The following is a 63936-nucleotide window of genomic DNA, read 5'->3' as shown; positions in this document are numbered from 1 at the left end:
CTTTTTTTTTTTTTTTTTTTGCGCGCGCGCCTATCCGTCGATACTGATGTGTAATCTGAAGGTGTCCGACGCGGTTGTACGAGCTAATCGCATGACGGACGTCGATCAGGAAACGCGACGGCGCGGCCTTCGATTTCCAGGATATTATTTCGTTCGCGGAAATCGCTGCACGCCACACACGAGCGAGTCACGAACGATACGTACACTGAAAATCAGCGAAACGGCGCGAGCACACAAAGTGCCATTTTCCGCAGATTTTACGCTCGATCATCTGTGAGACATTTATCGTTAATTATATCGGAAGTGTGTTGTATCACGGAAAAAAAAAAGTTTTGCTATTATACGGTCAGCAGGAAAAATTTGCCTATCAAATCTTTTGTTTTATCAACAAAATTCAATAGGCTTAGCAAATATTTCTGGTCATGTATAGTAACTAATTTTTTTGCCATTCTAGCAAATGCTTTTTTCTATTGTAGAAAACTACAACGGTTTTAGTACAGTTCTCTACAAGAAAACTGTATTTCTTCATCGCGCGCGACTATAATTGTACTTTTATTCTCAATCGTTAGGTTTTCCTGACAAAAGCCACCTCGTGTGTTGTATCGCGCGATTATTTATTCATAAATTCAATGCTTTACAATTCGTCTAGTTCAAAATTATCAACGTTCTTGTGAGAGATGCGCATATTAAAAAAAGAAACAACTCGACACTTTAAATAGCTCCTGTTTATAAATTAACCAAATTCTATTTCTTTAACGACGCGAGCAGTTTGTTTGGACATACCGATCCCGCGGCTCCTGAAGAAAAGAAACCACGGGCGAGACATTGATCGTCCACCTTTACAAAAAGAATCAACGGCGGGTGGAATTGATCAGCAGCTACTGTGTTCCTGCATCTGCCCCACCTCGGTCAGGCCTTTATTATAAGTTAAGAATACAAAAAAGTTCCTCCACGCGCATTAGTTCCACGTATCCGATCTTCACGGTGCATATATTGACGAGCGATAACGATCCGATCCAACCTCGTCTCAGAAACCTAACTATCCCTTTTATATCCGTCGGAGTATTTATCGCGATGAAGTTTACTCGTATTTTTACAATACATCGCATACGAGGCTCGCAAAATGAAATAGAATCAATTCGCGCGAGGCTCGCACAAGTACAATTTTTTTCATATTTGAAAGTTGAAAAATCTCGCAAACACCGATTGTAGAAAAAAAAATTTATCTCTCTTTCTCTCTCTTGTCATAATATAATAATATATATCGAATAAAAATTCAATACTATTGCTTACTGTTCGAGATACAAAACTGTTACACGCGCTGTAAATTGGAAACAATAAAATTGTATAAAAAAAAAAAAAAACTAAAATTGTACAAACAAAAATCTTTTTCTTGTTTTCTGGGCGAAATAAAAAGAGATAGATTTGTATTGTAATTGCTACGTGTGTTGTATCTTTGGTCCCTGTTTTCACGGTACACGCGCGCACGTCAAAAGAACATCGGCGCGATCTTCGTATACATCTCTACGCGCACCCACGTGCACTTCCTTAAGCGTTTACTGTCCTAAGTGGTTGGAAGTGGTGCAACGTGCGTGGCACGCACGATGAGACCGGCGATGGCATTATATTATACATGCATATATATATATGTATATATATATATATATCAAAAAAGGGTTGCGCGCGCGAGCGGGATGGCGAGAGAGAAAGAGAGGTGCTCCGATAGATTCCTCATGATAAGCCCCGTCGGACTGGCCCACTAAATTCATATGCATGAACCCTTATTATATGGTATTAGCTATGCGCACAGGTGGTTGCCTCGATTAGATACGAGATACGAGCTGCTCGTTTAATAATGTGTAACACTGTCTCTAAAAGTATGCGGAGCCGCCGCCGCCGCCTCCACCGCCGACGCCACTAATGACTGCGTCACGCGCGTTATCATAAACCGATAATACGATACGTTATCGAATTTCGTTGCGAGCAGATGATGATTAACGAGTCGATCCCAACGCACGGCTGCGTGCGACGCGATACTTCGGTCTATAACAAGCGTAAGAAACACGCAGCAGAAAAGACATTACAGAATATCATTTGCATAAAACCGATACATTAGCAGTTCATTATCGAGTCTATGAGTTTTAATTGTTCGCTTGTACGCGAGGTCGAAAGTTTCCCGTGTATGACAATGCGAGAGAGGAAGAGAGAGAGAGAGAGAGAGAAGAGAGAGACAGAGAGAGAGAGAAAGAGGATATTGGAAACAAAACAATTGAGTTCCCGCTCAATGTGTGAATTTCGGTGTGCGCGAAAGCGTCGTGTAGCGGAATTGTGCCACGTAAAAAGTCGCGCGGCAGTAATAATCGTCGTCGTGGCGGGCCTCTCGTTACAAACGCGAAAAACACAAAAGGAGAAACGGCGAAGGAGCGGAAGAGAGCGCGATTACGTGCGATCAATACGCGCGGTTGCATTCTGTATAGGCCCCTCGTGCGTTTCTCGGGTTGAGCAATCGACTTCGACTGTGCGCCGCTTGCGTTCCCATCCGGTCGGTCGCGTCATATCGACGCGACATTACGCGCACTCACCGAGCGTCCCGCCTCCGTTTACGTGTGCGTTACACGCGCGATGTATTCACGGACATACGTACATACGTCGAGGGAAAGTGACGTGAACGACGTGCGGAGGACGGACTTTTAACACAGGTCTCTCCGCAAATTCTTTTTTCTTTTATATCTGTTTTTTTTATTTTTTTTGTCAAAAAAAATAAAAGCACCGTTGGTATTCCTTTGTCCCTTCTCGTTCCGGTGATCCGTGCGGTCTTTAATTCTCGCGTGCACACCGCGCGCGTCTCAGAACGGCCTCTGGGAAGGAGGACGAACGAACGGACGGACAAACGAACAGACGTCAAAGAGCGCGCATCTGTATATATGTATATATGTGATGATCCTCGTTTTCGTTCGGGAATTAGCATGCACGAAATGCGAGCCGATCGCCGCGGTTTGAAAGCGGTCAGGACGCCCGCGAGCGAGCACGCCCGTCGATAATTGCCCCTTTCAACGATCGCTTTCTTTTTTTTTCGCGCATATAAAATGGCTTTATTAGTTTTTATAATTATAATTCGGATTTTGTGTGAGAGAGGACTGTGACTTTTTTTAACGCATTAATTTGAATTTTTTAAACGCATTAATTAAATGTGTATATTTCTCTCCGTTTTTATAATAAGAAACTGAGATGAAGAAACACATCACACATTTCTTTTAATGAAAGTTCGTTGTCGCGATTTTTATGCGAGATCGCGATAAATGGAAAATCGTGGTTCAATTATTGTTCGTGCCGAGACGATCTAAGAAAGAATCGCAAACAACCGAATTGGATCCAGACCGGAAATGCGTAGATTTATGCGATAGAAGACGAATAGCATTACCGGCGACTATCTCCTGAGCGTTAGAAATCGCAATTTTCATAGGACGGCGTTGAGAATGGGGAGACTTGGTTGCCAACCAATTAGCTGACTTTCACATGGGGGCCAGCATGTGAATGCGGCGAATTCTCGCGCCAGTAGGAGGAGCGACGTCGCTGATACGCGTCTGATGTACTTAGAACAACAACCGGTACCGCCATTTACACGAGGCACGTAATTAGCCGCGCTCTCTTTATCCGCTCGAAATTACGTAGAATGTAAGTAGCTGCCGCGTAGAACTATCGGATGAATGATCAGGTGCTTCCATTTAGCGCAGTAACAATCCTTTTTCCTGCATCAAGCTTGTTTCAAGCGGAGAAGAGGATGTGGCTAATAATATAGTCCGCTATATTAAAAAGAGGAGACCTCTTTTCTCCAACAAGCGACTTTATGAAATATTATAATTTCGGAGCAGAGTTTTTTTTATGCGACAATATGGTAGGCACGACACACAAAAGTTTGCTTGGAATTACCTTGCGTTTTTTTTTATACGGTAATTGTTCGTATAAACCGTGTAAACTCTGTTGTTGTAACGTGTTTTAATGAAAGCTCTGATGCTCTTGCAATTTGTCGAAACTACAAAAGAGCTAAAGTTGGAAATGCGCGGAACCTTGTGAGCATCGAATAATAAAATTGCTTGCGCAACACAACGGACACTATATTTATTACGTCGTTTTCTCGAGTGTATACGAATTATATTTGGGCATTGTTAGTGTAATATTGTGATTATAGAGTTTGTTTCTCTCTTAATAACGTGCTGTTCTTATTTGCTACACTATCTTCCGATAATATAATGGCGGACCGAGAGTATTATACTATAACTACAGCTGCGCTTGTCTATAGACTAAACTTACATTATAAATTAGATTCTAATATTTATGTATTAAGTAGAACACCATACTAGTGATCTTGTGAGATTTATATATGTACATTTCTTATAACTTCTACGTACTTCAAAATCACACGATCATACGATAACTACCGTATTGGGAGGATCCCGATAGCCAAGATTTCTTTAGCAGATCAACAGTTGCACAGATCCCGTTTGCACAGAAAACTTTTGTACAGATCCCGATTGCACAGACATATAGATTAGTTTAGGTTAGATTCTTCGGGGAGGAGGTGCAGGGGGAGGGGCTCCGCCCCTCCCCCGCCCACATATGTACTATATCTGTGTAATATAAACGAAATATTTACTTCGCAAATGTAATAATAACGACTATGTGTAATCGGGATCTGTAGAAAAGTTCTCTGTGCAAACGGGATCTGTGCAACTGTTGATCTGCGCAAAAGAAATCTGTGCTATCGGTGCCCTGCCCTACGTATTATACGTATGAATCAAACCAAAAACTGTTTAGCGGGAAGATTTAGTCAGCGCTAAAATGACGATTGATTTATTGACATATATAATTTTCTTCAATCCGTCATATCACAGTTCCCGCTTCTTCATCACGTGTACACATGTCAAAATACTTTTCGTCGTCGATACTTCTACAGCGAGACGAGCAATTTCCAATTTCTCGTCCTTTCTTCTCGAACAAAGACCAATTTTGCACAAGGAGCAAGTGCGTCGTGTCAATCATCGGGATACCCTTATCAGCGTGTAGCGTGACATGAACGCGAGCGCTATCACACACAATCCCGACATGTAACGAGGATCAGGAAGACGCGAGAGAGTTCCCGCCGTTGTACCTACGTAGTGATCAGCGATAGCGCGAACGTCATCCGTTGCCGACCAATAGCACGTGGCGATGGCCCACCACCATTGACTCCGCCCATCAAGTCCACTCCTACCCGCAGTCGCTGCGAACGCCACTCCGCGCTACTCGCGACGGGATCCGACGAGTCGCAGCGCGAGCAGCGAGCGCACCCAACAAGCCCCCAGCAAAATCAATAGACCAATGGCTACTGGAACGCGTGCGTAATTACCGCTCGTGACGGACATTGCCTCTCTCGCCGTTGCCGGTCTTCGACGTCGGTGTGGTGGGGAAAGGTCGCGCACCCTCCTCTCCTTCATCTCCACCCTTCTCTTCATCGCCGACCCCCTGCTCCTCTGTACCGCTTTTCCGACCATGCAACGACCAGCACGGCAGGCTTCGAGCGCGGATACGTGCGAGCAGCAATTTAGCCGAATCATTCCTGTCGCATGATTTATCAACGCCAAGCGTGCGACGGTGATAATGGTAGGCTCGTGATAGTGCTCACTCTCTGTGGTGGTGGCGACGATGGTGATGGTGGTGGTTGCTGGCGATATCTTATACCGGCGCGACCCGAATAAGTCCGCGTGGTACAAAGCACCTACGATATATCTTCCGAGTTCCGATGTGTGAGTGACTCTGCGCGATATTCTCCGTCGGAGGTAATCGCGATAATCTCAATTTTTTATACGTACCATCCCCACGAGAGAGTCTCGATGCATGTCGCATCGATGTATATTCGCACCACTTTCAGGCAACTGAGTTTTTTGCATATTCTGCAATCGATCGGTAGCAGAAAGCTTATCTTACGTCCGGTAATGTCAGATACATTGTGCACAACTGTTCAAACAGAATTATTTTCATATTGGAAAAAAGTTACAATAGTTGTTCGATAATAATCATGTGTCCTCTCGTATGAGAGTAGAGGGAGTAATATTGAAACGAAAAGTCTTTTAAATTCTTTTTAATTTGCGCGAGTCTCGCAATAATTAAGAACTTATTAATTTAGACCCGCGCGAGGAGACAGCTCAACGTTTCGTGCGCTCATGCTAGAGCTCAATGGCAGACTCTGTAAATATCTATCAATAATTTTTTTTTTCTTTACGACAAATGCGAGATTTTTAATTAAAATTATTATTATTTATTTTAATTAAAAATCAAATCATAGAAATTTAATTATTTATTTTAAGTAAAAACAAAATTCTCACCGCGCGACCAGCAACCATGAATGCGCGAAACACTGACCTGTCTTTTCACGCTTGTTCGCAGATCTTTATGAATTTGTCTTTATAAATCTTAATAACTGATTAATTAATAAACTGATTATAATTAAATACACAAAAAGGAATTTTTTAATTCAGTACAACTCGCTTTGCGAGAGGTGGCACAATTATTTCTAGACAACTTATGTCAGAAATATGTGTTGGGAACTACGATAACAACATATCTCAAGTCTTGTTCTAATTTGTTTGACAAGCATTTCTCATTACGAAGTGACTATGTATTTATGAGTCTGTAATAAAATATAAGTAAAATATAGAAATGTGTATCACATATTATACCGTGACAAATTAATTTCCTTGCGTTTTCTGTGTTATCAGATTAATAACTCCTTTGATTCTGGCATTCGAACCAAGTTCTCGAAATGACAAATTACCTCGATGCAATAATTATCGGTTGTTTTCACCACATGTCTGACTCGCTAGTTTTTTCACACGACGCACGATCGCGTATTCACTCGCATGAATGATAATAACAGTCGCGAATGTTTTGCGACTTTGTGTACAACAATGCAGCACACATGTTGCGTTAATTCGCGATGAGTAATCGCGCGACTTGTAATTTGTCCGGAGAACACATGCACCGATGATTTTATGTTTTTTTCCTCTTTTGTTCTGAGGTAACAATTAAACGATTTTGCAAATTTGTAACGTAGCAACGGAAAAATAGAAGCAAAACTACTGGTTTTCGCGAGCGAATGCGAATCACTTGATAATTTGCAAAGTTGTATCGTTACCGGCGGAAAACTTAGAACAATGTTTCTCAGCCGGATAACTTTATCGTTTTTAATCGGACAATTAGCGGAAAAAAACGAAACTCGATTTATATTCAGCTCTGTTCAGATAAGTAATCCCAGACAAGACTAATCAGTCAGTAATTAATATGCAATATTCGTGCAATCTATAGTCTACTGAACAAACACTTGGAAAATACAACGTATTTGATCATGAAAATCAATATTTATGTAAAACTGTGCATAAAAATTTTATTCTCTAATAAGTTGCGTGTGTTTCATATTCTTATTTTTACAAACGCAATTGTGAATAAACTAAGAGCGTTGTCGGAACCGGTACAAGTCGTTCACTCTTCAGAAGTCACTCTTCCGAGTATACCTTACTCACATCCGACATCAGTCGTCGTATTACAGTTGTCGTTACAGTCAACAATATGCGAAATCGCATGACATATAGTTCTTTAATAACAGACAATAGAAAACAACCGGCAATTTTGAAGCAATCTAGAGACCAATTTACATATAGAATTTCAGGGAATAGACTGAAACTGGATATAATAATGCACTATTTTTTTTGTTGAATGATTCAAACTCTAATTTTTCTCGCGAAAGAGTCCGGACTGAGCAAGTAGAGTAGATATAGAATCCGTGGATCAGTCGCGTCTGATTTATTTCCTGAATGCGCGTTTCGTTCAGGATTGACGTCCGATTTTGAAATTGCACCTGTAAAACCATCGTCCGGGATCTACGACGACGATGCTTCACGCCGATTGCAGAGAAGAGCAAGAAAGAGCCGCTGTTTAAAAGCGTGGGCGAGCGAACAGATCGGTGGGCGGCCACCGAATCGCCCAATTGGTCGATCGACTCGGTAATGGTCGGTGGGCGTTAGGTAAGCTCAGATGCGCAGCGCGCTGTGCGCACTTGGCTTGCCTTTACCAGCTCTCTTTCTCTTGCCATCCATGCACCCATCCCCCACAATATCCCCCTCTGTTTCGCGATGTCCGTTCCCCACCTCATCTGTGCACGCATTGACTAGGTTCTCGCGAGGGTCTCCCGCCCAGAGATGCCAGTTCGTGGACTTAGTAAGCATTCAGCATCAAGTGGAGGGGATACGCACACAGGCGACAGCCGTGTCCGTGTGGTTGGTCAACCATTGGCCGAAGCGCCGAGCGCACACGGACACGGTTGTCGCCTGTGTGCGTATCCCCTCCACTTGATGCTGAATGCTTACTAAGTCCACGAACTGGCATCTCTGCTCCCGCCGCGTCCCTCGTCGTCTTCCGCTTCGCGTCCACCCTTTTACGATCCTGCCCGGTGCGATCAGCGGCTTCGACCGCGGTTACCTTCTTCATGTTTGCCCTTCCCCGTCCGCGTCGCCGCCACTGCGTGCCGCGGCGCCTTAAATCTTGATTCTCATCTTCCCAACGAGTAGAAGCGAGGACTTTCGTGGGTGGGGGTAAGGCTAGTCTGAGCGCGCTTCGAGCGGAGCCGAGTAGCGGAAGACAATCTGCTCGAATACGGCGGAGCGCGAGCAGGTTGCCTTGCGTAACGCATTCGCGTCCAGGTGATACGAGAAAAGCACGAGGAAAAAAAAAACGTGTTACGGTGTTACAAAGGCGATTAATAGCAGAGACTTGTTAAGGGATGAAGTGAAGAACGCATTGCCACGAGCTTTCGGTTTCTGATACATTGAACCGCAAGAGAAGCAGTACAAAATCATTGATCGCCTGACAAGAAAAGTGAGGAATGATCGCAGAAACGAAAAAGGGAAGAAAGTAAGAGAGAAAGAATAATTGGACTCGTGATTCTGGAGTAGTCCATTTTTCACACTCGGTTTCATAATCAAGAAGAGATGAGAAAATCGCGGTAATCTGCGCGCCGGAAGAAAAAAAAAGACATTTAGTAAGTGACCAGAGAAAGACGCGGGAGAAACGAGGAGTCGGTCTCGTATATAGAGCGACGAGGCAAGTCACGTCACATTAAATCTTGATCTCACCTCGGCAAGCAGCGGCGAGTTCCCGACTGTGGAGGGCAAAAGGTGGGGGTAAGGCTAGTCTGGGCGCGCTTTGAAACCTCGAGCGGAAGGCAATCCGCTCGAATCCGGCGGAGCGCGAGCAGGTTACCCCGGTGGCGTAGTCCTCGTTGCCTGTCATTGGAGAAGGGAGCCCTCGTAGGCGGAAGGAGCGAGAGAGGGCTATCGACACGCGAGGAAGAAACACGGAGAGGGAAAAGCAAAGAAGAAGAAGAGGTGGAGGACGTGGTCACGAGCTTCGTCGAAGGCGCCTGCGCTCCAACACTCCTCAGTTACTCGGCATCGACTAGGCTCAAGTATCGCGACGTGAAAGCTCGCGTCGCGATGCGTCGTGATCGTCATCGGGCGACCATACGAGAAATCATTTCGCTCCACTAATCAAATCCGCAAGGATACGTGTCCTGTCGCGTTGCGAGTTGACGAGTTCGCGATACGTGTCCGTTACCGGGAGATGCGGTGGTTATGACAATGTGCTCTCACGTGACAGTTCGATGGACGCTGATGAAGGCCAAGTGACGTTTCCGAAGACAAATGGGATTTGTGACCCTTCGGCGAACACAGCGGAAGTGTATTGAACTCGTATTGAACTTTCACCGTATTGATGTGCGTAGAAGAGGAATATCTTGGTTTGACAGGAAATCGACGAGAAACTTCGTTAACAACTTTTGTGTCCGACGATATTGTGTTCGAAGTATAATGAAGAATTCATCAATGTATTCTCGACATAAGGCTTCCGTAGTTGACTATTGCACTTGAAGTCATTGACGTTCCCATCACTCGATCGAATTCATGGAGGAGAATCGACGCGAAGCGCGGTAAAGAGTTTGTTAGATGCGAAACGAGACACAAGAGCAATCGGAAGATAGACTTGGTGCATCCCGCAGAAGTGGAGGAGGGGACAGGAGAGGGAGGAGCCGTTGCTGAGTGTGTGTGGAGGGGGCGGAGGTGAGATCGTCTGGTGATGATGATCGGTGGCGGCGTCGCGACCCCTCCTGGTACTGCCAAGTCGGCGGCTGCGATCGACAGCGAGATGGTGCAGGTCGACGGCATTGGCAGTGGTAGTGTCAGTGGCAGTGCTAGTGGTAGTGGTAGCCCTGCGACGGGCGCGACCACCACGCGGCTGGCGCACAATAACAACAGCAACAACAACAACAATAATAATAATGGAGACGTTAGTAATAACAACAATAATAACGACAGACACGCGAATTGCGCCGGCACGACTGCCCCGAGCGCGAGCGACAAGTTCTGCTGTCAAGATGAGGACGTTCTCGCCAGCACCGGTGTTACTCGGCCTTGGGAACCACCGTCGCCGACCTTTTCCCAGACGAGGTCGCACCTGCTGCAAGTCCACCCATCTCATCACCATCAGCACCCGGCGGCGCATCATCATCAACAGATCAACGTGCCGGCTTCCCTGATTGATGGTTAGTAGACCTACAGATACACTAAGTACTTTTCAAGTCCGAGTCTCTCAAATTGGATGTCATTGGGTTATTGGGTTATTGGATATTATTCAATGTGACATTGTCACCGCACGAGTCTTTCTGTCGAGTTATTTTTTTCTCATAGTCAATATAATTGACTGACTTGCAGTCAAGTAGATGGAAGTTCAAACTGAAATTGTGTGAGAAAATTAATATTTTCATCAAACTACATGTGTTTTAATTTAAGGAATAATAAAAATAAAATAATATAAATATTTTCGTTGCAGTATTACGATTTCTATTAAAAATGTTACGCACATATATATTATAAGCTTTTGGTTTTTGTTCTAAAAAGAACAGTTTTGTACGTTCCAATACTGATCGCCATAATAATCGTTCCTCGATATTCAAGATAAGACGAACGTATGCGTAAGCAATGAAGCCAATTAACTCCGCTGTGCCGCGATAAATCGATAATTGTGGGATACGTCACGCGTACTGTTTATTTTATGTCTTTCTTACAACGAAACTGGAATGGCTTTATTTCAAAAACCGTTTGTTCAACAGACTTTATCCGAACACTTGAATACGCTTTCGGGATTACCCGTAGATTAAAGGTAAAAACAATAATCGATTGAAATAACAAGGAAATACGTGGAAACGGCACTTCTGTGAAATCGTATGACAATATTGACAGTATAATAATAATTTGATAAAATACGGGTTGTCGAGCTTTGTTCCCTTGACAATATGATATCAAATCTATAATTGTTTTTCATCAGTTTACAAATTATTTTAACACGAATTACTCTCTTTTGTCCTTTATTATTTATATATTAATACGTTTATTATACACATTATTATTAATAGTATCAATTTTTAAGTTGTTATGTAAAACGTAAAACTTCTGACCAAATAATGTTAAATTAAATGGAAGTAACGTTAAAAAGACATAAGTTTCAAACCACATGTAACAAATTGCAATTAAAATCGGAATTAATAAATACCTTACATTTTCAATCGTCATATTGCCACCGATAGCGAGAAAGGTAAATATGCGGTATGTGCGACGACACATAAGCACATCGATTATATCTGTCTCGATGAGAGATAAAACCAAGTAACTAATTGAATTATGAATCGCTGCACGATTTTTTGCAGCGCGAGCCCATCCAAACGATGCAGGATGGCAACTGCAATTAACACCGAACACCTGTACAGACGAACACCTGTATAGAGGGCTCGCTCCTTGTGACTAACGATAATTGAACCATTTCACGCTTTCGAAAACATGAAAAAAATCTCAAGACTGCTGCGAAGTTTCACGAAAATTCAATCGCGACTTCAGAACTGTGATATCTACAAAAAAAAAATCGTACGATCTCGTAAAGCAAACAACATTTAGACTCGACGTAAATTCGCGCTTCAGAGATTCAGAATTGCTAGAATTAATTAACGACGTTAAAAACACACACTCGTCAAACAAAAATCGAACATTACTTCTCTTAAATATCTATCTAGGAAGACTGAGTTAATACATATCTCTGTAATTATGCAAATACGATCGGTTAACTCTTCAAATCTTCGACAAGTTGTATCGGCGACGTTTACGATGATTATCTGCGTGATTCGAGCGCGTCGTCGCGCCGTCACTTTTCGAATATTAATTAAGTTGTTAAAAATCGAATAATAAAAACCGCATATTTGTTAAAAACACACAGATCCGCGACCGTATACGTGAGTTTCGCGTAAACGCAATGAGGCATAACGTGTGGTGCGCCGCGCCCGGCGCGAATATCAAATGTTGCGTGAAACGCTCCTGCTGCTCCGGCTGCTCACCTCGAGAAACCGGGCCGCGAGTTTGCGCTGATAAGGAGATAAAAGGGTTTGGCGCGATTGGGAGCAGCGCACGTTCGCGACAATGTATCCGACTATCGCGCGCATTCGATTTCTTTCCGTGGTTTACACTTGCCCGGATGGAACACGGAGGCTACCAAGCCGTACCGCACTCGTTCGGAACCGGTTTCAATGCGCTATGGCAACGAGTATATACACCTATCTTCAGGCGGAGGTATTATTCTCGTTTAACGTTCAATACCCGTCCATCCCGCGGGTACTCTCGATTCCCCCGAGTACTCGACACCTCGTATTCCACCGCGCCTCGTGTATCCACGCTCGCGGAACACTCCTGTTCCTGCAGAACCGCGAGATTTTATGACCACACCCAAGACCATTTCGCTGGCAGGTACCCACGTAGGCAGCAGTGTCTTCATCCGTGGACAAGAAAGGAGGAAGATAGAAACGACGCCGAGGAAGAGATTTTCCGAGTTCTCCGGTGCAACCCACTTTGTAATACGTTTTGATCTGATCGCGAATTACAATCCCATGAGGCAAGAGACATACGCGGTGAAGCATGTGTAAAGTTAACACCCCGGCATTGAAATTCCACACTTCTGATTAGAGTTTCCGCTTTATTTCAAAGAGAGACTGAAACTTTTCTAGAGTTTCTCTATGGTTTCTACCATATTTTATGAAAGTGTAACACTTGACGGTGTTATGAACAATCTTCGGAGTCTCGATTGTCACATTTGTGTTTTTAGAGTTCCGAGTGCATCGGAAAATTCAGTATCGGAATTGCAAATTTTATAGTAGTTTGTATATTGAGTCATATATTTTACATATATATTTGAATTGCGCTGTTAAATATTCGCAAGTTAAAAGTTGTGGGCAATAGTACGAAATGCATGAAGTAAACCGATGCAACCCTTGGCTTAGTCTCTGTTTAACGCGCGCAGGAGAAGCGTTATAATCCAGTTTAAGACCCGATACGAGCTCGCCTCGCTGCTCTCGATGTTGCCCTCGATACCTCTCGGCGCGAGATGCCGCAGGATTTTACGACCGCACCCAGAATGTTTTGAAACAGGTACACCTGAAGGCTAATAGCTGTCTTCACGGCACTTTGTTACAGTTTTGACGACCAATCGTGAAAAGTGTCCGTGAAAAGAAATGCACCAATTACGTTCAAAATATATTACAACGCTCCGCGCTCAGTTTTGTCACATTTCAAAACGTTAAACCTCACGTTCGTCGGCATTTTCAAATTTACGATCGCAATAATCTGCATATATAATCAACGTTAATTATAATCGCGTCGTTCTTGTCGTTCGCAATGAGAAAAAAGTCTAATGAATTGTCATCTTCAACATATTAAATGCAATATAAATATGTTGACTTTATACGAGGACAATTGATAAATATCCGAATCAAACGACGTATAGATAACGACAGTAGTATCACACTTTCATTGTTCTCATTGACAAGTTTCATTCTTTGGAAAAACATATGTCAAACGCTGGTTCATTGTCTCATGTGTAGTGTTTATTAGTAATGACAGCTCGCCAAAGACTCGCTCTCAGTGATTTTTGACAAGCTCGCGCTTCAACTGTTGCAACAAACAAAATTTACGAGTTGGGCTTCGAATTGCCGCCTCATCTTATCTTTCGCCCGATACGGCCTCAACTTCCATTTATTTTCGAAGTTGTAAATAACTGATTCGGTAAAAAAAGAAAATTCCGAGCAACAATAAAGTCATCGATGTGGCTGTACTTCGGCGAGCTGTCATACAAACGTGCAATAATGAGCGTTTGTTCTTCTGAAGAATGTCAACGATAACAACAATGTGATATTACTGTCACTGTCGTTCGGATATTTGACAATCTCGTATTAATTGATTTTGAGATATGGTAAAGTGTAACTTAACGAAAGAAGATACATCATGTTTGAATTAGAATTTACGAGCGATGTGTGATAGGCGTCGAAAGAGACACTGTACAAAATGACGCGCGACGATAACGCAGTTTCACTCGTAGATTTTATGATTACACCCTCTCGATCGCGCGGCAAGTGCAAAGAAGTGGATATCTTCATTTGCAAATGAGCCCTCCTCCCTCTCTCTCTCTCAGCTGCTTCTTGGGCACCATCTCGTCACGCGGACTCCGCTAATCACCGAGTCATTACGTAAAATGCCTGTCTGTTATGTGTATCAATTATCGGCTGCGTGTGTGTACAACTTGCTCTTAACACGATATCTCTACAAATTGCATCCTGATAATATAAGATTATCCTTTTGTTAGGCGCTAGCTTCAAAATATAATTACCTTTTTTTTTTACCTGTCCTTCAATGCCTGAGTTTTACTTCGCACGTTAAAAACATTCCTACGCAGATATTCGAGATTTGTTTTCCTTCGTACAAAAGTTTATTACGTGTGATTAAAAATCATTGAATCATTACGTTAGTTCTTGTGTCAACGAACATGCGTAACGACTACGATGGTTTTTGCTCGAGATCAATCCGCCGTCTCCGGATCCAAGTAAAACCATTTATCGGAAGAGAGAAGAGAGAGCACGAGAGAGGAACAAACAACAATCCCACGAGTTTTGTCTCGAGTCTCCGCGGAGAAACAGAATCGGCCTACCAGTTTTTCTGTCTATTATCTATTACGCCGTGTCAAGCGATCGGTCTTTAGCGGCAGTGCATTTCGAATACATATGTGTACGGACGAATATATGTATGTATATGTATACGCGAGGTCTGATGCCCAGAACTCGTTCAGAACCGGTTCCCGCCTGGTGTCGATGCAACGACGGGACGCATTTCTTTCTGTGCATCAGCTACTTTCGTTTTCACGACACCTCCGATCGCTTTGACACGAAACGAGCGCGGAATGCGCGCCCGACGCGCCGTCCGCAGGCGGGAACACGGGACGGGATGTGCGAGACTCGCAGAATTCACGTAAGTTTTATTCGACGTTTCGAAGCAACTGCCGCGAACGAGATTCCACGGAAATAACTGCGGCGGCACTTCGGTTTTGCGAATAAATTCACCGCGAATATTGCAAACATATGTAATTGGAAACATTCTTTTCTCATCCCTAATTAATTCGCCGTACGTAGCTGTGTTCAGAGTATTTCTCGTATCGCGCACATGTTGTGTTAATTATTGTTCTCCCTTACGCGCCATGAAACTAATCATTCTAACTAATATTCCGATTACATGCGGTAATTCCCGAAGAGGAGTCGTTTACTAATTAGCTACGTATACTACGATACCGATAAATTGAACAAAGACGGCCGTTCGATCGCACATGAATAACAAATTGCGAACGATATGCGGGTAAAATGCTCTCTCTCGTCGTGCCGATTGGCAGTCGACGCTCGCGGCTCATAAGAATTAATTAATTAAACGTTCTCGCTATATGTAAACGAACGATCGCGCGCATTCACGGTCGGTCCACCCGTTAAAACCAGTTGAAACAACGTTGATACAAATGAGCACGACGGACCTGTTTTCTGCCAACACTGTGGATTTAATTTCGTCCGACGGGGTCTCTCCTCATCCCCACGATCGTCGAAAGTTCCTCGCGCGGAATTGGATACAAAGTAATTGCGTGCTCGTCTCGTTTGCAAAATGACAGCTATACTACTTCGCGCGCTTAATGTCGTTCGTATGTCATCCGATCGTAAATTGGCATCCGCGGACCGCGCTAATCGTCGTTCAAGATCATTCGGTAGCCCGATTACAAGAAAGTCGAGCCCGCAATAATCATGTCATAATTTCGACCGCACTCGCCTGATACGGTAATTATTATTAACGTTTTGTTTTTTTATATCTCGCGTTTTAATTCAAATTATCGTCAAGCTCACGACGCGTTTACGCTTTGAACGTGTTCGTTTTTCGGCCGATCGTCTTATTTCGTCGGATGCCGTATAATCAAAAGATGTTTCTTTTTTTCTCAAGATGTTTTTTTTTTTTTTTACGAATCAAGACTCTCTCTTCCGCAAGGCGCGATGATGGCAACACGCTCGACCGAATCGTTCGACGAATGCTTTATTACTCAAAATTAAGTGAATGATTGCTTCCGGAACGACACTTAAGATTAAGTCGACAAGTAATCCTTTAATATTGTCTGATCGTAAATCGCTAACTACGTCTGCTCAAGATGTCGTGAAGATTATTCGGCTATAAATTCCCGAGAAGGACTCAATTCTCTCTCGCGCGCGCACGTCCTTTCTCGAAAACTTATGAGTAGGATCTTCGCACACCTGGCCGGCGATTCATTTGCATCTATATAACATACAAGGCGCTCACATAACAAATTGAATTCTAGTATCCTCGACATGTGTCATGTATAGTGTCGACAAATGATGTTATCGTGTTCATGTCAAGTATATCATATATCAAGTTTGACATTATCATGTTTATGTGTCATACATAATATGTACATAATATATGTACGTCGATACAAAAAATAAACGACTAAGTGAAGAATAATTTTTTTTTTTTGCTAAACTCTCGAATTTGCATCGATTTTATCCTGTGTGCTCTGATTCCATAATATATTGTGACTAATACATCGATAAATATTATTCAAGAGCGACGATAATTCAACAAAGAGAAAAAATCCGACATAATTGATTAACGCAAAATTAATTAAGTTTTTTCACTTAAGATTTTTCACAAGATTTTGTGTCATGTATGCGAGTGTTTTTAATCGGTTTCTGTATAAAAAGATTGAATACAAAACTAATATCTCACAGTTTGTGAGCGACAGGTGCGCTTTTAACGTTCTGAAAAAAAAAAAAAAAAAAAAAAAAAACAACTTCAATAATAAGATAACGTGATCTCTTGCGGTGATTTAAATTACTGCGCTTTTGTGAGAAATCACTTGACCGTAACCAGACTTTCGTTACAGCGATTACGCAGACCATTGTCAATTTAACGAAGCACTTAATTGACTTCGAGAGAATCTCAACAAAGAACTTTGTGAAAAAAATAGATTCACTTGATTATCTCAGACCGTAAAATTATCTTCTGCGTTTGCGGAAACGCGACTTAACTCGGTTGATAATATTGAAGCACGCGTTCGTTTAATTAACCATGAGAATACAGAAAACAAGCTCTCTTCGCGTTGACAAACAAAATTTTATTTTTAATCACACGTATTGTATCTTAATGTTTTGTTGCTGTTATTATATCGCAGAAAAAACTGTGTGTTTCTCTGATTGCAGGTGTAAACTTGCAAAACTGCACAGCTGGCCCGTTTGCCAGCGGAAATAACGGAAGTGCGTCGCGTCAACGTCTAATTGAATTATCACATGGATTAGGAGCGCTAAGGCACTATAACGACCTCGCCAACCACGTGTTGTCTTTAAATCAGCAGGGCGCAGTCGTCACGAAACTTTTAGGTGAGTCTTCGTGTAAAATGTACGTCTTACAAACGAAGTCGTTTCGCGCGCCAAGAAGAGGAGAATCGCATTCACAATGTACAGACGCTCGATGTTGTACGCCGCGCGTTGTTTCTTCTTATCGTTAATGCCGACGATACAAGAATATGCAAATTATTGGGTGACATTCCGAACACGAAGAACTCTTACGTAGGGGAACTCTACTCCGTTGACATATCGCTATTATGTTCTCCACTCTATGCCTATCGCGAGTATCGAACACCTCACGCATTACGTACGTACGTACGTAATTTCGATATGAAGTCAAGGCAGAAATCACCTATCTCTTATGTACTCTCTACGCTAGTCCAAGAACATACGGAGGTTTCACAATCGATTTTCCAGAAATGAGAGAAAAATATAGATATCAGAAACATGTAAGCAAAGTTTTCAAAGTCTGAAAATTATAGATGCGCGAAAGACTTGTGTCTCCAATGTCGAGTTAAATTTTAAAATACTCTTTCTATTGCTAATTGATATCATTACGTTTTTATTCCGCAGAAAAAACGATTTGTTACAAATCGTTTGTTATCAATAATCACGTTTGAATAAATTTCTCCGCTCTGTATACGTATTTTGATAGTTTTTTTTTTCTCTCTTTTTTTTTCTCTCTCTAATAAAAATTTACAATTTGCATAATTCACAGTGTAATCTTGTTTTTGCGGCGGTCCGCGCGCAGCAATCACTGACGACTTCAAATGATGCCGCGTATCTCGAGCGCGTTTTCGAGGCAAAGAACAGGGAACAGCACCGAATACACACACTCGTAGGTCGGACTTAAACGAGCGTTATATGAAGGGCGCTCGAAGCTCGTTAGCTCGCTAAGAGATTAACGCATAATAGCCGCTTCTTTCGCACGTTAAACCTCAGCACCTCGGCAACTCGGATAATTCGTCGATAATTGCGCCGATCGTTAGTAAGTCCTCTTCCTCCCCCTTCTTGTATTTCAACGGCTTAATACGAAGAATGGCTCTTTCGCGAGTGGCGCTCTTGTTTCTCCGCACGGAATAACAGAGCAAAAATTGACAATTTTATAACTATATCTCGAAATAGAAGAGAGCTATGATTGCTCGAGCGCAAACCACGCCCTGCGCTTTCCACGGCTACTACTATTGCTCTTCGTAGAGTCCTGTAAAACCGCCATATTCCGCGAGGTAATGGACACCGGAGCGCTTTCGCCGAGGCAGGCACGCGAGTGCGATCTTGCACGCGAGAAGCGCGGTGAAACTCGCGGAAAATTTAGGTTCCGAGCGGGTATAATATCATTGGGTATCCGCAACACGAGCGAACGGGAGCTCGGGGATCCGCATTCGAGGAAAGGCTCAGCCTCTGACGAGGAGATACGTTGAAGAGAGATGTAATGTACGCGGTGAGGAAAGGAGAAGAGGGATACGCGCGCCGTGAGCAATAAAAAATGGAGGCAAGCCACCGAGCATCGTCGTGAAACGCGCCGAAGTTTCTCTCTTTCTCGTAGACCTGCCTCGCGGTCCTCGTTAACTTTACGAGCCGCTCGTAAAAATACCGTTCGGAGCCTGTTCTCTTCGCTGCGCCGCCGGTAATGTCTTCATCCCGCTGGATACCGGAGTCCTTAGGCGTATTCGAAGGTGGATATAATGTACCACATAATCGATCGACCAATTACTTAACGGCGACGAATAATTAGCGTCGGTTCGCCGACGCGAACGAGCGATTACCTCGCGATGATCTGCTAATTTAACGAAAACAACGTTTCGTTGTTCCGTTCGTCAACATTACGCTTTTGTAAATTGAAAAAAAAAAAAAAAAACAAAATTGAAGAAATACAAATTTATGTCAATTGCACTATCTTCAAAACTATGATTGTTTTTTGTTCTTCGTTGTGTCAGTCGCAAAAAAATACATAAATATATTGACACATGTAAATGATGGAAATTTCAAGCGTGGAGTAACAACGCATCATTATGATTATTGAAATAATTGGACAGCAACTTATCGGGAGGACAATGCCGGAGGCGTTCCGGCTGTTTACCTCGTAGTTTCTATCGCGACGCTCTTCATAATACAACTTAACGTCCTCGCTTCGTGTGTAATTACGCCAATCCCTCATTATCAATTCATAAAAAAAAAGAGAGAGAGAAAAAAAGATCGCTCTCGTAAACGCACGCATGCGACGCGCGTCTGAATGCGCGTCTTTTTCACCCCGCAACAACGTACGTAAACTACGTACTTGACTGACATTCATTCGCCGTGCTCGCGCGAGCGACCTTAACGAAATTGGTTCTTCGTGCGGTTTCTTTTATTTAAAAACGGCGCCGCGTTCAAAAATTTTGCGTACGCACGCACGCACGCACGTACGTACGTACATACATACATACATACGTGCACACGTGCACAAATTGAGGATAAACCGAGCGAGCAGCAATGAAAGACGCGGTCCAGGACGAAAGAAGAGAGATCAACACACTTATTGGAGAGAAAGAGGCAGAAAAAGATATAGAGAAGTTAATGGACGAGAAGAGAGAGAGAGAGACAAAGATTGGAAGAAAGAGAAAGACCGAGAGATAGCAGGTCGAGGCAAGGAATTTGCTCGCGGCATGGATACCTATTAGGTGGGTACATCGTTTATGTACCCGGCACGCACCTCACCCGTGGGAGCGCACGCGATATCCTACCGGGTTTAGTCGTCATTATTGTTATTAATAATAGTACGTAACGACCGATAATTGCTCAGGTCTGCCTGCGCCTCTGCTTTCTATTACCTCAAGAATCTATTTCTCTCTCTCTCTCTTTCTCTTCGTCTTTCCTTCTCTTCTTCGTCCGCCCAACACAATTTTTCGTGACTCTTCCGCTTTCAAACGTATCGCGAAGATACTCGGTGGCCGCGACAAACCGCGAATCAACGACGATGCGTACTACACATAGTTGTACAACGGCATGTAAAGAACGACGTCATCCTTCCACGATGAATCCGCGCGTAATTGGGGTCGGAAGGCGACTCTCGATGGAACCCTTTACGCTCGATGGTTGACGTTGATGTTAGCACGCGAACATGACTTTCGTTTCTTCGCTTCTGCCATGCCGCTCACGAGAAACGCGACAAAAACAGCGGAAACGCGGTACAAATGCAACATGTTTTGTAGTATATTATCGATAATAGCATAAAATATAAGAAAAACACATATACTGAAGTATATTTACACCATGTTGATTTCCCTTCCTTCGTTAATTCCCTTTCTTTTTTCTCTCTTCTCTTTTTTTTAAATCCTAAACAAAGTTTACCGAGAGGGAAGAACGTAACGCAACGTAATTGTTATTCATTAATCTTATTCGTGGAAATATGTGGAGTGTAAAAACCCAAAAAACAAAAAAAAACAAAAACCTTGTTAAATTTCTTTCATTCTTGTCGTTCATAAAAGGCAACTGTTTCGTAACGTTACAACGTATTTAAAACTTGAAGCGTATTTTACTCGTATCTTACGATATTCACAACGCAATCGATGATGTGCATAGCCCGTTCGTACCTGTATTACCCTATGGAGCTGTTGTGTCTCCCATGTATTCATACAGCAGGTACTAATTAATTCATGACTAATTGATCGTTGCGTTGCTCATTGTCTTTCCCACGAATTTACTAAGTAAATTATTAGTTCCCGTAGAACAAATCGAAATTATATGTTGTATATTCCAGAACCTATTTTACCGCGTTTTTTTTCTGGAATAAATATATTTTCTATTTAAAAACACAAAAACATCGGCGCGTGTGTCGAACTACGATAATCCGACGAGAATGCTACTAATTAACGGCAGCACACGAAATTAATGTTTCGAACAAGACGCGATAATTGATTTTGGTGCGCGATACAAAGTAATGGGCGCTAAAAAGTATATCGGATTATCGCAAGTCGAGACGCGCAATTATTATTACACGTACGTAAAAATAAAACTCTTCTCTCTCTCTGTATCACAATGTGTGCGTTACGTAAGATCACTCGCACGCCGTCCCAATCGCCGCATCATATGAATCTGTCCAGATACAAAGACAGGATTGATATGCGCATTTGTGTAGTGTAGCACGCGATCTTAAACGCAATATGTTGCCGTGACTTTTGTAACGTTAAATGTTCACCGTTTGCATTCACATCTTGCGTTACATCACACGTAGGTATGTTCTCGTGTGTTTATTTGCTTCGGTACATTTTGCGCACACAGGGCGGCTAAATGTTTCATGAATGGAAACAAATTACATTTAATAACAATCGCTTTTACACACACACACACATACATATATATATATAATACATGATGTTTTTGAATTATCATTCCGTTCACATCAATCACGCCTGTGAAAGATCCGTTCGGATGCCGTGCATCGCGTGATTTTCGGGAATTACGACGAGCTTCGTGATTTTTGGCGTGACCGAGCCGCCGAATAGGGCGCAAAATAAATGCGCCTTGCCATTTACAAGCGATTTTATCGGCGGATCTCAGGACTTTTGCCAATGCAAACGCGTCCTTGAAAAAATCTTGCTTTTATCGTGTTCCAGGTACGTTGCGTCCGCCCGGTCTGATCGGCGGCAGCAAGCCGAAAGTAGCGACACCGGCTGTCGTCGCCAAGATCGAGCAGTATAAAAGAGAGAACCCGACTATCTTCGCCTGGGAAATCCGGGAGAGACTAATATCCGAAGGTAAAACAAAGCAATGACGATGTTTTTTTTTTCTTATCGATTAGGCGTCCGTCGCGAGACAATCGTATCTGGAGGCGTGTAAATTCCGATCAAATTGGAATTATTTTACGCCGAATGTTTTAAGATAACGAGAGAGATAACAAATCGGTCAAACAATTACGGTTTTGCAAACGCGAAGCTATACGTACGAAGACAAGCGTTGGCTAACGATTTGATCGACACTGACATTGACTAAGATTTCCCGCAGTGCATTTTCTAGTAAACACGCTTAGTCACAAAGTCAGGTCTTCGTCAGCGCGCAAATGCATAAAGTAGCGTGTTTCTTTAATTATGCTCGTCCTCTATAAGCCATGTGAGTGCAAAACCGCCTGTGATTACAGCTGCGCGTATATGAATAACGTGTAATTTAGCGAAAGAATTAAGAAACGCGTTTCTAAGCGACCTTACTTCTTGACACACATATGTTTCTTCAAGCTTCGCGCTTAACACGTACACCATTGCAATTGTCGGCAAGAGAAACAACTATAAACGTCGCTTTTCTTGGTGTACTTTTCCACTTACAAACTTTGACGTTATAAAAGTACACGCGTTACTACAATATCGTCTATGAAAACGTCAACAAAGCAAACAACAAAGCCGCATTGTATAAACGCGGAATCAATTTGAGATCAACGAACGTCGGAAACGCAGACCGCGTTGACGGGAACGTCGATATTCGTCTGTTTCAGGAGTCTGCAGTAACGCGACAGCGCCGTCGGTCAGCAGCATCAATCGGATATTGCGGAATCGCGCGGCGGAGCGCGCGGCCGCTGAATTCGCGCGTGCCGCCGGTTACGGCCTGTACGCGGCCGCCGGTCCGCATCCGTATTTTAACTCTCATCAACATCCGACGACGAGCCATCATTTGCCGGCGGGATGGCCGACGCCAGGTGCAGCCGGGCACCCGTGGATGCTGCCGCCTCTGGCAACCGGTATTTCCGGCGCCGCGGCATCGGCTCTGCTTCTGCCACCGTCTCTGAGCCCCGGTGCGGCTGCCGCCGCTGCGGCCGCCGCGTCCGCATCCGCCGCCGGCACTTCCGAACACGCTCTTCATGCCGCCGACGCGATCGCTCGAGGATATTTGCAAGGTGACGAAGGAGATCGCGGAAGACCCTTCTTTCCGCCGTGCTTTGATAATACCGCGACGCGTGATATAAAATTCATTTTACACTCAAAAAGAAACGAAAATATTCTTAAATACGTTACATACGCGAAACTTGATGCGTTATCATCCAAAATCTTCTCCTATAGTTAATTATCTTAAATTAAAGCTTGTGTGACAATATTCACACATGATGCGAATAAACCCGAATGTCGTTGTTCTGTAACTCAGTTTTTTCGCATGTGGACACTGACCTCTTCTATTGTCCACCAATCGTTTTTTCTCATACAAGAATCACGTTATCTTTGTCAATACGTATAGATACTATAGACATCACTTTTCTCGACACTGCGTTTGTAATTTGAAATGTGGCGTAGCCCAAGCTTTGTCAGTTAGTCGATATACAAAGAGATATGTCTTGTATTACGGGTTGTACGTGAGAAACACGACCCTTAGAAAATGTGTGTGTTGCCACACAGACGGCGACGGGGACGACGGAAGTCTGGACGGTTCGGAGCAGCCCAAGTTCCGGCGCAATCGCACGACCTTCAGCCCGGAACAGCTCGAGGAACTCGAAAAGGAGTTCGAGAGATCGCACTATCCTTGTGTGTCCACGCGCGAACGTCTCGCATCGAAGACGTCACTCTCGGAAGCACGTGTTCAGGTGAGAATCTACCAATCACAGATAAAAAGATAAAGAGCCGGCGCGACGACGACGCAGGGTCTAATTTGACACTCATTAGAGATGGGAACAGGCCCTGCGGAGAACAGCCGCGTCTCGTTCCCGAAACCCCCCCCCCTCTGTCCGACTTGATCACGAGCGTTCTAACGACCTAACTCGTGACTCTTAGGTTTGGTTTTCCAACAGACGGGCAAAGTGGCGTCGTCACCAGCGCATGAACCTCTTAAAGCGCTCGCCACCACCGCCTCCACCGCCACCGCCGCAGCAGCAGCCGCCGCAGCAGCACTCCGCTACGTCCGCTATGGAAATCGGCCAGCGTACGTCCAGCTGTTCCATCGCCGGCATGGGCGGCGAAAGTAGCGCGTTCCGCGCGGTCATCGCCAACTCCGCGACCAGGGACACGAGTATCGACAGATCCGAGAGAATCGACAGGCTCGAATCGGCACCGAAACAGCCGGAGAAGAAACCAAGCGCCTTCCGGATGATAAGTCAATTGGTGGGCGAGGACTCGTCCGGGCTCTCGAGACCGTCCAGTCCCGCGTACGAGCAACGACAGGGAATCGGAGGACGTGGTCCGAGTCCGGGATCGACGCACAGAACACATTACGATCAGGACGAGGATGAGGACGAGGAGATTGACGTTCAAGACTCCGATCCGGAGGACGTCCCGTCGTCGCCGCCGGTCGCCTGGAGGGATCATTGGACTGACCAACAGCCGTTGGAACTAACGAAACACGATCGTTGAACGAGATGTGATATTCCAGTTTTGGTTTCGAATAGCTATCGAGTGACCGTATCGCGATTTATCGGGGAACACTTGTCAACGCAAACACTTGTCAATAATAATAATATCAGTGAAGTCTAATACCAGTGAAGTGATCGATATAAAGTGCAAAAGAGATGAGAAAAAATCTATCTACTTCTCATGGTGCTCGAGATATATAATTCGCGAAAAATAACGAATATATAGTAGCTAAACAAAATCGTTATTACTCGATTGACACGCGAGTGCTCGAGTGATGGATCGCATCGACAACGGGCTCTCCGTCGGCAAAAAATGCCGTCGTGAAGCGTCAGACGTGCATGCACATCAACTGTTTAACATATTTTTTCTCTTCTCGCGCGCATGTTATTATCGGACTCACGGCTCTTTATCGGTTGAAATCTTTATAATCTATATATGAAATTACTCAATACACACACACACACACACACACACTCACACATACACACACATTACACGCATAAAAAACGCATTACACAAACGATATCTATCAATTATAGTTACGTGTTTGCGGGCTCTGCGTAATATTAAAATGCAATGTCAATCAGTGTCACTAGAGAATAATTATCGTTGATTAGATAAGCAATCCATGCGTATCGCGTGTGACAAATACCGTTAGTTCGCTCAAATCTGTCTCCGGAGCCGCTTGTTTGAGTCGAGATAATAATGAAGTTACGTAAACTTGAGGCAAATATAGTGAGGTTGTTCGAGCTCATTCGGAACTAGTCCTAGAGAATCATTACGAGAAGTTAGGGGAGGGGGTCTGTGCGTTATCTAGATATTTCAAAATAGAAGTAAGCGCCAGAAGAGAGCGCGTAAATAATAATTCTAATTCTCTTACGCGAGCTGTCTGTTAAAATAAAAAAATAGAAATAATGTTTATTTAAAATACGAATTCGTTTGTACATACGAACACGTTCACACAAACTCATTCTCTATTGCAAACTCTCTTCCGAATTTTTGTTGTTGTTGTTGTCCAATTATCCCTTCGACAGGCAAATAATGTTTTTCGACGATCCATCCAAATATTCGCACAACGAAGAAGAAGATATATGTTACATTGAAATAAATTTACATTTAAAAAAAAAAAAAACAAACAAACAAACATTTTTATTTTATTCGTCCGACCTATTTCGTTTTTTTCCTTCCTCTTATCGTCAGCGAAACAAAAAGCCGCGCGGAACAATTCAAATCAATCAATCGCTTGTCTTACAAACATCTAATATATTTATATCTTTACTGATTTACATTGAAATTGCCATATCAATATGTAATATCGCAGTAGCTTCGGGCAAGTGCCCCGCGATTTATGCTCCGTAGCAATTATCCTCGACGGAGTGATATACATTTTTTTATCTATACGCGTGTGTAAAGATATTCACACACTATATGTGCGTGTTTGTGCGTGCGTGTGTGTGCGCGCGAAGTCTAACATACTTTCTGCACTTATTTGCCGTTTTAAACAGCTCGTAAATACCGATGTCGATGGATATTCTCTACATACACGCGGCCGCGTATATCTGCTTTAAACTATCGTTTTGTCAACAACAAAGAGGAAAGGAAAACGCGCACGTGCAAGAAAGGTAAAATTGCCAATAGTTATCTCCTGTTTAATGTTCCATAGAACGCGGTATACGTACGCATGAGTGTGGCGATTCCCTTATCTTACCGTCTCACTTCCTGAAAATTGAAGATTTCATGCGTGAGTTACGTGTCACGCGAAAATACCTGCGCGTGTTGTTCACGTCACATTTATATTTCCTCGCGCCTCGAGATTCTCTTATTAAAAAGCTGTTACACAACGTTATAGACCTTATAAACTTTGCTTCTTGGTTTTTCTTTTCTTCTCCCCTCGGACGAAATGTGTCAAGTTCCACTTGGCGGCGCAATCGAGACAAATTCATTCCCCGGACAGACGTCGTCGTCGTCGTCGACAAGTAGGTAGGTGTACGCACTTCTCGAGAGACCACTCGAAGGCGCGTATCCGAGTTGTCGAAGGATGCGCGCGCGGGGACGGGGGCGAGGAAAAAGCGCGCGAACGAGGGGAAGGCTCATCGACGATTAACTCGAATCTACGGTTCCGTCGGTCTCGCAAATAAGGAATCTGCGCGCGAAACTGGTTTCTTCGCCGGGCGACACTCTCTTCTCTCTCGGAATCGCTTGTTGCCGTTGAGAGCACGAAAACATTGGATCCGCCGACATTTCGGATATCGTGGCCCGCGTCAACGGTCAGCGCGAGCGGCGAATTTATGGCCACGCTCGGCTTCACGAGGCGAGAATACGCGCACGGTAGGACCGGGAGGGCAGACGCACATAGCCGGGATCCGAGGGTGGGCAGGTGAGACGAGGCGAGGCGTGCGAGCGGAGGCGAGATTGGCGTCGCCGGGCATGTAATACGAGCGGACTCGTTAATGGCGTTAACACGACGAATCGACGCACCTTTTCACGCGCACATCTTCTCTTTTTAGGTCTCCGAACGAGAATCCTTCGGGGGGGGAGAAGAGAGAAACCCCCTTTCTCTCTCTCCTTCCCAGATTCTATATTTGCGCGTGAAGTGAAACGACTTTGACAGTCTCGCCGGTTCGAGGTGCAAAGACACGAAAGGTGACCAGGGTTCTGGTGAGGAAGCCACGGCGCGTTGCAGGACACTGTTGTCTTTTCGTGGTATATGGGAACTTGCGGATTCAAGAGCGCGTTCAAGTAATTCGAGCCGTTCGAAGGAGGACGGCGGAGGAACAGGTGGAGGATGACCAATAACGAAACCAGAAATCCTGAATAAGGGATAGCAATCGCGACGCTTCTCTCATTGAAGGGAAGAAAGTGGTTTTCTCTTTTGAAATACTGGTCGTGAATAAAATAGAGTGTAATAATTATGACACGTGAGAATAAACATCTCTAGCTCGTTTGTTACGTTTACTCACTTAATTAAAAATCGTTTGTTTAATTTTTTCAACGGATGTTTCCGTCACTTCATCTCTCCTTCAAAGTTTTTCGAGTCCCAAGTCGCGATTCAGTCGCCGCGCGTGTGATTCCATTCATCTGCCATTGCTATATACACACAACGCTAGTAAAGAGGTCCGAACACAAACAGTCGGCAGACGAGTGGCGAGACAGATATCGGCGGCATTGTAGCGCCAACAGACTCGCCGAAGGCGTTAATACCGGTGGTGGGTGAAGATCGGTCGGCAACTCCCGTCGCGAAGAAAAGAGCCGGGACGCGCTGCACACACGCACGTAAAAAGAACAGAGGAAGTGGGAAATAGTACGCGCGAGAAGGACGGTATGAGTGTTCAGGTGGACGCTCGTCGGACACGCTCCAACGGATCGGCCACGGGAAAGCAGAACGTAACAATTACTATCTACGCCCGATCGGTGCGCGCGGCAAGATTAACGATCTTACTCTCTCGGCGGGCACGTCGGACCCATCTCGGCCGCGATTGCTCACGAGCAAGGGGCGAAGGGACGAAGGAGCGCCGACGTTAAAGTCACCTCATCCTTTGCTCAATGAGATATTGCCTGCCGAGATAGCGCGTCTTTCTCGCGCGGCTCGCTCGCTTCCACCACCGGCGTCTTTCGCTCGCACGTTTGTTCGAATCGGCCTCTCGTTCGCACCCGCGCCAGACGTAATCACGCACAGTCCGCGGTAAGCTCGAGCTGAAATATTCGGTTAACGAGAATTAGGATGAAGGGATTAGCGCCAGGCAATATCGGTAGTGCGTTAAGCCATTTCCCGCGTCGCGTTCGTTTGGGAGAAAAAATATTTACCTGTTCCGCGTGCGTCATAAAGAGAAAATAAATGCGAACGTTTTTTTTTCCTTAATCGACGGAATCACTAGCGCTGATCTCACACTCGGTGTGCACTAAGAAGAAGTGTTTATGCGGTCGAACGAGTGCTCGAAGATTTTTTTCACAATAAGCTTTCTTTTTTGAAAGGAATTAGAGAAACACAATTCGGCATCGCGCAGAGATTTCTCGCGGCAGGATTGTGTAAAATACAGCACTTTGCTAATAAACAAAGTGGCTTATGTAAAAAAAAAAAAACGCATCCTCTCAATTACACGCAAGATACATAAATGAATCGCGGGTTGTGATATGTAAAAACATTCGAATGTACATACGAGCTCATTATGTCGATGTGTCGAAAATGTCGGATCGTCTCAGAATGACGGTTGCTCGTTGCTGTGAGGATCCAGAAAGAATAAGAAGGTGGTTTGACAAAGAGACGAAAGCAACGAAAAAAGAAAGAGAGAGAGAGAGAGACAGAGAGAAAAGGCGACGGCATGGTCCGGCAATAATACGCGAGAAATCGTGAATTAGTGAGAGTCTTTTTGAGCGTGCGGACGGAGAAAAGGAGTGCCCGATGATTTCTCGCCCAATTAGAGTCGACCGGGCTATAAACTTCCCCGTGGATAAGATAGGACCACGGTATTCTGTGTTCCCGTATCCGAAGCGAGAGAGAGGGGCCCGTAATGTCCCGCTTCAGCCCGGAAGCCTTCCAGGTCGCATATAGATCGGGAGTCCGGCTCGGGGTAGGAGAACGAGGGAGAAAGATGGAAAGAGAGAGAAAGAGACGGATACCGGGGAGACTTAGGCGGGCGGGAGTGATGAAGAAAGAGAAAACAAACGAGGGGAGACACACGCGAAAAGAAAGATTAACTGAAAGAAATAACAAAAGAAAGAGTAAGAGAGAAAAGTGCGGGGAGATGAGTGCGGGTGAAAAGGAAAGGGTGAAGAAGCGCTGTGGTGTGATGAGGACAAGAGAGAATCGAACGCGCGAGACGGGGGAAGAGGGTACCTGAGCATTGGGACGGAGCTAATTGGCTCGTCCACTGCCCATTGAAACCGCCGTCCTGATATCGCCTTCGATCCACAGCATATATACGTGCCAACGTTTCAGGACGATCAATTAAATGGAAATGGTCGGGAGATATCCCACCAGAAACAGACGTTCTCACACGTTTCACGCTCCGCCGGGTTAACCTACGGCGACCGCGGCCGGATCGGCGGCGCGGCGGCGCGGCATCGCCCAAAAACGACTCCCGGGATTTTTTTGGTACGAAAGAGAAGGAAATAGAACGAGTGATTTTGGGCGATCGCGGTCGCGAGCATCACGCTAACGACTCAACGAGCTGTGAGCATAGAATTTTGATCGGGAGAAGAACTTACAGATGTGATTACGTCGAGCGACGCGCTTCTGTCGCGAAGAAAATATGTGAACGCGCAAGCACGTATGTTTACATATTTAGCGCAAATCTATATTCTAAAAATCTAATATTAAATAATAGAATACACATTTACATACGTAACTGCCGATGAGAAATAGTTTCTTGAGTAAAAAATTACATTATATTAAATAAAAATATATATAGAGATAATAGTTTTTTTTTTTTTTTTTTAGCGCGGTTGATGCTTTCATACATCCTCGTAATTTAATTGTTAGAACATTACGTGTGCATATACATATCATACATAATTAAGTTAATGTATTTAATACTCTATAGCATGTAATCTTCTTATGGAAGCAGCGTGTATGTGTGTAATTGTAACTCTTTCGCGTATAATGTCTACTTACGCGTAAATCTCTCTCAATAATTTCTTAACGGAATAATGACTCAACTAGCGCGCGAGTAATCTTATGCATAGTGAAAATCAGAGACAATTTTCTACGAAATAAATTTCTACTTAGCATTTAATAGCACATATCCTACTCGGTACACCTCAATCGACGTATCTAAATTATTATTATTGTTATTATATAAGTACATATGTATGTACATGTCTAAGAAATTTTTCAAAAGTGAGAATTCCTACGAAGCATTTCACACTCTGCGAGAACTTTATACATACATATATATATACATATATATATACATATATCCACCGAGATATCTCAAATTATCTTTATATTCCCACACGCACACATACACGCACACAGTATTGTCATACTTTATTTGTCCTATTTCTCCGAAGACACATCTCTACTCAGAGAACACACTATGCTATGTCGTCGTGATGTATCACATCAAGATTCGACAATGTACTTGATCTCCCTCATCGCTTTCCCATTTGATACTCGTAAAATCTTACTCTTTCAGAGATCACGGAGTTGAAGCTATATCGATTTCATTCAAATCATCTCTCCTCGCACCTTGAAATCGAACCGGGAAGGAACGACACAACTTGGAAGCCCCGAGAACGTCAGCTCCGGCTCTTTCGCTATCGTCCGTCGCATAAATTTCGCCGGGTATTACCCGCAAAAGTATCGTCCTATTTCGCGCAATCGGCGTCGCATCTTCGGAGGAGCGCGCTCCCAGGGTATAATACACGCTCCTTCGCCGCGTCTCGCGTGTACACCAACCTGCGTGTACGCGGCTCACGTTCACGCGACACGGCACGCGCGTGTGTGCGTGCGCACGTAGGGCCGGCGACCGAAGTAATGGCGCAGAAGCCAACTCCTACTACTCCCGCGATCTGAAATGAGCGGACTAGGATGGTGTCGACGTGATGTACAGCGACAGGGTCGATAGCGTTACAAGAGCTACTAACCCTTCCCTCCCTCCTTTCGAAGAGCCTCCCTCCACCGTTCTTTCGCTTTCCTCGCTCTCCTCTGCCCGTCGACCTCCGCACCGCCACCACCGCCCAGCTTCGGCTTCGTCTCTCAATACATCGGGCGTATAAAGCACGGTCTCGTGGTCAGATCGAGTCTCTCTTCGTCGTTCTTCTTCTTTCTTCTTCTTCTTCTTCTTCTCCGCACCTACTCTCGTTGTCTTTCATTGCATCCAGCCCTCTTTCTCGCTTCCCTTACGCGTCTCGGTCGATTTTTCTGCTCCTTATCCCTCTCCGTCGTATTTCGCTGCGCTCTCCCGTGTGTGTGTCTCTTCCTTTTTTATTATTTCATCATTTCGCTCTGTCTTTCCCTCTTCTTCTTCTTCTTCTTCTTCTTCGTTTCTTGGCTACTCAACATCTCGCTGTGTCTTGTCCTTTCTCACTTATGGAGTCGTCGGGCGCGATCTCGTTCACGTGAGACGGCTAGAAACGTGGTCGCGCGCAGGGATACTACCAGAGGCCACTAACTTATTATCAGTAACCGCCATTAGCATGTTTATATGGAAGCGACCGTGCGACACGCGTGGCCGCCTCAGCTCCTTTGTATTTGTGATCAATTAGACGCGCCTGTGCGCGAGACGCAAGGGAGGAGAATACGCGTTTAACCGAGGAATGTCTCGCGTCGGGAGAATTCTTCCCTTTTTTTTTTTTTTTTTTTCCCCTCACTCTTTTTAGCGAGATAGAACCCGATTATCATCGTGCCGACTCTCCGGCATACAAATGATTGCGTTATCAACGGGTGTATACGCTCGAATCGCGTTATCACGTAGCGTGTATGAATTGGTGCTCGATTCGCTGGAATGTCAACGAAGAAACCGGACGACTTTGGCAGCGGACGACTCGGTCTCGACGACGGCGACGATAAAATATATCGAATTGGGAGTGATAAGCGCGCTGAGAATTGATTGCGGAGAATTTGTCCGGCGGCGATTCGAGAATGAGAGAGGATACCAGGCGCGGCTCGTATAAGGTGCCGTAATGTCACGAAGGGGCCGAATGAAGTGACTGAGAAAAAGAGGAGATCAAAAACATAAATAAATAAATAAATAAAGCGGGAGATGCGGCGCGAACGCAGGGGAACGAGGTTAAAATGTAACGAGGTCCGCGCGGTAAAAAAAACGATTTAATTTATCTGAAAAGAAAAAACAAGGCTGCGCGCCGAGGCAGCGCGGCGCGCACGGCGAGAGATAACGGAAAGATCGTGAATACGAAATTCTCTCGAGGAAGGAACGAAGGCCGAACGGGTGCGAATGTGCGACCGTGAGTCCACCAATTTGTAATCAATTAAATCTGCCACCGACGCAAATCCCCGCCGATAACCTATAGTCCCTCCGTCTTAATTTTCTTACGGCGTCGAGCGTGTCATTATCACCCCGATCTCGCCGATCGGCATACGAATTGTCGTTTTTATCGGCGAAGCGGCGCGCGAAGGCGCGCTGATGAGCAACAAATAAACGGACAAGACGACAGGAGTAACAACGCGCGAGTTGAAGATAAGACGACGCGTCGATTACACGATATAAGTCAAAGAACATAAACCCCTTTAACGACCGGACAATCATTGCCCGGAGAAAGTCTCGGGAAGAGAGAGAGAGAGAGAGAGAGAGAGAGAGAGAGAGAACGTGTTTCTTGAAAAGCGAGTATAAAGTACAAATAACTACCTAACCAAATGCGGTTCGTAACGATAGGCGGTGTATTACAAAAAGTTGCCGAGAACAGCGCACAAATGGGGAGTCACGAGTTTCCGCTATAAATTTTCCCAATAACTTCTCAGCCTGATAGAGAGCGGCCCGGTTGCCTAATGGCGCTGATACCATCGTCAGCCTCGAAGGATTCGTGTCGAGCGAGAGAAAGGGTGCGAGTGAAAAAAAAAAAAAAACAAAAAAAGGGAAGATCTCCGACGGGAGAGAGAGAGCCCTGCTTCTACCTGGTCTAACCGATTGACAAATCGTACTGCTATCATCCATGCAAGATCGCTCGGTCCCCGTCGCATCAAATTACTTTCTACGAGAATTCGAACGTAAATGCAGCCTTGAGGCCGCGCGCCACACGTTTTCAAAAAAGACGCTGTTCTGAGAAAACGAACGAGACCGATGTGTATGCTCCGTCATGCGCGTCACGACAAACCTACTTTGCGCGCTCGCATCGTCATGTATTATTGTATAATATTATAAACGTTTTCAAATATATTGCGCGCGGAAATTTTTAAATGCTGAAGTAATTTTAACAAATTCAAATTTTAAATAATTTTATTTCACTACATTGATTTGGTCGTTTAAAAGCTGCGAGCGCGCATTTGACATTTCTGTCGAAAAAATATAAACTCGGTTTTAAATTGATCTCTCTGCGGATACTTTACGTAAAAAAAACGTTCATTAAATTGCTTCAACACGTAGAATAGAATATACACGTGAATTGTTTTTCTTAAGAAGAGTATTTAAAAAAAAAAAAAAAGAAAGAGAAAGAAGTCTTTCCTACGATTTACAATTGATAGCGCCAATATATATAGTTAGATACGTACAGAAAGATACTTCTCTTGTAATACGGAAATATAATAAAATTGATCACATGGTACATCGATATCTTTGGCTTAAGTAGACTCGAGCGTCGGTTCCTATATATGCATTATTCCCCGCACGAGGGATGCAAATCGGAACGATCCCTCATACGGGGTAGAACACAACGACGATCATCCGATCTATCACATACGCCGCGTAAGCTGACTGATTGCCATCATGGATTACCACAATCATGCTCGTGACTTGAATTTCTCACACGATTTAAGCTGCGGGAACGTCGTCGAGCAATACGAAACGCAACGAAGACACCAGATACGCGCGCAAAATAATTCAAATTCGCGTAAAGCGTTGCAGTGTTGCGAGTTTGTGAATCGTGATCGTAATTTTACAATGACACTGCGATGCGTCAAGATCGTTTTTTTTTTTTTTTTTTTTTTTCAAAGATCGCTATACACGCGCTTGTGTTCTGACGATTCGAGATTCGCTACCAGACGGACTTGTAAAGGCGCGAGAGATCAGCCGAGATAGGAAGAAGATTAAAGCTTTTGAGAGTCAAGGATCGGAAAAAGACCTAATTATACGAGAGCACAAAGTAATTGGCTATTAAGGAGCGAAGCTACGTGTGTGAGTCGATTTATCGAGACGCTGAGTCATCCGAATAGGATCTAATGATTCTCCGCAGAAGATGTAACTCTTCGCGATAGTTGCTATCGCGCGTGGTTGTTGCTCGCAAGCGACTAATCTACACCTATATTTATTACTCATTGCTCGGTCGGGGAGAGATGAGCTTGACGCGGTGTGAAACAAATAAAAAAACAAGAAAAAAATGACCAAGCAATCATTTAAACGAATAATGACACGATATCACAAAGAATCGGCGTACACACACATCAAACAGTTGAGATGTTATTTAGTAAAGAAGATAACTTCCGATGCGCAAAGAGGATGCGACGAGAAACATCAGTAGCCGTATAGCTGTAACTAACGTTTATTGGCCGCATCGTTACGTTGTAGCGATTTAAACGTAAATAGACTGACGTGACATTTAACATCCCATTTCCCGCGCGGCTGAGGGCTGCGCGCTGTGGCTGCTGCTCTCCCTCTTTCTCTCCTCCGCGAAATAAAACGGACGCGTCAGAAGTATAACGCTTCGTAAGCAAGCGAATCCGTCTCGCGGCAACTGGCTTCTCGGAAGGAGCGATCGCTCCTACAAAGCGTACTGGCGAGTCGATTGCTAATGCTCGGCTCGCCGTTGACTTCTTCCTTTTTGCCGCTTGATATGGTAGCCCAACGTCTCGATGTCGAAGGTGTTCTCCATTTCGCCGCCACCCACTGTCTCTCTCTCTCTCTACCTCGATCGTTCGCCTCCTCGTCTCTCGCTTCCTCGTCAGAAGTGTGGAGTCACCGTGGAGCCATTATCCCGCTAGCAAGTGGGTTTATTAGGAACGCAGCGGGGGTGGCCTCCGCGTAAGATCGACACCGCGCTACCACATCGTTCTCCCGCTTTACCTTCTGACAAGCAGCAGCAGCGGCAGCAGCAGCAGCAGCAGCAACCACAACAACGTAACGTGAATCGGTCAGGCTCGTTACCCGTCTCGTCGTCGTTTTTTTCTATCCACCTTTCTCCACCTCCCCCTCCTCTCACACGCCGCGGTGGTGCAGCCCTTCTCTCTCTCTTTCTCTTCCTCTCTTTCTCTCTCTCTACTTCTCTCCGCTCCCCGCCCGCCGCCCCATTATTACGAACAATTATTAATGGCCGACAGGCTTTCGCTTCGGCTCGTCAGACCGTCGAAAATGGACGAGCTCCAAAGTGAGAAGCTGTCGGGTGCTACCGGTCAGCCCGGACGCCTCGACCAATTTATTCGCCAGCTCCGTTTGTTCTCCGGGCGGCTTTTGTATTCCCGGCAAGCGGGAGGGAATCTCTTCTCTTCTTCCTTCTCCTCCCCTCGCCCCTTTCTCTGATCGAGTATGAGCGTATTTACATGCCGTTGCGTGACGGCGTGGTGGTGCCTCTCGGGTGCATCGACACGATAATTTGGAATGGAGGAAGAAATTATCCGGGGATGCGGACGCGCCAGCGCGCGCGATATTATTGTGCCTGACGCGCAACGGAACGATTTACGCTAGAGATTTTCTAGAGACGCGAGTGAAACTATGAATAACTTACGTGATGTAACCCGTCGCCCGGGTGAACGATAAGAACGTATTTTGCAAACATTTGCGGTTAATGTTACCGATCGTATCTATAATAAATTACGGAAGAGTGGGAGAGAGATATGATAAAATACCTCTCTTGTTAATTTATAAATTTTTGCGCATAAGTTATCAGTACTTTCGCACTCGCCAATTGTGACACGTTCGCATCGCAAGTATAATTTTATAGTAAAAACTTAACGTAATTAGTCGAAAAACATGCACTTTACTTGAATGCAAACCTGATTATCCTCACACGCTCGGTGCTCTTGTTTGAAAATTATCGACGAAGAAGCGTAATTATCGTGGTCATGTAATCGCCTCGCAAGACTCGCACCGCAGGTACGAAAGCCTGTCAATAGCGCGAGACGAAAATGGGCAGGTTGTCAACTCTCGAAGAGAAGAGCACCTTAAATGAGCACCGGTTCTGAGTTATGTCAGACGAGTCGTTCTGCTCAATTTGTTTCGAAATCGTATTCGTCAAGGCTCGGCAAATTTCAGATGTAGCGTACACGTTGTCGGATAAAATAAAGCATCGGTGACAATATAATGGCATCTTAACGTAAACACGCGGATAAAAACCGTGTACAGTTGCATTCTTGAGTTCAAGAACTGGTAGCTTTAACGCAAAGTCTTTTCACGAACAACAACGTTCTCTTTGTAGTAATAACATTGTGAACTCTGTAAATTAACACGTCATACAAGCGTTTATTCGCACGCCTTGCAAGTTCGTCCTGTGTAAGAAAGCCGGTGAGGTTTTTGTGAACGTCCCGGTAGAGCTTGTAACGCTCTTTAAACGTTCGTATTACAAACGGGATGGAACAGAATTCATCCCGGTCTTATTGACGCGCCGCGATACGGAGAGTTCTTCTTCTCCTAATATGGGTATCCGTTGCTTCTGGAAGAGGTATCTACACAAGTTCCTTCGGCAACCTTTATTTTCTTTTTCTCACGATTTAATTTCCTCGTTCAAATCAACGATATGCGGGAAAGAATATCGAATTTTTCCCGAAAAGACGAATAACACGAAGAGACAGAAAATGGATAGAGCGCGCGAGCGAATAAAAAAAAAAAAAAAAGAAAGAAGAGACAATGCGGAGAATCGGTTCGCATTAGAGAAACGTCGCTTCTGTGTACCGGTTATCTTCTCGCGTGGGACACGGTTTATAAAATCTCTTTTTTCTTTTCTTCAATATGGATATCTGCTCCTGGCCAGCTTCTCCCGGCAGTTCTCTCCAAGTCGGACCGGGACTGAAGCGACGCGCAGGGAAAGGACCAGACGAGTGGAGAACGAGAAGATGCCGGGCACCCGAAGAAGGAGAACACGGCGGAGTGTCCGGAGAGCTAAGGGAGATGAGAGCTGAAGGCATTGTTCGCTCCTTTGGCCCGCGCTCGGGAGGATCTCCCGCTGCGCAAGTTATTTGCCACGATCCAGCTTCATGATTTTTACTCTAATTTGTACCGACAGGGATGGAGCACGCGAGCTGCATTCCTGCCATCTCTGCGTCCACCTTGAGAGCCCCGGCACTGACCGCCGCGATCTCGCCTCGATCGCCCCGTCCGTTTCGAGAGCGGCCCTCTTCGGGAGCCCGGCGCGGCTCGCCGGGCACAATGGGCTCCCTATGATTTCGGTAGCGGTGTTTTTTGTTAGCGCCAAACAAGAGCCCGCCATGGTTAGCCTTGATCGATGGCTGAACTTAGCTGAGTAAGCCTCCGTTTAATTAATTCTTTAATTACTTTCCCCTCCCGGCGTGCTCTTCTCGCTCGGTTCTTCCAAGCGAGGATTGAGACTCCCCGCTTGATTTTCTATCCCCGGGTTCTTCACTTGATTCTCAGATCTGTCCGTGATACGGATACGCCGGGGATATGCCTGTACGGTAGCGAGAGAACGGTGACTGGATCGATCCTTCACGAGGCGCGACGATACTATTGTTAAATATAGATTCTTTTCGTCGAGTTATTCGATTACAAGCTTGTGCGAACTCGTTTTTTCGTTCGAAGCCCTATTAACGAAATTGGCTGTCCTCCACCGAGGGTTAATTTGCGAGAAATAGTATGGCAAAAACCAAAGGATCGACAACTAAGAACAATTCCAAGTATTTTGTTCGTTTACAATCCAGATTATTATATCGCTTTTGTAATCGCGCTTACACGTCTGTAACTTTTCGCGGTGAAATAAAAAAAATTTATTGTTTTTTTTTTTCACCAATGTTTTAGTTTCCGAACAATCAAAAAAGTAAAAACAGAAGCTATTTATCGCGACACGACGATGAATTTCCACGTAAATCGAAAACGAACACTTTACGAGATCTGCGCACGACTGCGAGGGCGCGCGCGAGAGATCAATCTGCGCTAATTGCTCTTAACGGGAAAACGCCGCGATAACGGATTTCTCGCGCGCGTAATTTTGTTGCCCAGTCAGGAACGCTGAGAACGCTTTTAACTCGTTCTATAAACGCGTATTACGGCAGCTCGGGTACTGTAGACGTAAACGCGAATTAATTAGGTAGCACGTGCGAGATCTCGCCCGGTTTCCTTATACGCGTAATGAGCGTAAGTCGCGCGAACAGACGTTTCGATTAATCGACATATCTATTTCTAACGACGCTCTTAAGCCGCGGCGTACGTGCTCCATCGCTACTTATTCTCCGTACAACATATATTCTGGCATCAATCGCGAGTGGATTATATATACGTAAAACCGCCGCGATAAAATCGAAAGTAGTTTATCACCAGGCCGATCTACCGTGTTCATCAATCGGTTTTTTCAACCGCTCGCAACACTTTCGCTGTGTGCGTGTGTGTGTTACACGCGAGGAGTAAAATGCAATTTAATGCCGCAATTATCGTTATATGATATTTGCGCATATTCTCTTAATATTGTTTATGGTAATAAAGAGCGATAATCGATACACACGTACGTTCGTTTCTCGCGCAACGTTTCACGCACAGATACACACACACACACACACACAACACGCGAGAAAATTCCTCACACGTGTGTGTAAACGCGTGTAAACGCCCGGGCACGCTCGATCGGCAGTGCGTCCGGCGATGTTTGGAGCTAAGGAGGCGTTAAGAGGAGCAGCGTCGTAAAATAAAGCGGCAACGTGCTAGATACGAGCTCAGCCGCGGGTCGTAAAATCAGTGGGTGTCGACGCAACGGCATAATTCTTCAGGATCTCCGGAGCTGCGAACTTCGCGACTGGTTTTGAACAGTGCGAAGAAGAATAACACTTCGCGATCGTGTGTGTGTGTGTGTGGATGTAATTGTTACGAGCAGCTGTCCTCTCTTTCTTCTCCTTTCTCTTCTCTTCTCACGAGAAGCTATCACGAATCAATTTCAAAGATCATCAGCGACGCGCACGTCTTACATCGCGCGATCCGCTCGTTTATAGCTCGTCGATGGAATTCAGGACAAGAAGCGATCCGCTCCTATTTTGATAATCAATCGGTTTCTTTGAATCTACGCGATACACGTTTGACCGCGACGCCGGCGTCGAGTCTTATACTTCGGTAAAATTTATGAGTACCGTTGTTTTTTTTTTTTTTTTTTTTATTACCAATATACACAAAATGATTGTGCGTATGTTTTTTCTTACTTTCTCTCGAGAGATATTTCCCTCGAGTGACGAGATAATTAATGACCCGTATGGAGAGGCGTTCCGCTTCCGGAAGCGGGTTTCTTCCCCCTTTCGCACCGTAATCCCCTAAATCATCGTTCGTTATGTATCCGTGCGCGCGCGCGAAATTGCGCGAGAGAGGTCGGTTCGAGAAGAACTGTTATAAACTTTTCTTTTCTCTCCGGTGTGCCTTGCTGTCTCTCGTGTAGCGCGGACACGTTGCTTCCTGAGGCGGGGCCTTATACTCGCGAGACTACTTTGTGGTGTTGCTGATTGCCCGGCATAAAATTTGTCGTAACCGAGGAATTATCTGTCGGCCGATACGGGGCTAATTTTGTGGAGCCGTGTGTAATCTGTTGAGTTTCGCACGTCTGTCGTCTGGTCGCTCCAATTTTACGACGCCCGCACTCGCCGTGTTAAAAAGAATCACACCTTGCGCATTATTTAATTTTTACTTTCTCATACATGTGTGTGTGTGTGTTTGTGTGTGAAAATATATATGAAAATAAAATAAACAATTATCAAGATATTAACTCTCTGTGCGATAACTTGTGTCGAATGTAAAAAATGTGACTCTTATATTACGACATAAATTTTCGTTGCGTGTCTAACATGAGACGCCATAGGCTACACGTTCGGATTCCAAAAGCGGACCGAGAAACTTGACGTCATAATACCGAGGACGGCAACTAATACTTTAAAGTTCCGAGAAGGGCGAAGAATTTATCGAACCGTGAAGGAACATACGCGGAGGCAGATCCCCGTGAAACAGTAGCGAGGAAAGTGTTAGGCTTGCCACCGTTCGAGCGCCGCCATTGCGAACGGAGGAATCCGGATAGCCGAGGCACAACTCTCTTCATGCTCCTAATCGAGTGACTCGCACGACTACTATCAACGAGAACACACGAAAGAATAAAAAAAAAAACAAACAAACAAACAAACAAACAGGAATACAAAAACAATAAGTTCCGAAAAATACACATTTGGACCCACTTAGCGCATTACCATAATATCCGCTCACCAATTGGACGTCTTCTGAGAATCTGCGCGAATTCAGGTCGATGCTCAGTGGTGTCAAATCCAAAAATATTAGATTACGGTTTAGGTTTTTAAAAATATAATATAAAAATCACGGTCGAACAATTTTAAACATGTTAAATACGTGTAGCGGAATAATTCGCAGTTAAAATCCGATATTTCGCAGAATTTCTATTAAAAAATTCAACAAAAATCTATTATGTGTGTGTGTGTGTTAACAAACTCGGAAATAGATTATAAAAACTTTATAATTTTGTGAGACCATATATTATAATAAACATGGTTTCTTCAATATTCCGCAATGACTGACAACACTTGCAACACACTCCGTGTTGCAAATTCTTCTTGGACGCCATTGGACGAGCAACTGGATGATTATATCAACGAGCTTCGAGGGAAAAGAGCACGAAAGCTAGAAACCGCGTGACGTCGATCATCTCCGGGAGATTCGGTGTGGTAAGAGACGAGCACAAATTCGAGAGAGGAGTCGCATAGCTCGTTCGCGGTCGACGGGCTCGCATGTTACGGTGACGGGATCGTCGAGGTTCGAAGGAACGAAGAAGAAGAGAAGAAGGCGGCGGTGGCGGCGGCGGCGGCGGCGGCGGCAACGGCCGACGTTACTTCTCCGCCATCCTTCAGCGTTCACGTTCGCTCCGAGCTTTGCGTGCCACTCAACATTGGCAAGTAATTTCTTGCACGCAATTGCCCGCTACTGGAATTGCCTGGTAGGCGACCTCAGTCCGCGTCAGTCATTTACTTTTTAAATCGATCCTACCTGCTCGCCTGCCTCGCCTGCCCGTCCGGCCGTAACTTCATATACGACCGACCCTCGTGTGCACGCATGTGCGAGCACACGCGGCTCCGCGGCACGCGGAATTTCCCAACGCTAAGAGTCGATTCACGCTAGCTAGGCATTCTTCTTTTTGACGGGGGCCGTTTGACTCTTAATATCCCGTGTAATTTGTTTCGCCGCGCAATAGAAATACAGACGACGGCGATCTCTCCTCGAAGTGTGTTTCAGTAGAGGCGATTATTAAAAACCCTCACCCCGGGATATAAAATATGCGCGAATAAGTTTAATTCGGTATTTAATAAGACGGAACAATAATTCGTTAATTGCGCAGATTTGTTTCTCGTGTGTTGTTATTAACAAATATCGTAATACGCGGTAGCTTCTAAGTATATAACAACAAAGGACTCTGAAGCGAAGCGCTTCAGAGTACACACCGCGGTGTTATGGCGCTGGATTACGCCGCGCGTTAATTTTCTTGTCGAGTCAGCGGAGTCAGGATGTGTTCTGGGATGTTCGCTCCCCGTATCATTAAAGTCGCGAATAAATTGCTCGTCGGGATGCGCGGGGGGAGGGGGGTGGAAGGATTATCGAGTGTCGCTGAGCACCGTTTTTCAATCCTTTAGACTCTCCGCGGTAATGATTATCCTGATATTTAACCGAGGATCGAAGTGGCTTCTAACTCGGCGCATCACGCGACTCTTGAAAGGCGAAACTCAGAACCGGAAGGGATCGATAATCTCTACACGCCGTTATTTTACATACGAAATATGCGCGAAGAGGATTTCGCGTTAACCAGAAGATTCTGCAATATTTTTTATATCGCTGAAATGCAAAAATAAATATAATTGGCATAATTTGAAGAACGAAAAATTTATCGCAATCGTTCGTCAATTTTTATGACAAGAAAATAACCGGAGAAATGCTTGATGATTCAGTTATCTCGCAACGTTTTTTGTCACGTGAAATCATCGCGCATAGCGGGACAAAATGTAATCCTCTCACCAGCTCGAGCAGTTAAATCGGTCTGCGACTCTAATGTGAAAAAGAGAGAAGAATTATCCTTCGAATCGAGGCTACCAATAAGTAATAATTGTACGTTTAGCGACCGCGCCGCGCGTTTGCATTCGTGTCGGCACGACAAGTCGGACCGCCGGGGAAGAGCGCAGGGAAGCGAGGAGCAAAATGACTATATCTTAATCATCTTTGGTTATTGCCTTTCTAGACCGTGTGTGTGTTCGACTTCGCTCGTGGGAACCCGTCTCGCGTAGGTATATGTCGATGAGAAAACGTTTGAGATTTTTCGCGGGAAGCTCGCGGCACGCACACGTTTATCGTCCGATACATAATCGAAATATCCGCACACAGAGCTATCTTTGTAAAATGTTGTCTAATTTCATAAAACTGATTGCGTACAATTTTCACAGCGTTTAATTTAGAATTGAAATTGTTTGTTTGTTTTTTTTTTTTTTTCACTATCGAGAAACGCTCGAATTTCAGACACGACACGTTCCTCTTAATTGGACGTGTGACTGATACGACAAGATTGTTCGAAGAAATATGAACATGTCAAATTTCATGCATTTAGGGAGCGAGCCGTCGCGGAAAGTAATGCATGTACGTGTGAGAAATCGCGTCTACATGTTCCGCACCTAAAGCATTATCGACGCCTGTACCCGCGGGGAGAAACTGTCATTGATTGAGTACGGGATCGACTTGGAAGACACCGTGGAGATGCGTGCTAGCGATAAAACGGGCTCTTTCGGCTCGTTTATCGCGCAATTTCGTGGCTAATTTTATATAGCGTTTTTCTTCACCGATAAGCTAAAGAAACGTAAGATTTAATTTTGTTCACTTTAACGACTCTGTCGCGAATTTACGCTTTAGTTCAGTGATTTCTTCGAAAATTTCATATAATTTTTTTAATAAAAATTTATCATCGTGTGGAATATATAATATTGTCAATAATAAATTGTGTATGACGCGCATAAAGTTGGCGTGTTGCATCCATTTTGATCTTCCCATGTGCAGCAATGGATGGCGCCACTGACTACTTTAAACAATTAACTGTGTGAGAAAACTGGAGTCCAGGCGCACTTATCAGATTTTTTTCATAACTCAACACTCTTATTTTGTGTGCACTACAACTATCTAATGTATATTTGTTCAACATTTATTCAATGATTATTCGATGAAAACATCAACGAGGTTATCGGTTCTCAACTGCGAGATTTAAAAATATTTTTTCGAGAAATAATTTGCGTACACACAATGTAAAAAAAGAATAATCTATTCTACGAAATCGTTTTATATATCCGTGTTTTTATTTCCGCAAGTTTTAAATTTGTATTATACATGTGCGATACAAATCTCAATAATTTGCTACACTAAGTTTTCCAGCGGCAGTTCAGTAAAATTTGACAAAACTAATTTTATAGCTGTTGTCGTGACAAGATAATCTCGACCGATGGCGAGTTCGCGCCATCACTATCAAAAACTGTCACACTAAATTATCCAAGGGCGCTCACAGAGAGATAAGACCGAGAGCGCGCGTGCACTCGTTCTCGAATAATAACTTTTACTTCATCGAGAAATGAAACACCGGTGTTGTATAATTTTCACACAGTCATCGAGACACGTTTTTGCACACGCGGGTCCCCATCATCTGTGACAAGTTTTCGCACAAAATCGTCGAGCGATATTGCGAGACGCTAACTGCGTTCGGTAAGTTTTTTCTCAACGACACCAAAAGAATTGCGTTGAAATCATCATCGACAAGTGTCATCGGGTTATCGGGGTCTGACATTTAATGTTTAAATCAGCTTAAACACCGTGCAACTTGTTAGTTCTCGAGAAAGATGCGCGCATTGTACACGAGTCTCGTGCTGGCGATTCTCCTCGCGAATCTCGTCGGAGGTTGGTCCTTTACGAACGTGGTGACGTCAATTGAGAATCTAATTCGGCGACAAATTAACTCCACCGTGGAAGTCTCGACCGTGAATCCCAACGTTAATACGTCGAGGGATTCGGAGATCACGAAGCAGAGTCAGATAATATTCGTTCCACGAAGACGCAAAATTTACTGCAAACAGGGCGAACAGGTCGATCGTCGCGGCAAGTGCAGACTGGTGTGGTGAATAAAATCGATAAACAAATAAGCAAGGTACATATATATATGCATATTCATTCTACTAAGTCTTCTTAAGAGTCTTATGTGCGAGTAAAATTCATAGAAACAAGACCGTTTCGTGTGAAATGTACTTGATTATTTGAAAAAAGACACAAAAATAAAAGTGCAAAAAATATAAAAGAGTCTCATTTACGTATCTTCCAAGAATTATGTACATATTAACGTTTAAGAGACAGGAAACCATCGCTCAGACTGTAAACAACAGTCTGTTAATTATAATATCGCGTATGATAATCGCTAATGCTGCGCGCGTGGCAATATAGTGTACGATTGTTTGTCGCGAAGATGCGATCAGAGGTTATCAAGACTATTAAAGTCGAGAGAAGCAGCAGACGATATTTTCACTCTTAAAGTTTCTTTTCTTTCTCTGGAAATCAATAACGTAAAACAAGAATGTGTGTATCACGACTGCGGTTAACTTGGTTCCACACACATGGAATTTTCTCCGCGTTCTGTTTTTGGGTAAAGTTGATAACTTTTTGTCAGGCCATTGACCTCGCAAATGTTTTTTTTTGGAGAACCAACTTTATTAACTGATCAATCATTGCGCGCGATCGCACAAATCGCCGTTCAAGTAAAGTTCAAGATTTCGCCACGCAGTTCTCGGTATCGCAATCTCGAATCGATGAAAAATTCCGAATACGCTGCAGTGATAAAACCATGTGCCGGCTGATAAAACCGTGCTGGCTGGCGTCTTCGCGATACTCCGCGTCGCAGATAAAGCAACTTTTAAGCCGGTTTCAGCACAAGGTCGAACTTTAATTAGCCAGTTCGTTCGTTTCCGAGTAGTCTGCTGCTTGCGTTCGATTCGACGCGACGGCGGCGGCGGTGGCGGCGTCTGAAATAGAAATCAATCGTTTCGTCGTCAGTTTCGTTCGATCAGGCAATTCGCGATCGCGGTTTTCCGAACCGAGCCAACCAACGCCGGTCAGAAAATGCGCGATCCGAGCATGCTCTATCGCACGAATCGCGATACGGGTCGTATCTGAGAATTGTTCACGTCTCGATCACGTACGTTCCAATGGAATGCGCACTCGTCCAATAGAAATTTAAAGCGAGACATACTTATAACGTGCGTTTGTGACTAACGAACTCAACTATGTACTCGAGCACTGATAATGATTCCGGACCACATGTACGGTGAGACATGACCCAAGCAGTGCGCAACGAAGTGTCGACGTGCACACCGCGATATGTTACATTTTATTTCGTAGAAAGCACTCTAATGAAGATCGGCTATAAATTTCTCCGCGGCCTCTCTGTGCCATGTGCAGAAATTGCGCGTGATTACGTGTGTCTCGCGTGACTTCTCATCCCGGTGGTTCGTACACGTCGTCTGAATACTCGAGAAGGCAATTGGTATCGGGAAAGAGGAACAACTGCGGGATCTCTGCAATTAATTCAAAACGAACTGAAAACGCAGCGTGAATTGCGCGAAACGCAGTCGCCAGGAGAAGCGAAATCTCGCAAGCGGTTTCCTTCAATCGTTGATCGCGCGCTCTCTGTACACCGCGCTCGTATATATACACAATCATGAGGCTTTCATTAGCCATAACGTTCGCGATAGCGTTATTATTTTTCTTCCTGTCGGGAACGAGCACACGCTCGACCAAGTCGAACGTATTGCGGAAGGAAAAAGAGTTCCGGCGCTTTGATAGCTTTGAAGACAAAAAAGAATCAATCAAAGAAGGATCAATAATTAATGTCCCTTTACAATGCCCGCCGGAAAAGATGAAAGTTGGAAATCGCTGCAGAATTGTTATTTAGGTAAGAAAAAAAAAATACCGGAGATTTGTCGCGCTACGAGACAAACGTCAATAAGTCATCGCACACATGTTAATAGTAACCACAAACACACACGCGCGCGCGCGGATTATTATCTCTATTATTAAATCTTCAAAGTTAATTAAAGAGATAAAGCTAAAAACCAAAAGAATATTTTTGTTAATTTATTAATCAATTGAATTTTTTTTTAAAACCCAAAGTATAATTATGACAATTCTAAACTCTTCCCAAAAGTTCTTCCCGGAGTTCGAATTGCTTTAATTACATTTCGAATTTTTGGATTTTTCGTTACGAACTGGAAATCGTTTCTCAATACCTTGTAGAAATTTGAAATTTTTCCGTGTGTTTATTGAATATTAAGTGCTACTTATATTTGCTATAAAAGAATAAATATATTCCAAAACCGACAATTGTTGTAAATTTGTGCAAATCAAATTGCATGTATTATTTAATATTTTTCTCGCGTGTCTGCCTATTTATCACTAATATCGGGTCTTATGACGCATTGACGTCAGTCAAACACACGTTCGCAGTGTTCGCACTTATGTCTAGTTGATAGTATGACGTAAACTTGTGTGATTCCCCGACAAAGTGTGTAACACTTAAAAGTTTATTTCCTTCGGCGGAAGTTGCTAGAGAATCATCGAATATTCCTACTACTCGTCTATCAGATGTGCACGCAATCATCACTTCGTATCGATCTCTTTATAAGCCCTTCGAGTTTAAATATATACATTAAATCGCTCAGAACTTTAGTCACAGCTAAAGTCTATTCTACTTTCTTTTGTATAATAGTTCTAGTTCTTCATATTGCTGTGTGTAAAACACCTGAGTGTAGATAAACTCATGATGATCACTTTTATGTCTACAGTCGCAATGATAAGAACGTCTTTGGTTTTTTGTTACAGAATCTTCGTAGAGCTAGAATTGAACGACTACCATATATTCTTCTTTTTTCTTTCCTCCTCTCTCACGAAAGAAGAGTATTCTCGAATGGGGAGACACAGGAAAATTGTTTCAAAGAAAGAGCCGGAAATAATTACGGGAGGAAATAATAGATCTATATAAAATACCAATCAATAATATATAAGATCTATAGTCACACATAAAAAACTTGTGGATTTCCTTTGAAGCAAAATGTCACGACCAGATCTTGATTTTATTATCTATAAATACCACTCTATATTTGTTATCAAACACCTACAATCTGCACTGAGAAAAAAAACCTGGTGAATCGGAGATTTTTTTTTTTTATAGTTTTGAATTAAGAAAATCAAGTAGTTAAAAACTTGACTTTAAATACAATTTGACCGCGGAACAAACGCATCTTGTTATCATCACTTTTTTCTCAGTATGGATTTAATTGCGTTGTCAAAACAAAACTTTTATAGTATTAAAATTATACTTAATTAGAGATTAATTGTATTTTATAAGACAATTAAATTATCTAAAATCTTAAAAAAACTAAGTTTTCTGAAATTACTTGAAATATATATACAGATTTATAGAAATAAATATGACATATATATATGTGTACACATATTTTAACAATATACAAACTACAATACCACCGTATGTAATTAAAAATATGTGAAAAGGAGTTTAATATTCGTGTATATTTAATCTTGTTTTATCATGACTATCGCAAAATATACAAAACATGTCAAGCCGTAAATTACGCATTTTTTCCATCATCCGCATTATCTCTCAATTATTTTATTTGTAATATGTGTATGTGAGAAAACCTTGTGATTAAATACAATCATTCTCAATAGTTTATCACACTGCGGAAGTTTCGGATAAAACCTCGTGCGTAAGCAATCAGGATATGATTTCAACCGCCAATTAAGGGTGACAAAATGGAAAAGAGGCAGGAAACCACACGCTGATGAGGGGCTCTAGTTGTACATATATATATAAATACATGTGCTTTTATTGTGCCATTGTGTTATTAGCAAATTGACGCTACGTGAGCCAAGAGGAAAAAGCAAGCATTCACTTTGGTAATCGAAATAGAGTGCGGTGATTGAAAGATTGCGCATTATCTGTGACAATGGCACCAGCGCGATTGTTTCTGTTGATTCTCGTGGTGATAATGTTGGCATTCGCAAGTGACGCACGGCCATTGAGTTTTCCCAAGAGAATTCGAACGCAGTGTCCACCAGGCTATAAGCCCATTCGTTCGGGTGCATGCAGGAAAATCTTGGTCCCAGTCTCTTAAAATTAATTTCCCGTATATAAGGTAAACATATCAGAGTATGTTGTTCACCAAAACATATTCTTTGCTTTTTTTTTATTTCTTGTGTTCAAAATATTTCTTTTTTTTATTTTAAGAGTGTAATTATTCAAGAAAAATAGATAATGAACGTTTTATATTTGAGTCATTATTATAAATTGAAGTAAATCGATTGTTAATAAACAATTGTTTTCTTTAATTGTAGATAAAATGACACGGGAGAGCCACAGCAATGGAATTTGTGTCTTTATTCGCTTTATTAACAATAAATAACTTCACAAAGGTTCTAGTTTTTCTCTTTTAACGCGAATATACAATTAAATTGTATAGCTTATTGCAGAACTAATAAAAGTCTATATGTCTAAAAAAAAGTCTATAAGTAAAAAATTGTCAATATCGTGTTCTTATATACCTTCTTACTTATCGACTATTGAAATATATGTACTCATATATTACACATAAATTATTGTCATCTTATCAACGACAGAAATAATTAATTTACACTTTACCAAGTGAGTTCAAGCGTTCAGGAGCATGATATAACTGATAGTCGGTAACATCGATGCTTCGCGAAACCTACTGACGCAATGAATATCTTGAATCTCGAAGATAATTCACTTATTTTCTTATAGATAGCACTAGTAACATCAATATTATCAATGTGATATAAAAATTTCTTTATATTATATTTTTATATATTAATTTTTTTTCTAAATCTAAGCGATTCAAATTGAGAAACTCTTAACGAATCACGTAACTCGTTCTGTAATAATTTTTTTCTACTCGTACACACACTTATACTTCACACAATTTAATGTCTAGTAATATTAATTTTTTTTTTTTTAACACAAGAGTCTTTCTGCATCATTAAACAACTTCTCGCAGAAGTGCTACCTTGAGATGTTAATGTTATGAAAACCGATCTTAGAATAAGTTGATTTCATATGCAAATTTAAACGCCTACGTTGTTCACCAGGTTGTTCGATATATGTAAAAAAAATCTGTTGCTTATCGTATTTGAATATTCTAGATCATAGCTAACGAGCTGCGTATAAATTCCCACACAGACATCCATCCATCCAGACATTTATTAGACATCTATTAGATGTCGCATGGAGCTGTCGACGTCTAATAGACGTCTAATAGTGTTTTTCTTCTGTGTGGGTTATAATTACTATGTTTCCATTGACAAAGAATTTTCAAACATTTCTGATGATACTTAATCAATTTCGTTACGTAGCAACAATGGGGAAAAAAAATGTTACGTTCGCATTTCTTCAATCTGATAAGACTGAAAAACATCGAAAGAAATCAATGTTTAGGAATTCATCTAACGATAATCATACATATGCTTATCTAAGGCTTACGTATAATAAAAATATACGTGAGAAAGCGAGTGTATGAGATTAAAACACACGATTATATCTTGAATATAACAACATTTGCGCAAACTTCTCTCTAGAAAAGTTTCGAAGTAAATTTAAGCTGAGATAAAAATATGTGTGAAATTTAAACTTTCGAGTATGTTGCGCGGAGATACGCATTTTCTCTCCTGTCCTTCGCTTAAGTTTTAAAGTTCTTATCGTCTGGTATAGGCAATAAACTTTTTTACACTTTCTTTTTTAAACTGATAAATTAAAATGTTTTTGCTAACTTCCGGATTGAGTAATCGTAAATAAATTCGCAGAATAGAACTTCTTGAGTGATACGAACAGGAAGTGATAATATGTTATCGCGACCGCATCGTGTTTTTTATTTCACTTTCATCGCGATGATGTACAAAACGTTAAATTCAAAAGTCGCAAAAAAATTAATGAGCACCTCTTATCGCTGACACGATTCGCGACGAGTGCGCTCGCGGTGCGCGCCGATCGTTCACGCGTGAGGCAAAGAAATACGCGCCGAGGAGTGTTCGTCTCATCAGTCTATCGCGGCGCGAGCTCGTGGTGGAGCGCTCAGGTGTGCATTCGTGTTGCTTATCGTGGCGCAAGAGGTTTCACAGATTTGCGCCAGATTCATTTTCGCGAAGAAATCGAACAATCGCCCAATGTAACAATCGAGCGACATCGAGCTCTTTCGCGCTTTTATACCAAATCGTGATAACTGCGAGGAATTGTGTGATAACAATGCAACTGCAACGATTCGGTGCATCATATGAGTGCCAGATGTTGCGGGTCGGTGCGAAAATGTTCCTTTTCACGATTGTCATAATCTTCAGTGGATTCGTCGTGGGACAGGTTGCCACGCAATATCACGGTGATCCCGACGACATCGTCTTTCCGGGACCATTGAGCTCGAATTCGAAGGAAAGAGCCCTCAGTAAATCCGCGAAGGACTTGATGCGTGAAAGCAATGCGGTAAATTGGTACACATTGGTTCTGTTATTCTATTATCATCAAAGCGATAAAGATATGCACACACGCACACATGCACTGTTTATAAAATATAAATTAATTCAAACGCGAATTAATACGTTAAAAAAACTACGTTAATATACATTAAAAATATTGAAATCTCCAGCGCTAATTGTTTACTAAAGAGTCTTGTTAATTTTTGTTCAAATAGAAAATTATTAACACGAGAAAATCTTCCAATAGGAGGACTTATTTTTTTTAAACGAAGCTAAATATTATTCTGGATTAACAAATATATATAATGGTGCTAAATTATCGCTAGTTTGACATTTCATTTCACACTCACTTCGATACTTAATACAACTTCGAAAGTAAATTAACCGTAAGTATGACAGCGATACACAAGCGCGTTGCAACACCTTCGCTCCCGAGACTCACTTTCCGAAATGACGTACGAAGGCTGAGTTTGCCAATGTCGAGGATGTAATCGGAACGCGACACGTTTCTGATTCGCGGCACGTTACACATACGCGGCTCGATCTAAACCCGATCACATCTCACCTCGAGATCGTACAAATGTTCAAATATGTCTGATCAATTAGTTTGTTACGGATCGATAATTCCGTTGATTAAATCTATGCGCGCGTTAGCGCACGTAACAAGGAACAAAATCGCTAGATAATAATGCGGTTGAAAGATATAGAGGCGCGCGAAAGTATATATGTGTATGTAGCGCGAGATAATGACTTCGTAAATGCAACTGCAGAAACGACTGAATAAACAAGTTTTTTGTAGAGAGATCCTCGTGTCAATAAGAACAGGACTATTAACTATGCGATAATTGTAATATCGTCATCATTATCGTCACACATCTGAGTCACCGAGTAGCGAAATCGAGAATCAATAAAACATAACGGCGCCTAAGAGTTAAACCTGAGGCGCACAGCCTTGCCTCCTCGCAAGGTCGAGATTACCGCGAGACGCCTTCGTCCAAGGAAAAGTAGATTGTTATTCGCGGTCGGTTATCGTGAAGTAGTTTCTTGAGGTTTTCTGAGATTTTCAACACAGTGCAAGTTCGGAAATATTTATGCGCGCGACAAAGCTGAGATTTAAACAGAAAATCGTTCTTAGAAAGCGCACTCGCGATGTGTCTTCGGCACGCGAAATATTTCTCGATTATGCAAATCGTACTGAACGCTCGCAACTGGTTTTCTAAATCCCACGAAGACCGTGTCGCGCTCATTGTGTCACTAGGGAAAATATTTCTTTCGAAATTGATGGAGCAACAAATGCTTCTCGTGAGCGTCATTGTGCACGTTGTATAAAAAATGATTTCCTGTTGATAACAGAAAAACGTCATGTTAATTTTTTTCCGTTAATTAGCTTTAGACCGCCGGCATGACGCTGTATGGCATCGCTTCTATTGGAACGCTAATATTATACCGTATTTTAGAGAAGAGTTCTCTTTCGTCTGACTTGATTTGTGAGAAAAAATATTTAGAAAATCTAAATATGTTGTTAAATGGTGTAGTTTAGCTTTCGAATTCGCCGTAATCTAAGATGCAAAATTTATTTATACATGATTAGCTTAGTAATAATGCTACTGTGATGAAAGACTTTTGCAATTCGACTTCAAAAACGTAACCAGCGACATAAAAAACTCTTAGAAAATTTTTCTCACCATTTTTCAAAGTTTGAAAATTTGATACTTTTCACTTCACTTAATATATACAAATATGGCGGAAAAAATACCATATTTTTAAAAAATACCGGCGGTCTAAAGGTTAAGGAAACTTGTTTAAGGTCGTTCGTCAAATTTAGATACAAATTGTTTGCTTTTTTGTAGCTATGTATATATCTCACAGTAAAAGAATATTCTCGAAAACCTGTTTGAGAATCGTGATCTGAACCTACAAGCAATTTCGCGCTCATTTAAAAGCAGTGGTTATCAATGATTCACACCCTACTATTTTTTATTCTTTTACATTTTTTTTTTTTTTCTTAAAAGCATCGAAAAGCCAGTGATCTTTTGAATACTATCTAAACCTCTTAAAAAGAGTTACTCGGACAGCTAAACAACAAGATTATTTCTACGCGATCACATTCAAGAAAAGTGAATTCTTTATCTCTTCTAAATCCAATTTTTTGCATTCTTTGCTTTTGAGATTTCAGTAATATGGATCATTGACCGATGTTTGCCAAGATAATTTTCTCCTTAGTCACACGAAGTATCCGCGCAATCGAACAGGATGATTCACATTTACGGGAATACCCTATCGATTTTTATATATTTATCCTTTTGATCAATATTTATGAGAATGCATCGCGGAAAGAAATAATTACCTGCCGTGGATAATTATTTCTTTCCAATCATCCAGCACGCATTTAACACTTATTATATTTTATCTCTCTTTTCGATATCTTGTTCTTATCCTTGATAGTTTATTATATTGTTGCGCACATAGTATTGAAATAATCTTGTAAGAAATTTTAATTACAAATTGATTGCTCATACTGAGTTTTCCAGGATATTTAGCGGCCGCAGACATAAAATAACCGAGAGTAATATCTGTTAATATTGTCTCAATAACGAAATCCTTAATTGTTTTCAACAAGTCACGAAATAAGCGGCAACTAAGTTTATCAATAGTGACTGCACCTGTGATTCATCGTCATTGAGCTTTATCGCTATCGCAGATTTGTAGATTATTTTTTAAAGATCTTTTTAAGTGCGTGTTACGTAGGTAGAAAAAATAACTCCACATACATACAATATACGTACTTACGATAATATACGTTATTTTCAGATACCAGTAAATTTAGCCGCTAGATTAAATTCCATAGATTCAGTGGATGAATTCATGCAGCTTCTTCAAGGTGTTCCCGAGAGCGAAACGCGTACGTCGTCATTCTTATTCAGTAAGTGCATTTGATTGTCGCGTTTGTATATTATTTAGAAATAATAATCTCTCGAGGAAACAAATCAGTCGTAAGGTAGAAATAAAAAAAATCACGCTTATTCACTGCAAACACCAACTTATTATTTCGTAGCTAAAACATTTTGAATAAAATTCTGGTAATATATTTTAATTGAATACAATATCTCATTAAAAAAAAATTATTACTTATATTTTAATTGCGTCCTAACGTGACGTTGAACATATCATTTAGAAAAATCAGTTGTTTATCGAACGACAAATCCCGCCGCACAGTGCGTGTGACAAAATCAATATTTTCTACTTAAACACAAGAGGGAGAGTTAAACTGTAGCGGTGTGTCTTCTCATTGTTAACACAACCGCGCGGTTATCAATGTAAACCAAGATCATCCCGTAAGTCTACACGCAAATCGTACGCTACTACTAATTATTATTAACGCTAATATCATATCTCAAAAAATTAATCGATATCGTTTTACGGTGAAAATAAGAATAATTTAAAAGAATACTTTATAAAAAAATTATTTAAAAACTTTTACTCAACATGACAGAGCGTACGTCTGTTGTTGTAAATAAATTATTCGTCCTGCGTCTGTTACTTTCTGTGTAATAGATTTACTCTTCGACCTTACTGTACTTACAATAAACAAGTTTGTGAATCTGAAAATTGATATTAATTGGTCCTCTAACTGAATCATCGACACCGAATTTGTTCCCCATGTAACGCACGTTAAGCGGACGGACGTCATGTTTTTTGTTCTTGAAATCTTCCCAGTTAAATGTTTTAATATAGTTTTTCAATTGTAAACGGGCCTCGAAAGCTTTCACCTCGCTTAATCGGGTTTCGTCAAAGCTTCTTAAAGGCTTTAAGTAACCGCCAAAATGAGTGTTCGGTATCGAGTAATACCAATTTGCCAGCACTTCATCCAAACTTGGTATTTTCCTTTGTGGAATTTCTATTATCTTATTAGGAAATTCACTTTCTTCTGTCTTCGGCGTACGTGAGCATTGCTTACTGTTGGTTAAAGGCGAATATGCGATCAGAAGTGTACACTTCCGCTTCCAGGATTTTTGTTCACACAAATTTGTCCAGTGATACGCGAATGGAGAATCTAAAACAATCCAAATGTTTTCTTTATTAAGACATTGAATAAGATTGGATTTTACAAACAATGTTTTTAACATTTATATAAATATTAGTACCTAATAATAATCAACATTTATTACATAAGTAATATTTATTATTTTGATTCTTTTTAAATTTTTCCTATTTTTTCAATTTAATCTTTATTTGTCTAACTAAAATTTTAATATTTAATATTTATATGTAGCTTTATATTTAGCACTGTGACTTGGTAAGCATTTTCGTGTATGTAATTATTATTGCTGCGTATTTCATTGTAATTTTCAATTAAATATCGATTTAAAAATTATATTATTATTTCTAATACCTTTCGACATATATTGTTTCAAGTACCGCATCACACCAACCGCCTGCACGTATTTCATCGAGTTAGCAATAACAGGTCCATCTCCTTGACCGCACTCTATGGTGATGGCTGTACTGGTTGATGGTGCCATTTCCTCTTTCAATTCTGCCCTATTAGTGTTCTGTACCGCCTGCGACATAATCTTGTACTCGAAGAGATTACGAAGAAGCTGGTCGTCGAGATGATAACTTTGATCCTTGATCTCGGCGTCGATCTTCTCACTTTCGCTTTCGTCGTCGCTCAGACATTGTTCCTTAACAATTTCACATATGTCGTAGTCTTCCTCACTCACGAGCGTTGTGACGTTCGAATCGCTGTTTTGCTCAACATCTATCACATTCTTCATTTCACCGCTCGTCGACGGTTTACTCTCGTGCAGCGAATTCTTGTTGCTCGCAGATAGTACAGTATTACTGTTCTCTTCCGTTCTCTTTGACATCCTACACGAAGAATAATATCGGTTTTAAATACATTTAATATAAAAAAGAAAAAAAATGTTACAAACTTCCGAGAATAGAATTTAATCGCTAAATATACGTCTCTTAAATCCGGAAGTGTAACTAACGAATATGCACACAATTTGTTCTTATAATTTTAATGTCTCACCCATGTATATAGTTTTCAAAAGTCAAATCCGAGATTGGTAAAATATTTTGAAACGAATGGGATTCCTGTTTCATTTTGTTTATAAATTTAACTACTCGAATCTTTCCCGTGATTGTCCTTCCATCGAACCACACGAGTTGCACATCATCCGCGAGGAGATCTCCGAATTCGGGGATTATTTTATCGGCAAATAACAAATAATGATTTACAACTGAGACTGCTTCACTGGTCATTTTCGTGCTGTAAGAAGACAATGACGATGTGCGTACAATAGTATGTAACAATGATTTAATATGATTAAATCGCTTATCTTTCAACAATTATTTGCGTTATGATTAACAGATTAGATGTTGTCTTACTTTCTTACAATAACACAGAACAATTACTTTTATAGTTGTTTGCACCGTTTACAATTATATTACATGGTATATTAATAATAAAAACACAGTTTTGTAAAAAAAAAAAAAAACACGTAAGCGAATCTCAACAGGTTTAAACAGTCGTAAGGCGAGAGAGTGAGTGAGCGTGCTGTTACATTGGCGGCTTCTTGGAGTGAGCCACGTGCTGACCAAAAAGCAAAGCAAGTAAAAGAGCCAGCCAATCACGTAGCGAGATTGACCATTAAAAATCGATTGAGTTAATCGATTCGATTTCTCGCATCAAATTCGATAGTATTTAAATTGATATTAAATATTTTCTCAAATTAAACATTATTTTTATCAGGTGGCCAAAAAACAAAGAAAGGGATAGAGAGGTTTAACAGGAATACTGACAAAAATTCCTTTCAGGTAGTAGAATCGGCGAGGGCCAGGAAAGATCGAACGCAATGACGCCGCCGCAAGCAAGATGCATGCCGGAGCTGCAACCCGTTTCTCTAAAAGTGGACAACGATCCTTCGGTGATCATTTTCCCATCCTGCACAAGAGTCAACAGATGCGGTGGATGTTGCGGTAGCACTCTGCTCTCGTGCCAGCCAGTAGCCACGGAGATCAGAAACTTCCAGGTAATCGATTGTTCTCGAGATGAAATATACGAAATAAAACACCCCTATTATTACGAACGCCCAACTGGTGAGACAACGATTGCTGAACATCTCTTTTTATTTCGTCTCACTTTCGCGTTTTGTTGCTCAGGTGATCGTGTCGACGATAGAACTACAGTTCCGAGGCAAGCGAATTATCCCGGTTGAGGAGCACACTAAGTGCACGTGCGACTGCAAAATGAAGGAGGAGGTAATTTGACAACAACCGATAATTGGCGGATAATCGGCGCCTTCCTGCTTAACTGGGCCGCGAGTTTCACACCTCGCGTATTATCTCGTTGCATCGTTTCTTACGCGCGACGTGTGTTTGTTGATACAAACGTGCGTGCCGCTCGGCAGAGAGCGATTTACGTCAGTCAACCGGCGCACGAGCGCCTCACTTCCGAGTATCTCGACAATGCTCGAAAATGCATTAGAAATGCAGAAGCGACCTGCGATCCGACGACGTGAATCATTTTTCACGTGTGCGCGCGCGTGCATCCTTACTTCACATCCCGCGTCCTTCAGATTCGTTACGGGAGATTGACGTTTCAATTACGAGATATTATATCATCGCGGATGTATATATAAAAGAATCTTTTGAAGTCAAATAAAGTTGTACAAAAAAATACTAAATACTTGTTACAAAACGCGTATCTCGAACGCTCGGGAGGCAATTTGTAAGCGGTAACTTTGCATACGTAACTCAAATAAAACGGCGATTTCTCAATGTATCAAGTTTGCCAATTACGTTTTATACATGGCTACAATTGCCGTTTCCTCGCGTGAAGTGTGTCAATGCGGACACAGGCAAAATTTCATTCGTACACAACGTCTAAGCGCGCGTGCGGCAAGATGTTGATAAGTTTTTTTTTTTTTTTTTTTTTTGCTGATGATTCACATTTCGCTTTCGTCACTTACTGTTACGTTACAGCATTGCAACGAAAAACAGCATTACGAGCCGCAAAACTGCATGTGCATCTGCAACAACGTCGACGAGGAGGAGAAATGCCGGCAGAGCAACGGCACGAAGATCTGGGACGCGGGGAGCTGCGTCTGCTCGTGCAGGAACATCGAGCCGTGCAGCACTGGATATTACTTCAACCACAACACGTGCAGGTGTGAGCTAAAAGAATAGGGGAAATCCGCTAGAAGAACACCTCTCTCTTCTCTCATTGCACTTTTTTGTTGTAATATGACGACTTGTAATCCGCGCGCGAACGCACCGATCTTGTTCTCTGCTCATCGAAGTGCTCTGGACTAGTTTTGGTCGGCTTCGTTTTTCGCGAATTTTGCAAGTTACTCACTCCTTTCTTGCATCTTCCTTGAATGAACATCAGACATCCCATGTCTTCGTTTAAAATTTGGGTTCTTTCCTCTCATTTTGTATACAGGGTTGTAAAATGTCTCTCTTTCTTTCTCTCTCTTTCTCTACAAAGTCTTGCAATTTTGATCAAGAGCACAACAATGGAAACAAGATTCGCTTTCACCTGGCAAGACTTCTACTTATATTCTAGTTGCATTAAACCACACAATGTGACGTGTACTTATTACTATCTCATGACGTAACATTTAAAGGTGGAATGTGTCCCGTACTAACATCTGCCGCTTTGAGGAAATCGTTACTTAACGATGTAATAACCCGGAAGAAATCTTTTTAAACAATCGGATTGGATGTATGTACATGTGAATGATGTCCTGCACTGTTGACGCAACTTGGCACGAAATTACTGTTACGTTTTCCGCAAATTGTTTCGCACATAACTCGCAAATGTGTTCCAGATGTGGACCGATAGGGTTGACTAGACCATTAGACAGGTTCGCATCCACGAAAGGTACGAATTACGATTTCTCTAATCGTCGGCCGCCAAACGTGCCGCCCGTCCAGGTATTCCCGTTGGACCCGACAGATCCTAGAAGGAGGCACAAAGAGGATCCGGAATACAAGTAACAAGAATTCGAACGGACGCACACAGATTACAAGACTGCTACGAAACGCACCTCCACCGTCATTTTTGTTAGTCTGTCGTTACGTAGACGAAACTTCTCATTATAATAATTCGTTAATCTAGGAATGGGAAACATCGATTTTATTCCATTTTCCTTCTTTCAGATTGTACGCAATTGTTTCGTGTACACTGAGAAAAAAACTGCTGAATCGAACTGATTACATAAGGTAATCAAAGATTGCCAATCAATTATTCGTCATACTAAAAAAACATCATGTTATTTTAAATCTTATGAGCTTGAATTAAGAACCAAGTAAACTCCAAATAATTATCTGCAACTAAATTATATTTTCTTGACGTTTAGTGTTTTTTTATCAGTGTAACTGTTACAATGACTTGAAATTTTATAGACAATGTCAAATTTTTACGAAGTTTAAATACATCGGTTTCCAATACGTTTAAGATATTACATATTCTAAAACTCTTTTAGCATTGGTGCGTTTGAAATGCATAAAATAATAAGATACTGAATGATGTCATTCTGTTGCTCAGTGGTAAAAGGAATGTAAAAATTTACATTCTTTTACACATATATGTATTTGTAATATTTGTACTTCCACTTTTGAGCTTATGGAATGCCATCGACTTTTCTAGTTCCAGGGTGTTGCCTTGTTGAAGTATTACATATGTTTACTGAAATAATATTGTGATACAAATATATGAAAGGAATACAAATGTGGTCATTCTCGTTCAAACACACAATGTCATTTCTGTTATAGAATTATTGTTCTTGTATCCATTGTTACAATAACGTAGCAACTGCTCATATTATTTGGTTCCACTTATCACATAAGACACAACAGATGAATTTACAATGCAACATATGCAGGAGAACTTTTTTGATTGACATCACAGACACAGACATTACTCTTGTTAATTAATATTTATGTCTAAGTCATTCTCATATATACAACAATATAAAGTTCTTAGTATTAAGTACACGTGTATAATATTGGACAAATACAATTGTTGTACCAATTACTGCTTTCTTGTAACGGTTATGTTTTCTAAATCCTGTAACTCCTTTTTCTTATTACGTTCTTCACTGTGCCGCAAATACGTGACTACAGATTTGTTGACTCTCAAGATATCACTGTAACTCTCGCTTATAGATTTAACAGATTTGGCTATATCACCTGAAAAAAAAGAGAAAAATATTTACATTCTAACGTCCATGACGGTATCTTGCGTTAAATTGTAGTTTTCAAAGTTTTTTTTCTTAAGAAACGTTAATAAGATCTATAAGAGATCTTACAAAAGCTGGTTCTCTTATTAGTTTTTACTCTTATAAACGACAGATATATAAGAAATATAATTATTTGTATACAACATATAATTTTTTAAACAACATACTGATAGAAAACGCAATGTCTGCAATAAGCGATTCTTTCGTGACCTTGGTCCGCTTCACTGGCTGTTCCATTGTATCAACATAATATCGAATGTCGTCACCAACCACACAGTAATTGCTTTATTTTCAATTTATAACAGTTCTTATCAAATTTGTGGATTATGTAATTATTTGTGAATTGTATACTGTATATTTGTAAATATATTTGTATATTTTGACTTTCCACTTGTCACTGTGTCTCTCACGCAAGAAAAGGCGGGAAAATAATCAGCTGTTCGGCCATGTTGTATACACATACATTGATCATGTACATGTTGGTGTAAGGTAAAATTTGACATTCTTAACTACCAAATCTAATTTCAATAATTAAGACTAGTAATGTCATTTTTGATAATATTCAAACAATTCGAGTTTATTTAATTAAAAAAAAAAGAGTTGCACACTTGATGCAAATAGTGTCACTCGCCATCTAGCGATAGAAATAAGAAATAGTGGAATCAGTTGAAGCAGAGAAGACTGAAAACGGCCAGAGTCATATAATAAATTACTAGCTTTTCCGACCTGTAAGCTAGCGCTGTGTTCATGGGTGGTGCACATGGGCAACTACAGGCGTGTCCACGAGCGACTTGTCGGTGCGTACGCAATGTGAACATGGTTCTATTCCGCGCTATAATCACGACGTACTGTGCTATCCTGTTCAAATTCTGACAGGTTGGGATTACATTTTGACCGGTTAGGTTAGGTTAGGTTAGGGTTCATATCTCTGTCGGTTAGGTTAAGTTTACACTTTGATCGGCTCGGATGTGAACGTTCCCAACTTGTCAGAATTTGAACAGACTAGCACAACACAGGCGCGCGCTACGCGCAAGCTATTGTTATTTTTATTTAACGTGTTGTCAGTGAACACAACCTGTCACCGTGATGACAGATAGTATATACGTCTTATAAACCATATAATACACATATGAGAAATGTCAGAAATAACGCATGAAAATCAAACTCAAAAAATAGTGAGAGAGAGAAGTAAAAAAACAACACGTGACTAAAGGCACGTGGAAAAGGGTAAAAAAGATAATATTATATATATTATTTGTAATATTCTATATCTATATATAATACACACACATACGCATATATGTATATATATATATATATATACCGTAATCACGTGACCGAAGTCAGTAACACCGCCGCAGTCGCGCGGCCGAGGTCAGTGACCCTCCCCACCAGCGCCGCGCGGCCGAGGTCAATGCCCCGTCAAGGCCGCGCGGCCGAGGTCAGTGACCCGCCCCCCACCAAGGCCGCGCGGGCGAGGTCAATGCCCCGTCAAGGCCGCGCGTCCGAGGTCAGTGACCCCCCCCACCAAGGCCGCGCGCTCGCGGTCAATGACCCGCCCCCCACCAAGGCCGCGCGGCCGAGGTCAATGCCCCGTCAAGGCCGCGCGGCCGAGGTTAGTGACCCCGCCAAGGCCGCGCGGCCGAGGTCAATGACTCCGCCAAAATCGCGCGGCGGAGGTCAGTGACATTACTGTAGTATGTATATAATACATATAATACAATATAAAGTATAATATAAATATATAATAAATTATATGTATATAATATGTATTATTTAATGTTATATATAATATAAATTACAGTCACGTTATTTTCACGTGTTGTTTTTCTACTCTTTCCTGTCACGTAACTTTAGTTACGCGTTTTTAAGTTTCTCTACATATACGACGAACTGTCTCAAAATCGCTTTTCATTATTCACTCTCTCGATCTTACCAATTCGATTCGACTCGATCAACCAATTAACCAATCGGCAACGCGGAAAAGAGGCAACAATAACTGCGACTCCATATATTCGACTTCAAACGCGCACTTCTCGTATAGGGATAGCACTGTACGTCGTGGTTATAGCGCGGAATAGAACCATGTCCACGTTTGGACATAGCGCACGCATCGATAAGTCGCTCGTGGACATGGCTACGTAGTTGCCAATGTGCACCACCCATAGACATAGCGCTAGCTTACAGGTAGAAAATGCTATTACAGTTTTTCATATGGTTCTGGTCGCTCTCAGTCTTCTCTCTGGTTGAAGCAATTTCACAGGCAGCGTGCGCCATCTAATCTGTTATTTCGCCTTCTCTACCGATAGATGACAGACGTTGCACTGTGGTCTTGTGAAAAGTCGTTCTGTTCAGAATCAAATGCGATATTACAAGAGAGCAATATTACAATTGAAATAAAAAACATTAAGTCTTCAGGTATGAACAACACTTTTGTATACAACTTAAGAACTGTTTATAATTTATATATATAGACAGCGGCGAGATATTAGAAACAATTCATATCATTGGATAAGCTGCAAGTTGCGTCAAACATTTCGATACATTGTTCTGTTTTTATTCCTCGTTAAATGTAAAAAAATAAAAGATGCTTTGAAGCATCTTTTATTATTTTGCTGCACATTTGCAGAACGACTTGGACGTTACCCAATATCACCTCACAACAAGTGAGAGAATATACGATGATGTTTTTAACACAAGTTAAACAATGTTGCGCCAATTTAAATATTGCTTAATAATCGGAATATGGAATATCAAATTAAGCAAATTCTCAATAAAATTTATCTGTCTACTAATAAATAAGCACACAAATTTTTTTTATATTAGCTAAATATAAAAAAATTACGGTATCATAATATAATTTTTGGTGTAATATTGGTATAATACTGAGTAAGAGAGAAAGAGAAGAAAATTCAGAGATTTATTGTTTTCGTTGCACGAAAAGTGATTAATCAAACCGAACAATGCCGAGACCAAATTACTACCCTTTGTCGCAAGGTTATACATCTGATTATTTATAGTCCTTCGAGATATTCCGCAGAAGTTGAGGCATCGATCCGCATCAAACAGAGTCAAACGGTAATTGTATAATTAAAGACTTTGCAAACCGACTTATACGCTAATTATAGACTTGCAATTTTCAGATATTGTTACCGCGTGTAATTGATTCG

General features: G+C 42.2%; 3 protein-coding genes and 1 long non-coding RNA gene across 6 annotated transcripts; 3 read left to right on the top strand and 1 right to left on the bottom strand.

Annotated features, from left to right (window-relative positions):
* Nucleotides 1-8713: 8713 nt before the first annotated feature.
* On the top strand, nucleotides 8714-26224 carry LOC109863809 (paired box protein Pax-6-like). Its single transcript, XM_020444384.1, has 7 exons — nucleotides 8714-10627; nucleotides 17696-17872; nucleotides 22435-22575; nucleotides 23304-23702; nucleotides 24196-24380; nucleotides 24568-24680; nucleotides 24726-26224. The coding sequence occupies exons 1-7, from the start codon at nucleotides 10162-10164 to the stop codon at nucleotides 25141-25143; spliced, it is 1899 nt and encodes a 632-aa protein (XP_020299973.1). The 5' UTR covers nucleotides 8714-10161; the 3' UTR covers nucleotides 25144-26224.
* Nucleotides 26225-44660: 18436 nt separating this feature from the next.
* Nucleotides 44661-48360, top strand: LOC109856550. Its single transcript, XR_002250397.1, has 3 exons — nucleotides 44661-44675; nucleotides 44798-45114; nucleotides 47835-48360. It is a non-coding gene; the product is annotated as an uncharacterized LOC109856550 (long non-coding RNA).
* Nucleotides 48361-51061: 2701 nt separating this feature from the next.
* Nucleotides 51062-60561, top strand: LOC109854845 (vascular endothelial growth factor A-like). 2 transcript variants are annotated; one of them, XM_020428420.1, is made up of 6 exons: nucleotides 51062-51519; nucleotides 54324-54435; nucleotides 57339-57553; nucleotides 57684-57782; nucleotides 58506-58690; nucleotides 59354-60561. In XM_020428420.1, the coding sequence occupies exons 1-6, from the start codon at nucleotides 51289-51291 to the stop codon at nucleotides 59520-59522; spliced, it is 1011 nt and encodes a 336-aa protein (XP_020284009.1). In that variant the 5' UTR covers nucleotides 51062-51288; the 3' UTR covers nucleotides 59523-60561. The 2 variants fall into 2 exon arrangements, with proteins under 2 accessions (XP_020284009.1, XP_020284096.1); XM_020428507.1 differs by having other exon boundaries at nucleotides 51451-51527.
* LOC109854740 lies at nucleotides 54447-60643 on the bottom strand. Of its 2 annotated transcripts, none has more exons than XM_020428282.1 (4): nucleotides 56910-57331; nucleotides 56551-56790; nucleotides 55906-56384; nucleotides 54447-55566 (listed from the first exon to the last, which is right to left on the bottom strand). In XM_020428282.1, exons 2-4 carry the CDS (start codon nucleotides 56781-56783, stop codon nucleotides 55070-55072), a joined length of 1209 nt encoding a protein of 402 aa, XP_020283871.1. In that variant the 5' UTR covers nucleotides 56784-56790; nucleotides 56910-57331; the 3' UTR covers nucleotides 54447-55069. The 2 variants fall into 2 exon arrangements, with proteins under 2 accessions (XP_020283871.1, XP_020283781.1); XM_020428192.1 differs by lacking the exon at nucleotides 56910-57331 and adding an exon at nucleotides 60556-60643 and having other exon boundaries at nucleotides 54450-55566.
* Between the last annotated feature and the right edge of the window lie 3293 nt (nucleotides 60644-63936).

Source organism: Pseudomyrmex gracilis, unplaced genomic scaffold (genome assembly GCF_002006095.1).
Source record: "Pseudomyrmex gracilis isolate BER0280 unplaced genomic scaffold, ASM200609v1 scaffold_0, whole genome shotgun sequence".
NCBI lineage: Eukaryota > Metazoa > Arthropoda > Insecta > Hymenoptera > Formicidae > Pseudomyrmex > Pseudomyrmex gracilis.
The sequence above is the reverse complement of the archived record's forward strand: the minus strand, read 5'-3'. Positions and strand labels throughout refer to the sequence as shown.

What these genes read in the sequence shown, in the direction of transcription:
- LOC109863809 (XM_020444384.1), top strand. Translation starts at nt 10,162, where the DNA reads ATGATGATCGGTGGCGGCGTCGCGACCCCTCCTGGTACTGCCAAGTCG. An exon ending in GCCGGCTTCCCTGATTGATG is followed by an intron (nt 10,628 to 17,695) that starts GTTAGTAGACCT and finishes CTCTGATTGCAG; the next exon opens with GTGTAAACTTGCAAAACTGC. An exon ending in GGAGAGACTAATATCCGAAG is followed by an intron (nt 22,576 to 23,303) that starts GTAAAACAAAGC and finishes CGTCTGTTTCAG; the next exon opens with GAGTCTGCAGTAACGCGACA.
- LOC109854845 (XM_020428420.1), top strand. Translation starts at nt 51,289, where the DNA reads ATGCAACTGCAACGATTCGGTGCATCATATGAGTGCCAGATGTTGCGG. An exon ending in CGGAGATCAGAAACTTCCAG is followed by an intron (nt 57,554 to 57,683) that starts GTAATCGATTGT and finishes TTTGTTGCTCAG; the next exon opens with GTGATCGTGTCGACGATAGA. An exon ending in TTCAACCACAACACGTGCAG is followed by an intron (nt 58,691 to 59,353) that starts GTGTGAGCTAAA and finishes AATGTGTTCCAG; the next exon opens with ATGTGGACCGATAGGGTTGA.
- LOC109854740 (XM_020428192.1), bottom strand. Translation starts at nt 56,783, where the DNA reads ATGACCAGTGAAGCAGTCTCAGTTGTAAATCATTATTTGTTATTTGCC. An exon ending in TTTGAAAACTATATACATGG is followed by an intron (nt 56,385 to 56,550) that starts GTGAGACATTAA and finishes TTCTTCGTGTAG; the next exon opens with GATGTCAAAGAGAACGGAAG. An exon ending in GAAACAATATATGTCGAAAG is followed by an intron (nt 55,567 to 55,905) that starts GTATTAGAAATA and finishes GGATTGTTTTAG; the next exon opens with ATTCTCCATTCGCGTATCAC.